At 51.7% G+C, this 72,089-nt stretch overlaps 2 protein-coding genes across 3 annotated transcripts in view; one reads left to right on the forward strand and one right to left on the reverse strand.

Annotated features, from left to right (window-relative positions):
* Nucleotides 1–24,543: 24,543 nt before the first annotated feature.
* LOC119106288 (splicing factor 3B subunit 4) lies at nt 24,544–47,641 on the forward strand (the record flags this gene model as incomplete). The annotated part of the gene is made up of 7 exons (XM_037229904.1): nt 24,544–24,683; nt 27,659–27,735; nt 30,408–30,491; nt 37,313–37,458; nt 39,119–39,247; nt 46,211–46,366; nt 47,360–47,641. Coding segments are annotated over exons 2-7 (831 nt in total), but the record flags the coding sequence as incomplete, so codon positions are not given.
* A 13,351-nt stretch (nt 47,642–60,992) lies between these two features.
* The window catches only part of LOC119105879 (peroxisomal targeting signal 1 receptor), a 41,861-nt gene continuing 30,764 nt past the window's right edge, over nt 60,993–72,089 (reverse strand). For both annotated transcript variants that reach the window (XM_037229434.1, XM_037229435.1), the window contains exons 13-15: nt 62,597–62,754; nt 62,128–62,292; nt 60,993–61,713 (exon numbers count right to left, since the gene is read on the reverse strand). In XM_037229434.1, coding sequence (XP_037085329.1) covers nt 61,650–61,713; nt 62,128–62,292; nt 62,597–62,754 — 387 coding nt within the window. In that variant the 3' untranslated portion in view covers nt 60,993–61,649. The remainder of the gene's footprint in view (nt 61,714–62,127; nt 62,293–62,596; nt 62,755–72,089) is intronic.

Consider the following 72,089-nt stretch of genomic DNA (forward strand, 5'->3'; position numbering starts at 1 on the left):
TACCAAAACACGCGCCATAATCGTCACCTATCATGGCAAGAGTTGAACGTCATGTTATTGCCGCGTCGGATGTCGGCAGCGATTTTTCGTGAAACGACGTTCCTCATTTTGTTAATAACTGAGGCCATGGTGGGCAATACAGGTAAAACAATGTTTGCTTCCTTTCATATTTGCTTGCTTATAGCTTGACCTCACGCTGAGCTCGTCCGAGCTCATAAGCTCAAGACCGACTATCTCGTAACAAGTGATCTGTCCCTGGGCTAGTTCCGAAAGGCTTCGATGCCCGAGAAACTTTCCCCGTCGAAACAGCTAGAACATCCTCACTGACGCGCCAGACTCTGACGCACCAGACTGTTCGCACGCACTTGGCGACAGGCAGGTTGGCGCGAATGAAAATGGCGCGAACGATTAGATGATCAACCAAGGCAACCGATCGCTGTTACTGCGCAAGACGAGCTGCAGTGAACGCACAAGACCAAGGGAAGTGTGGCAAATATACGGATATGTGACTTGGACATGATTGTTATAGTTAAATATGTTTAGCTCCTTTCGTCGTTTCGTTAAGTCTTTGGCAACGGATGTAGGAGCACACAATGGCAAGCCCGGTGTGTGGGGCATGCTGCAAATGTTCTTGAAACGGGAGATGCAATAGTGTAAGCGTCAGACGACTAGCAGCTGATCGCATTTTGCAACACCGAGACAAATATGAGAGCATCACGTTATTGTCGGTATTTAGCGGATGCGTGGCTGGTAGGCAGCAGGGTGGCGGCAGGTTCTGCCATTTAATTTAATTTTTCCGCCATTTCAGGCGGAGGCAGGTTTTCCCCGATGCATATCTCCGTTAAAATGACAGCATACTGTGCATTTGTGTTTCCTCTCACGTTTTTTCTGGTCTCCGTTATATCTTGCCTAGTTGTGAACGAAGTTATATAACTGGAGATGTGTGTAACCCAGAACTAGAGTGCGAATTTGTGAATTCATATCATGTTATGCTCAGAAACATGTGGTTGATGGTGATATCCCTTTGCATGTGTTTTGTCATACTCACATGTAAGTACCTTCTCTCGCTGTCTTACACATTTTGCTATTGCTGCATTAAATGTCGGCAATGCTTTTTCGTGGAGACAATAATGTTTGCTTCCTTCCATTTTACTTTTCCATTTCCATTTTTACTCTTCCATGTACTTGCTCCCTGTTTCACCTCACACTGAGAGCGCCTCCGAAAACCAACTCCCACGAGACAAGTTCTGATCTGTCTGCGGTCCGGTGCTGGACGACTAGGGTGCTTGAGAAACTCTGGGCGAGAAACGTCCCCGTCCCATCAATTATGAATGCCATTAGAACATTTTCATCCACGCGCCGAGCTTCACGCGCCTGTCAACAGGCAGGTCGGCGCGAATGAAAATGGCTCGAACGACCATCTGATCGGCTGAGGCAATCGATGGCCACGACTTCGTAGGTCGGACTGCAGTGAAACAGACTTCGCATGAGGGCAAGGGAAATATAACCACGATACAGGTATATATAATATGGATGTGATAACAAAAGTTTTTCATATGCACGGTTCGTTTCACTGTTTTGCTAAGTCTGTGGTAATGGAGGTAGAAACAACGTGTGCTCAGGGAGAGGGCAGCAGAGAGTACTTTGAGCGGTGCTTATTGTGAATGCTCCTGACACGGGAAGCGCGATGGAGTATGCAATAGGTGTATAGCAGCGGGCCGTATGTAGCAACACAGCGTGCGTACCTGAGCCGCTGGTGGGTACCTGTTGATTTGAAGGAAACATGCGCCTAGAGCCTGGGTGGGGTAGAGACAACATGGCCCAGTACACACATGTCTCGTGCGGAGAAGCGCCAGTTACATAGCATGTACAAACAACACTTTTCGGAACGTAGCATTGGACTTTGCAGTCAAAAACACAACACGGTATCTACTCAGACCACGCCAAAGTGACATAAATGGTGCTTACACACCAAGCCGAATGGCAAATTGGGAAGAAATACCGAGCTACGCTTGAGGCGAGGATGCGTATCTTGTCAACCGACCTTGACCATTGGCGGTCCCAGAGTGGTAGGGGGTGGGTTGGGGGTGGGGGTAGGGGGTGGGGGGAATGGGGCTATGCCCCGTCCCTTGAGGCGAGGGGCGACAAAATGTCATGGTAAAGGGGCAGCGAAATCCTCATTCCGGATCAACATAACCTTTATTTCCAGTAGGCTCCAAAATTTCGGGGCACCACAAAAGACCACAAATATTTATTTTCGATGGGCACCGAAACCCGGGGAGACCACAACCGGTCCCAAACCTTCATTCTTCAAATGCACCAAATTTCAGGGATACGGCAATGTGGTGCCTCCCACCTCGACAAAACCCTGGATTGGCTCCCTGGGCTAGGGGGCACCAAAACGGTCAGTTTGTGGCACCATTACTTTCATTTCTGGGCACCACAACCTTTATTTTAAAGACACCCTTTATCGAAGTGAGCGATTCAAATTTCCCAAAGCTTTGTTTTTGAACAGAGTCCAAAAATCTATGAACACCACAATATATATGCCTTTCACCCTCGCAAAATTCTGGATCTACCTGTTCCACGAGGGAGCGCCAAAAAACTTCATTACCGGGTATCATAGCCTTTATTCTCATAGGCACACATTTCCTGGGACGCCACAAAGCAGGGGCGGGTTCAGAGGGGGAGGAGCCATCTGGTCATTCCCCTCCTCTTGGGCCCTATGAGGTCTGGATTCCTCGAAGAGGCACAAAATCCCATCGCAAAGGGGCAACAATACTGTCATTTCGGAATCACATAACCTGTATTTTCATGGGACACCGAATTGCGGGGGTACCACGATGTTTTTGCCGTGCCCTTGACGAAACCACGCGTTGGCTCATCCGGTGAGGAAGCACCAAACACTTCATTTCCGGGCACCGTAATCTTTATTTTCAACAGGCACCCAATTCCAGAGAGTACCAGAAAGAACACCGACCCTTTATTCTAAAACGGACATGAATTCCAGGAGCATAGCTATGTTAAGCTTTCCGCCCTGATAAAATCTGGGATCGGACCCCTGGGCAAGAAGGCACAAAAACCTTCCTTGCGGGGCAGCATCATCTTTATCTTCAAGGGATACTTATCATATACATTTTGAGTATCTACAATCTATAGTAGACACCCCTACATTCATATAGTAGAGCTATCTGCAAGCGGTACAAAGGGTACAAAGCGGGCCATTTACAACCCACAAAAACATAATTTTAAAATGACACCAAAATCTAGTGACATCACAATCGGTACGCCATGCACAGTGAAAAATCTGAATCGGATATTTCAGGGAAAGGGCACCGAAGGGGCAGTCATCACAGTGCCCATAACTCTCCACTACCGAAATCCTGCATCGGTCCATTCGGCTAATAGAGACCTTCCTTTCGGACCACCACTGCATGTATTTCCTTGAGACATTGAGACACCAAATGCAAGTTGGCGATTGAAAGAACAATTGAAGACGGTCCAAAACTTCTCTTTCAATGGCACCAAAATACAGGGGCGCCACAGTTTCTGTCTTACACTCTGACGAAATCCTGGTTCGGCACCTTCGGTAAAAAGGCATCAAGAGCTTTGATTCCGGGCATCATAATTTTTTTTTTGTGAGGCACCCAGTTCCAATTGGAACACCATAATCAGTCCGAACATTCATTTTTAAAGTGATGCAAAATTCCAGGGGCACTGAAAATGGCCCCTAAAACCTTTCTTTTCACGGGACTGAATTAAGCACGACTTTCCCCGACTCCACCCTACCTCTTAGGCTCCGAGGGTCCAGTGAGTCCCGAGGGTCCTTTTTTGGTCCCTTGGGGCCCAAGATCAAGGACCCGATTAAAGGGTCCGATTGGCAGGCCTGAGTTTGCATGGAGGGATCACAGCCCAAAGGCCGTACCCTAAAATTCAGAGCAGCTCTTGCACTGATCGGAGGCCCCGTGCGACTGTGTCTCTGAGGCAGCTAACTGAGAACAGCGATGTCGAACAGTCCGTTTCGGCCATTCTGGGGCCTAGGGGTTATTTCCCGAGCAGGGACAATTCCAGAGTCTCTAAATATCAGTCAGAAGGCATCCTTCATCCATCGTGACACCTGACGATAAAGAACACAAATTGCTGCTCAGTGATCACAGTCCCTTGCAGGAGACCATGTGTTGGCAATGAGCCCCAGGTCGACCAGGAGCACATTTGATGAATAGATGATGATGGGACCCCGCATGTCAAAGGGTCTATTCTGCTGGTCTGGCCCCTCCTGACTATGGAAGGTTTCATGGGAAATGGCAAAAAGAGTCCACGTGGACAATGCGACAGTGGAGAGGCCTGTGCCAGTCAGGGGCACCAGGACCGGACGAGGGATCCTCCGCACCGTTTCAACCAGGAGCCGATAAGACAGATGAGTGTCTCGGTACCAATTATTGGACTTCCTGTACCAGACTTCCTGTAAGAGCTTGTTTGCATCAGCGAGGGCCCATGCGCCGATCCGCTGCTGGATGTCTCAGTCAGAGGGCCAGCCGCATGGAGGAGGGGACCGTTTGTGATGCATCCTTCTAAGGGTCTCCGTACGGTCCTGGGGGGTATCACCAGTTCACTAAAAGCCGCCGGGACCGCAGTATGGAACGGCGTGCCCTTCAGCTGCTGACCAGAACTTTTCACCAATGCAATTCATTGGCTAACCAGTTGATTCTCTGAACGAAATTAGCAGCTGCAGCGTTGTGATCAAGAGAGACTACGCCATTGCGCCTTGCATTAGTGGTGCTCTGTGTGGTTATTCGTCCCGACTACCAATCTAAAAATTGCACTAGTGAAATATCCGGCCAGGCACACCTTTTACCTGCATACCAATTTATTTCATAAAGCGCTGGAAAGTACCGATTTCCAGCGCGTGGTCATTTCCACCCGTCTGTTGACCGCTGCCAGGTGTTGCTGCCAGGTTCCGTATCCTACAATGGCGTAACTACAAATTTTTGTTCCGCCGTCTCACAGAGCAGCTTACCGAGGACGCACCAAGTAATCACATGCAGCCCGACCACAAGACTCTCTTCATGCGTCAAGCAGTTACACAAAACACTAGAATTATATCTACATCTGCACACAAAACAAGAAAACTCAGTATTCTGGATGCAATACTCATTCATGGCCTCAAACGACTTCGAAGCAAGCAATGAATCACACTATTGAACTATCTATTTGGAGCAGCATCACAAGTAAACCACTTAGACAAGGAACAAGACACTAATGAGTGGCGTGGGTATTGGGTAATTGGCATGCAGTGTTGTGATTTGCTGTGTTGATTGTGTTATTAACAGTGTGTGATGCTAATGATGTCTTCTGCGCGGTTAAAGAACTGTCTGTTGCTGCCAAGTCAAAACGGCAGTGAATGCCGTCCAGTGAAAAGTTTGTTGTTATTTGCATGCTCGTGTATTATGCTCTAACTGTAAGCATTTGAGGTGCCGAAATGGAATGATTAGCCAGATATCTAGGGGAGCCAGCGACCAGTCGCATACCGCGCAAGCTCTGCGAGCTTGGTCTGTCTTTCGGCAAAAAAGTATACGTATATATATAGGCTGTGCGTATACACCCTCCAAAACGTAGGGCGGTTACGCACCGGGCTTATACAACCTTCAAAAATATTTCAGATGGTTGTACGTGTCAAGCATACGCGCAATGGCAGTCTTGGAGGCAAGGAAGTGCAAAAATGCAGAATTTCGTGCGAGAAGTCGGTTCTATGCTTGATAAACATCAAACGATCGCTGTAATATTGTAGCGAAGCGAATTACAGCAGTGTTTCAACATGTTCCGCTGCGCCGTTTGGAAATATAACCAACTCGCGAGTTGATCGCGACGCCCCAAGCGGCGTGTGCGGGATTGTGATTGCAGGCATGTCCAGCCAACAAAGTCCCATCTCTCTTCACTGAGCGTGTATGGAGCAAGATTAGCGGTGAGGATGTTAATTTGCATTTGTTATTTTCACGCTGAATTGCCCGCCATAAGTTTGGGATCCCGCCCGAAAAGAGATGGCATTGCCGCAGTTTGATGTGACGCACCCCGACCAGTCGCCTAAATCGCTCCGTCGGCTAGAAAACGTGTCTGGCGGTGGAAGTAGGGCTTTTTTTTACTTGGGTACCTGTATTGTCGACGGTGGGGAGAGAGCTACGCTGGCTGCAGGGTTCGTGTACTGCCGTGATGGAGAAATGCTGTTAGGTATCAGCCGACGTAGTGACGTCACTGAAAATGGGTTTGCATCCATCGGAGTTTTTTTGGGCCGACTGAAGGCTACAAGGCATTTGCTAGCGATATGATGTCACTGGTATTCGACTGGATATGTGACGTCACTGGTTGTGATGCTTTAGGGCTCTTTTGGGTGTAACGAATGCCGTAAAGCATCACCTGACGATGTGTCGTCGCTGGTATTCAATGAAACATCAGGCGCAACAGGCCTTATTCCATCTTTACTTTTCGTACCTGTCTGCTGCAAGCATTTGCGTGCCGAATAAAAGCTTGACCGAATCACCTGAATGAGTGACGTCACTAATCATCACTTGATACGATTGCACTTAGGCCCCACGGCCGCGGTGTATCATGTTCCGTGAAATATCACCGGGTATCGTGACATCACTGATTTTCGACTAAATATTGGTCGCAACAGGTCATGCTTCATTTTTACCTTCGTACCTGTCTACCGTAAGCACTGGCGTGATGAATAAAAGCTACCAAATCACGTGAGTGTGTGACGTCACTGGTCATGCATTTTTATGGATCTTTGGGGGCCAACTGAGGGCCGTAAAGCATAACCTAATGATGTGACGTCACTGGCATTCGACTGTGTGTGATGTCACTTGTGATCAGATTTTACGGCCTCTTTTGGGCCGACGAAAGATCATACGACATTAACTGAAGATGTGACGTCACTGGTATACGAATCAAATTCAGGCGGGACAGGCCATGCTCCATCTTTACCTTTGGTACCTGTCCATTGCAAGCATTTGAATGCTGAAGGAAGGCTCTGCCGAATTACCTGAGTGTGTAACGTCACTAACCATTAATTTGCATAGACTGTTTTGAACCCACTGTAAGCCATACCACATCAGCTGACCATATGACGTCACCGGTTTTCGTCTAGATGTCATGCGCAACAGGCCATGCTCTATCTTTGCCTTTCGTACCTGTTTACTGCAAGCATTCGCGTGCTATATCAAGGTGATGCTGAACCATCTGAGTGCGTGACGTCACTAGTCATGAGTTTATATAGGTTCACTTGGGCAGCCCAATGCAACAAAGCATCATATCCTGTGAAGCATCGCGGGATGATATGACGTCACTGATATTCGACTCAACATCAAGCGCAACAGGCCATGTTCCATCTTTACCTTTCGTACCTGTCTACTGCAAGCATTCGCGTGTTATATCACGCCATTGGTTTAGAGTTCTTACGGGCTCTTTTCAACCCCCTATATGGTATAATGCTTCAGCTGACGATATGATTTCACTGGTGTTCGACTTAACATCAGGCACAACATGTCATGTTCCATCTTTGCCTTTCGCACCTGTTAAAGTATTGGCGAGCCTAATGATGGCTCTGCCGAATCAACTGAGTGCGTCGTCATGAGTTTTTACAGGCTATTGTTGGCCGAGTGAAAGCCATAAGGCATCATCTAACGATATGTCGTCACTGGTAATCCACTAAGTGTGTGACGCCATTGGTCATGAGTTTTCCCAGGCCTTTTTGGGCCGACTTAGGGCCATTAGGCATTAGGTAACGATATGACGTCACTGGTATTCAATTAAGCATCAGATACAATATGTCATGTTTCATCTTTACCTTCTGCACCTATCTACTGCAAGTATTCGCGTGCCACATAAAGGCTCTGCCCAATCACCTGAGCGTGTGGTGTGACTGGTTATGAGTTTACGCGGGTTTACTCGGGCTGACTGAAAGACATCAAGCATCATCTGGGGATGTGACTTCACTGGTATTCAACTTAACACCAGGCGCGACAGGCCATGTTCGTCTTTACCTTTCGTACCTGTCTATTGTAAGCATTGACATGCTTAAGTAAAGCTCTGTGAAATCTCCTGAGCGTGTAATGTCACTGGTCATGAGTTCTTTACGGGCTGCTTTTTTGTACCTATAGGGTACAAGACATCAGTTGACGATATGACATCACTGGTATTTGACTTAATCTCAGGCGCAACAGACCATGTTGCATCTTTGCCTTTCGCACCTCTATACTGCAAGTATTCGCGCGCTACATAAAGGCTCTGCCGAGTCACCTGAGCATGTGGTGTAACTGGTCATGAGTTTACGCGGGCTTACTCGGGCTGACTGAAGGACATCAAGCATCACCTGACCTTATGACGTCACTGATAATCGGGCTGTGGCCCAGACTTATGGCCGCTAGGTGGCGCCCTTGATTATTATTTAGCCATCAGGGCATTCCGGACCGTTGCTGCTCAGGGGCGCATCCTGTGCTGTCGGGCGGAATAGCTTTGCATATACGTCGGTTTGTGGGCTGGGATCACCTTTGTTTTGTGTTAACGTTTGTTCAAAATTTTAGTCGTTGAAACAGCCCGTTCGTTTGAAGTTGTTACTTAATGGTGCGCACAATAAAATTAGTGTGCTTAACTATGGTGCATCTCCCACCTCTGCTGCGGAATTTCGTAGCCATAGGTGGCCAAGTGACCCCCTACCAACTGATGATCAGTGACGTCACATACTCAGGTGATTCGGCGGAGCCTTCATAAAGCACGCGAATATTTGCAGCAGCCAGGTACGAAAGGCAAATATGGAACATGACCTGTTGCGCCTGATGTTTAGTCGAGCACCAGTAACGTCACGTCGTCAGCTGATGCATTATAACCTATAATGGGTTCAAAAGAGCCCGTAAAAAACTCGTGACCAGTGACGTCACACATTAAGGAGATTCGACGGAGCCTTCATTCAGCACGTTAATACCTTTAATAGACAGGTACGAAAGGTAAAGAAAGTACGTGGCATGTTGGACCTGATGTTAAGTCCAATAACAGTGACAACATATCATCCTGTGATGCTTCACGGGAGGTGTTGCTTTGTGGCCTTGGGCGGCCCAAGTGAATCCGTATAAACTCATGACCAGCGACGTCACCCACTCAGATGATTCGTCTGGAGTTTAGTCGATTAGCAGTGACGTCATATCGTCAGCTGATGCTTGATGTCCTTCAGTCAGCCCGGGTAAACCTGCTCAAATTCATGACCAGTTACACCACACGCTCAGGCGAATTGACAGAGCCTTTTTGTAGCGCACGAATACTTGCAGTAGGCAGGTGCGAAAGGTAAAGATGAAACATGGCTTATTGCAACTGATGTTAATTCGAATACAAGTGACGCCATAACGTTTTCTGATGCCTAATGGCCTGAACTCGGCCAAAAAAGGCCCGTAAAAACTCATGACCAGTGACGTCACACACTCAGTGGATTACCAGTGACGTCATTTCGTTAGCTGATGCCTTATGGCTTTTGCTCAGCCAAAAATAGTTGGTAAAAATTCATGACCAGTGACGTCGCACACTCAGGTGACTCGGCAGAGCCATCATTTAGCGCACCAAAACTTTACAGGTACGAAAGGCAAAGATGGAACATGACCCGTTACGCCTCCTGTTAAGTCAAACACCATTGACATCATGTCGTCAACTGATACATTTTTCCCTATGGAGGGTTACAAGGAGCCAGAAAAAACTCATGACCAGTAACGTTTCACACCCAGGAGACTCGACAGAGCCTTCATTCAGCACGTCAATACTTGTAATAGACGGGTACGAAAAGTAAAGATAGAACATGGCCTGTTGCGTCTGATGTTAAGTCGGACACCAGTGACGTCATATCGTCAGCTGATGCATTATACCTTTTGGGGGTACAAAAGGTCCCGTAAAAAGCTCTTGACCAGTGACGCTACTTACTCAGGAGACTCGACAGAGCCCTCATTCAGCACGCCAATACTTCCAAGAGACAGGTACGAAAGGTAAAGATGGAACATGGCCTGTCGCGCCCGGAGTTTAGTCGAATACCAGTGACGCCATATCGTCAGCTAATGCAAGATGTCCTTCGGTCAGCCAGAGTAAACCCGCGTAAACTCATAACTAGTTACACCACACGCTCAGGTAATTCGGCAGAGCCCCTATGTGTCGCGCGAATACTTGCAGTAGATAGGTGCGAAAGGTACAGACAAAACATGGCTTAGATAGAGCATGGCCTGTTGCGCATGATGTCTAGTCGAAACCCAGTGACATCATATCGTCAGCTGATGCCTTGTGGTCTATAGTAGGTTCAAAAGAGTATACAAATTAATGGTCAGTGACGTACACACTCAGGTAATTTGGCAGAGCCTTCCATGGCAATGCTTGCAATGGACAGGTACCAAGGATAAAGGTGGAGCATGGCCTGTCGCGCCCGAAGTTCATTCGAATACTAGTGACGTCACATCTTCAGTCATTGCCGTATGACCTTTCGCCGGCCCAAAAGAGGCCGTAAAACCTCATGACCAGCGACACGCACAGTCGAATGCCAGTGACGGCACATCGTTAGCTGATGCTTTATGGTCTTCAGTTGGCCGCCAAAAAAATCCGCCAATACTTGCAGCAGACATGTACGAAAGGTATAAATGGAGCATGACCTGTTGCCTGATGTTCAGCCAAATACCAGTGACGTCATATCGCCAGCTGATGCCTTACGGCATTTCGTCGGTCCTAAAGGGCCCGTGGAAACCCACGACCATTGACGTCTTACAATCAGTCGTATAGCAGTGACGTCGTTAGCTGACACCTTGTGGTCTTCAGTTGGCCGAAAAGCACCGGTGGAACTCATGACCAGTGACGTCACACACTCAGGTGGTCCGGCAGCTTTCATCCAGCACGCCAATGCTTGCAGCAGACAGGTACAAAGGTAAAAATGAAGCACGGCCTGTTGCGTCCAGTATTTATTCGAATACCACTGACGTCACGCTATCCGGTGATACTTCGCGGACCATGACACACCGTGGTCGTGGGGCCTAAGTGCACTCGTATGAAGTGATGATTAGGGACGTCACACATTCAGGTGATTCGGTCAAACCTTTATGCGGCGCGCAAATGCTTGCAGCAGACAGGTACGAAAAGTAAAGATGGAACGAGGCCGGTCGCGCCTGATGTTTAATCGAATACTAGTGACGACACATGGCCAGCTGATGCATTACGGCATTCAGTGGACCCAAATGAGCCTTACAAACTCACGACCAGTGACGCCACATACCCAGCCGAATACCAGTGACATCATATCACAAGCAAAAGCCTTATGGCCTTCAGTCGGCCCGAAAGAACCCCGATCCCGATCGATGCAAAACCATTTTCAGTGACGTCACAATGTCAGCTGATGCCTCACAGCTGTTCCCCGCACGACAATACTCGAACCCTGCAGCTAGCGTAGCTCTTCCCTCCGTCGGCCATACAGGTACCAAAGTAAAAAATTACTGCAAGTAGAAGATCCTGCCCGGAAAAAGACTACTTGCTCCATTTTGCTGGCCCTGCAGTGTTTGATCAGCAAGAAACACTGCCACAGCCCCCGCCTGCTGCGGGAGAGGCCGCAGATGCCCACAGAAAGATGTGCAGGCAGCTTGGGTCTTATTTTGTTCCACAGAAAAATACAGATGACGAGTGTGATGTGTTCCACCAAACGATGCAAATGTAAAGTGAGTCCACTGACGCATTTGTGGCTGGCCTCGGGCACCTTGCCAGTACTTGTGATTTCACTGATTCCGCCTGGGAAATCCGCCAGCAGGTGGTCATGGGAGTCAGAGATTCCAGGGTGACGGAAAAGGCCCTGCAACAGAAAATGACACTCAAGGAATTGCACTCATTTGCAAGAGGCTTGGAGCAAGCCAGAGCCCATGCATGTGCCATTGAAGCATGCCATTCAAACAGATTTACTGTGCCACAGGCAAATGTCCAGGCACAAAACATAGTGCAAAAACAAGAGCCCATCTCAAACCTGATGCAAAAGAAAATGCACCAAAGCAACCAGGCTAGTCAGTGTTTCAAATGCAGAAGACGTGCAAGATGCTACAGCCCAAAACATGGCCAGTGGGAGTGCTCCTTTAAAAAGTAGGACTGCTTTCATTGTGGAAAACATAACATGGTCACACTCAAACAGTATGTTGCAACAAAGGTCAGCATGGTTTTACCATAGTAAATCAGATGGACCAACTGCACCATATGCAAGCCCAGCATGAAAGCCCACCTGAAGAGTACCTCCTGAGGATCAACAAGTCTATACAGGAGACAACAGCAAGTGAAAACCATCCAATCAAGATAACAGTGCAAGTGGATGGAAAGCCAGTCCAGTGGGAAGTCAATAATGGTGCAGCAGTGTCAGTGATGTGGGAACGGCTGTTCTGCAAGCTGTGGCCAAACAGGAAATTGGAGGAATCCAGACAGAGACTGGAAACCTATGCTGGTGGGCCCATCTCTGTGATAGGGGAAGTCAAGGTGATTGTGCAAGAAAGTGCTACCCCTGATCATAGTGTGTGGATCCAGCAAATCCCTACTGGGTATAAATTGGCTCTCCAAGGTGAAACTCAACTGGCATGCAATCTTCCATGTGAAGGCCTCACTGGAGGGAACAGCACAAAAGATACTGAAAAAGTTCCCAAATCTGACAAAGCCCGAGTTGGGGAAAGCCAACACTGAAGCCCACCTGGAGATAAATTTGAATGTCAAACCAGTGTTCTACAAACCGCGATCGGTGCCCCGGGCTCTGCAACCATTGGTGAAAGAGGAGCTAGATCGTCAAATCGAAGCAAAAATCCTGAAGCCCTGCAAGTCAGCACAGTGGGCTGCATCCCTGGTGACAGTGTTGAAGCCAGATGGCAAAGTAAGACTGCGGTAGCTACAACCTAACCGTAAACAGAGCCAGTCACTTGGAGCAATATCCACTGCCCAAAGTGGAGGAACTTCTCACCCAACTTGCTGGAGGTCAAAAGCCCACAATAATCAACCTGGAATAGGCCTACTTGCAGATTCCATCGTCAGAGTCAAGCCAAGTCTACACAATGGTCAACATGCACAAAGGTCTTTTTGAAGCAACCAGACTGGTGTATGGAGTTAGCATTTGTCCTGCTATTTTCCAGCGCCACATCGAAACCCTGCCAGCTGGCATCCCAAACACCATGATGTTTCTTGATGACATTTGTGTCACAGGTCCGAACGACGCTGCACATCTCGCTAACCTGGAGGAAGTACTGAGACGACCAGATTAGGAGAACCTGAGAATTGACCCAAGAAAGTGCCGGTGGTTCTTGCCAGAGGTCTCCTGCCTCGGGGTGCAGATCGACAAGGTCTGCACGCAACAGAACAGAAGGTAGCAGCTGTGCGAGACGCCCCACGTCCTGAAAACGTCGGACAACTGAGGACGTATCTCGGCATGCTGAACGACTACAGTCGCTTCTGCCCGAAGCTGAGTGCGGTTGCTGCACCGTTGTATGCACTCCTGAGGAAGGACGTGGAGTGGCGATGGGGCGCAGAGCATCGGGACGCCTTCAGGGCAACGAAGGTTCTTCTATCAGAGGCTCCCTGTCTCGCACACTTCGACGGTAATGCACCAGTCATCGTGTCAGCAGATGCCAGCTCCTATGGCCTAGGAGCTGTGTTGTCTCAGATGACACCAGAAGGAGAACGCCCAATCGCCTTCGCCTCCCGCACTCTGAACCAAGCTGAAACGGACTAAAGTCAGATCAACTGTGAAGGTCTGCCTCGGGTCTTCGCCGTCAAGCGGTTCCACAGCTTCGTGTATGGAAGACCCTTCGCGCTCAGAACCGACCACAAGTCGCTCCTGGGGCTCCTCGGGAAAAATCAAGAACCTGCCAGAAGCCGTCTTACCACATATGGTGAGATGGAAGGTCACGCTGGACGTCTACAAGTACCAGCTGGCACACGTCCCCGGCAATGCAGAACAGCATGTAGCAGCAGACGCGCTCAGCCGCCTGCCAACCTCTGAAACGGTGGCAGAGGCTGCAGTAGCTCCGCTCATGGAAGTCATCCAGATGCTTGAAGCTGTTGATGAACTGGTAACTGTGGACAATGTTCGAGAATGGACCAGAAGGGATGCCGTTTTCTTTGAAGGTCTGCACTTCACCCGGTACGGATGAAGTCGTCAGAGGTGTCGCCAGCTCTCCTGCCGTACCAGTGTCGAAATGCCGAACTGAGTATCCAGGGCGGTTGGTTGCTCTGGGGATGCCGAGTGGTGATGCCACCACGGTGCCGCCAAAAGGCACTCAAGCTCCTTCATGAAGGACATCCCGGCATTTGCTCTATGAAATGTCGTGCCCGCAGTCAGGTCTGGTGGCCTGGGATGGACTCAGACATGGCCGAGCTCACCAAAGTCTGTGATGCATGCCAGCTACACCAGAAAGCAGCGCCTAAAGTGCCCTCTCAACCATGGAGGTACTCAGACGCTCCGTGGGACAGAGTACATGTTGACTACGCTGGCCCTGTAGAAGGCAAGATGCTTCTGATCGTGGTGGATGCGTATAGCAAATGGCCAGACGTCTGGATAACCAACGACGTCAGCACAGGAACGACCGTAGACCACCTACCGATTACCTTCGCCACACATGGGATCCCCGTATTAATCGTGAGCGACAACGGTGGTTGCTTCACCAGTAAAGAGTTTAGCGACTTCACAAGCGCCAACGGCATCCGCCATGTCTTCACCCCTCCGTTTCACCCTGCATCTAATGGTCAAGCGGAAAACATGGTGAAGCTCGTGAAAACCGCCCCTCTCTCCTCTGCTCACGAAGCACCAGAGATGGTTGTTCCAGTACAGGAATACGCCACATACAGCAACAGGGAAAGCCCGAGCAGAGATGCTGTTCAAACGTGCTCCAAGAACGCGCCTGACGCAGCTTCACCCGTCGGAGGAAAGGCAGTACTGCAGCAGCACAGCGAGTGGTTCTGTCAACAGATCGTTCCGTATGGGAGACCCAGTCTTCATCACAGAAGTGACTGGTTCGGCCTATAAGTGGCTCCCAGGAACCGTGCTGGATGTCTGCGGACCGTCTTGCCAGGTTCTGTTGCAAGATGAACATCAGTTCCGTTGTCACTTCGATCACATCCGTCCCCGTTATACGTCTGGAGAGGATGGACTGTTCGAAACAGAGAAGCATTTCGCACCCGGTAGCCTAACCTCACAGACGTTCGTGGCTGCGCCCAGGAACGTGACGGCACCACAGCCGACTGACAGCAAGCCAGCGACGTTCGCTCCGTCCGCGGAAGCTGTCAACCAGCCAGCGACGTCCGCTTCATCCGTGGAAGCTGAAACCAGCCTCCCGCAGCCCAGTGGCGCGCGAATGACGGAGACAGCCGATCACGTTCCGCCGCCTGCTCGTCCGGTACGCAACCAGAGCACGCCAGAGCGCCTGGACTTATAGTATGTACCGTTAAGCTAGTTTTTGCCAAGAAGGGAGGAGTTCTGGTACTGTAACGCAGCGAATTACGACAGTGTTTCAACATGTTCCGCTGCGCCGTTTGGAAATATAACCAACTCACGAGTGGACTGCGACGCGCCAAGCCACGTGTATCGCATTGTGCCTGAAAGCCTGCCCAGCCAATAAACTCCCATCATTCTGCACTGAGCGTGTATGCAACAATCGCGAAATCCATCAACTCACTCTGAACCATTTCTACTCTCATCACGAATTTTCGGCCGCCGGGCCCGCATCTCCAGTGGGTGCGGGTCTCTCAGGAGTGCTGGTCTCTCGCGTGGTAAGCCCGGCTTGGAATCTTGACGACGCCCGCTGTTAAGTGGGTGGCTTCATGGTATATCGGCGCGGCGTGATGATGCCAACTCGCTTCACTTCTAAGCGGAATGAATTATAAGTGGGGCTTTTCATATCGGACAGTACCGTAGTTTCTAATGCTAGGGGGAGGGAGTCCACGCCCTGCAGAGATATTGAGGACCCCGCGAAGGTTCACCGTAAATCTAACTTGTGACACACTGGATAGCCAGTGGAAATGACGCATACGACGGCAGAGGCATGTTTAATTACGTTCGGCAATTGCTTGTAAAAATTCATCGGCGCGTATTCGACTGCTGCTCAAAGGTGAAGGCATAAAGGCCAATAGGGAGGGAACCTGAGCAGTCATGGGTACCGCAGGAGACCAACGCAGTGGCTCCCGTCAACAAGTATAGGGTCCTCAGAGCAAGCAAAAACTGAACTCAAGACCAACGTGATGGGCACCTAAACGATCTGTAGTGCCTCGACGGGCTGACCTATGAATCCCCGGTCACAGCACAGGACCCTCCGAGGAAAGGGAAATCACTCAGGACTACGAATTGATACCCCCGTGCAATCAAGAATGCACGGGCAGATTAACGACACGAGTCTCGATGGGAGTAAAAAGTCAGCCGCAAATGAGACGACAGGAAAAGAGCTCTCGAACAAAGTAGAGGGCCCCTGAGCATCGAGCGTCTCCGTGCCTTACCTTATAAGAGCCCTAGCAACGGCACAAGGCCCTTCAAGCAAGTAGAAAGTACCTGAGATTTATATGAAGGACCCCTGAGCAATTGAATGTATTCTGGAATATGGGGCCCGGGAAAAGTATATGCAGCCTTTCGGGTGAATGGGCAGAATCCGTGGAGGAAAACCCGATTGATCGACAGTGCTCAAGCATGGAGGCAGGAAGCGTCCCAACAGCACATTGGGCCCTACGAAAAAATGGGAAGACATTAAGGGTAACGTGGAAAGCTCCTTAGCGATCAGATTGACGCAGCAAGTAGACATATGGAGACAGGCAGCCAACAGCGTAATGCATCTAGATAGCGCAATGAGCCTCAAAATTCCCCCAGCAACACCCTCTCAATCAGCGAGGAATGAACTTCGTTTACTTATGAGCTTTTTACTTTTGCTAGCAATGGTTCTTGGTCATCTGTAGGCCCAAATGCATCCAAATTTGTTGTGCGTTTGTTGTAATGAAACTGCGTCCGTCGGTTATGTCCGTCCGTCCGTCCGACGGTTATGTCCGTCCATAACCGTCCGTCGGGCGGTTATGGGCCCCTTCGGAGCCTTTAGGTTCCCTCGGCGTGGTCCATGGGACATGGTCCTGTGCCTCCCCCTCCCCCCCCCCCCCTCCACCTTCCCCCCCCCCCCCCCCCCCACCCTCTGCATCCGCCACCGGCCCGAGCAGCTGAAGAAATAGAGCCCGCTAAGAACATAGGGCCATCCATTCAAATAAGAAATGCTCAGGACGCAATGTGTAGCGCTCTGAACGATCGAGTGCGCCAGAACAGGTTAATATATAGGGCCCCCGTCAAGAGCTTGGGGCCCTCCATTTAAATAGGAAGTATTCAAGACTTAATGTAGAGGGCTCCTGAATGAGCGAGTGTGCCTGAGCAGGCGAACAGATAAGGCTCCCAAAAAGAGCGTAGCACCCTCCATTCAAATAGGACGTATTCAAGACCCACTGCAGAGGACCCTCGAATGATCCAGTCTATCAGAGCAAGCAAACATATAGGGCCCAGTCAAAAGCGTAGCGCCCTCCATTCAAAAAGGGAACACCCAAGACCCAATGTAGAGGGCCCCCGAATGCTCGAGTGTGCCCGAGCAGGTTAACAAATAGGGCTTCCAACAAAAGCGTAAGGCCCTCCATTCGAATGGGAAGCACTGAAGATCTGAAGTATGTGGCCCCAGAATGATGCAATGTGCCCGAGTAGCGTATCAGAAGGAGCCAGACAAGAGCGCAGGGCGCTTCACTCAAATAAGAAGTACTCAAAACCCAGTGCGGAGGGCCCCCGAAAAATGGAGTATACCCGAGCAGATTATCAGATGACCCGGACAGGGGTGTAGGGCCCTAAATTCAAACACCAAGACCCAATATTTAGGGCCCTCAAACAACCCAATGTGGCCAAACCGGCGAACAGATGGGGGTCCCCGACAAGTGCGTAGATCCCTCCATTCAGATAGGAAGTACCCAATACGCAATGTGGAGGGCCCCCGGATATTCGAGTGTGCCCGAGCAGGTTAACAGATGGGGCTCCGGCAAGAGCGTAGGGCCTTCCATTCAAGTGTGAATTTCCCACGGCACGATGTAGAAGGCCCCGAATAACCGAGTGCGGCAGAGCAGGTTAACAGATAGGGCCCCCAAAAAGAGCGGAGGGCACTCCATTAGAAAAGGAAGTACCAAAACCAGACGTGGAGGTCCCCTACGATCGAATGGGCCCGAGCATCTTATCAGATTGGGGCCCTGACAGGAGCTTAAGGCCCTCCATTCAAATAAGAAATACCTAAAACTCCATTCGGAGGGCCCCGAAAGATGAGTGTACCTGAACAGGTTATCGGATAACCCCGATACGGGCAGAGGGCCCTAAATTCAAACGCTGAGAACCGATGTGCAGGGCACACCAGTAATCCAGTGTGGGCGAGGAGGCGAACAGAGGGGCCCCCGACAATCGCGTAGGGCCCCATTCAAATAGCATGTGCCTAAGGCCCAATATAGAGGCCCCCCCCTCGAACGATCGAATGTCCCCGAGCAGGTTATCAGATAGCCCTCCCCCCCCCCCTCCCACAGAGGCGTAGGCCCCCATTCAGAAAAGAAGTACCAAAAACCAGGTGTAGACGGTCCCCAAACGACTGAGTGCGCCCAAGCAGGCCATTAGATGGTCCCCCGATAAGAGTGTAGGGCCCTAAGCAAGTGACAGAGAATTGGAAACGCCTTAGACCAATGTAGAGCACCCATGGGCATATCGCAAGTGTGTCGGTAGGTTAACCGACACTCACGTAAAGGGCCGCCTGGCAACCGAGAATACCCCGGCAGGTTAAGGTATGGGACTCTGGCTACCGCTCACAGAGCCTTTCTGGCGAATGGAAATAATCCGGGGAAGGGCCCGCGATTGACAAAGAGTTCCTCGGCACGCTAACAGCAAGGGCTCCAACAACAGCGCAGAGCCCTCGGAACAAATGCAAAGCAATGAAGGACAATGTGGAATGCTCCTAAACGACCGAAATGAACCTGCAAGTGACATATAGTTTCCCGGAAACAGCATGGGGCCCTAGCCGGTGTAACGGGGCTTAAAATTTCCAGTTCACAACTTTTCCAATCATTGAGTAATTTTTATGACTTCTCAAAGGCCCTTCACGTTCGCTTACAACTGTTCTTGGTCGCCTAAAAGTCCAGAGATACCCGGTTTTGTTGTGTTTTGTGTTAAAAAAACTGCACCTGTTCGGCCGGTTGTCGGCCCCCCGCAGCCAATGGGCCCTTTCGTGGCCCAGAGGGGGGGGGGGGGGCATGCCCCGTGGCAACGCTCCCTGGACCCGCCCCTGCTTGAACTCTGAAGACCTTCCCAGATCTACTTTTCCACGAAAAGCAGAATGGTGAGTTACGCAGTTTCGCTGTTGATGGCTCATCGCACTTGCGATAGCTGCGATGCGATGACTTACAATTGGGATATTACATGTCAAGTGATGGTTTACACCTCTCTTTCGCTCTCTTTCGCTCTCTATCGCTTTATCGCTCTCTATCGCTTTATCGCTCGCTATCGCTTTGTCGCTCTCTATCGCTCTCTATTGCTCTCTCTCTCTCTCTCTCTCTCTCCTCTCTCTCTCTCTCTCTCTCTCTCTCTCTCTCTCTCTCTCTCTCTCTCTCTCTCTCTCTCTCTCTCTCTCTCTCTCTCTCTCTCTCTCTCTCTCTCTCTCTCTCTCTCTCTCTCTCTCTCTCTCTCTTCCTCCCTCCCTCCCTCCCTCCCTCCCGCCCCCTCCCTCCCTCCCTCCCTCCCTCCCTTCCTCCCTTTCTCTTCCTCCTTTCCTTTCTCCCTTCCCCTCTCTTTCTCTCTGCTTGTCAACAGTGAGTGTATTACCAACATTGCGGGCCAACCTGTGGCTTCCAGTTGACCGGCACTCGCCTGCGAGCTTAAAACATAGCTGCGCCTTCTTCAGCGTATAAGGATTTGTTCTCCGGGGCCTCCAGCGGACAGACGAAGTGTGCGACGAAGCACATGGTGAAGGCGTTTGCAAATTGTCATGTCATCCCGACACCGTCCGGCACGAAGGCCCATTAATTCGACGGGAAACGGCCCATGTCACGATTCCTATGTACGCAATACGCTTTGACTTCAAACGAGAAAGATTGAGCCGTGAAGAGCATAGAGGTGGCAACGTAGTGCATTGTAACCGGCGTTGAGATGAAACACAGTCGCACTTTTCGTGATACTTTGGGCACCATGTACTAAAGTATGCGCGGGTCCGAAGTCCCGCATGTCGCCGCTTTCGGCAGGGTATCCGCCTGGCAAACGGGTTCCTGTTGGCCGTCTGTTGGTTGGTGTTGGCCGCTTGGCCAGCCGTCTGTTGGTTGGTGTTGGCCGCTTGGCCAGCCGTCTGTCGGCTGGTATTGGCCGTCTTTGGGTTGGTGTTGGCCGTTTGGCCTGCCGCCTGTCGGCTGGTATCGGTCATCTGTCGGCTGGTGTTGGCCATTTGGCCGGCTGTTTGTCGGCTGGTATTGGCCGTCTGTGTGCTGATGTGGGTCGTTTGGCCGGCCCAACGGGCAACACCAGCTCACAGGCGGCCAGTCCGACAGCCAACACCAGCTTACAGACGGCCAACACCAGCCCACAAACGGCCACACCGACGGCCAACGCAGGCCCATAAACGGCCAGCCCGAAGGCCGACACCAGCCCACAGACGGCCGGCCGACAGCCAACACCAGCCAGCAGACGGTCAACACCAGCAAACGGACGGTCAATACCAACCCACAGACGGCCGGCTCAACTTCACTTCAGTTCAGGTTATTTACGAATTTTTCCAACAAGTGGATTGACGCTCCATTCGAGTCAATACAGCTCCAACACGTAGTCATTCATTGTCATACAAATAGAACAAAAACGGGAATCAGACAAGCCGACTTCATTTGTCAAGATTCTGCAGACGATCCTGGCCCCGAAATACACCACCCTCTGCACTCTGCTGAAATGAAACGCCGCGCCCCCTCCGTAGACTTGGGGCAGCATAGGACATGAGGAATACATGGGACTGAATAAGGAGTTTTACGGGCATCGGGCGTGACGTGGTGTCGTATCTTATGCAACAGGGGTAGGATGGGTCTCACTTTTTTGTAACTTTTGATAGACGTGCTCCTACCAGGATAAAATATTGTCGTTTGGGAACCCCAGCATCTTTACGGACGGTGTGGGGCTTGGCACCTACATGGCCAGCAAGATTGGTTCGAGTTTCGCGCTTGCTGTGTAGATATTCATACCGTTATTCACCTTCCCCCAAAAGTACAAAAAAACGCCAATTTGATTCGCATTTAGAGTGTATAGCTGTTGACATAAACCCATTCTAAAGATTATTTTTTAGATTAAATCGAAGTGTACATAAATCATTGCTAAAGATGTTTGCCTGCCCAGACGCCTGTTTTGATTTTCAGCTCCATTTGGCGTTTCGAAAATATGTGATATTACTATGACTACTATATTTATCATTTGGTAGCTTAGAGGGGATGCGATTTTTGAACGATGTTTTCATCGACTCAACGGACTGAGGTCAAATGATGTGTGATTGTCGCAATGTCTGCAGGCAGCTTTTCTTTGACAGCTGACACGTACGTTTACCTGAGTACATTTACCTGCGTCAACTTGGTGTGTCTCTCGTCAAAGTAAGAAACCGGATGGTAGATGGCTGTAAGCTCGTCTGATACGCATGGGGAAATTGTCAGTATCTTGGCATGAGCACCTGCCGTGGTGATGCTCGCCACCTGAAAACTCAGCCAACCTCGGCATTCGAACCAAGACCGCTCGAAACAAACATTCATGGGACCACTACACCTTTCATCCAGCTTCCATGAATCTAGGCTGGTTTGTTATGTTTCAGAGGCACGTGCCTCGTTATTCGTAATTAACCGACGTACTTAACACTCCGGTCCTGCTATTTCCTAATTTACCGGGTTCCTTCACACTGCGCGGTCCTGCAATATCGGCTCGGTCCTCGCATATTCAACAACCCGTAAAACAGTACGTATGGGAGCTTTCACCAATCTCAACCGATAGAAATGCGTGCGTTGACATAGAGCTATAGTTCCTCTGCATGAGTCGTTTATACTACAGCTCCTTATGGTGGCCCTCGCTTGTCGGAACTAAAACCCGGTCCTCCTTGTCATGGCTCACACGTATGGGTGTGTGTGTGTGTGTGTGTGTGTGTGTGTGTGTGTGTGTGTGTGTGTGTGTGTGTGTGTGTGTGTGTGTGTGTGTGTGTGTGTGCGTGTGTGTGTGCGTACACCGTTGTGAAGCGCTCTGTGCGATTAAAGCAAAAGCACCGGCCAAAACTGACAAGACACCGTATCAGAGTGATCGGGAGCAGTTAAGTCCACGGTAACTAAATCTCCACACATCTACATCGCGAAAATGCTAAAAAGTGGAGAACGCCTCTACCTTTGTGAACTCCCTTGAGCTCAGGGTTCCTATCCACCAAACATGCTGACATTCCGGTCATTGAGTTTTAATATTGTTATGTATGTCGCTTATACACGGGAACCTAGCTTACTGTGCGCAGCTCTAGAAAACGTGGCGTGCCGCGCATGCAAATACGTGGGGCTTCTTAATTTTCTCCGGGTCGTGGTGCATCCTGTCATTTTGAGGCTAAATATTTGGGAGAAAACATGGCAACATACACTTAAATTAGCTACTAAACACCATCAAAATCAAGCACAAACTTCGTTCCTAGCTTATATACGGCTAGCCGGCTAGTTGATGAGATCAGCTGATGGCTGAGGACTAATGCAGAGTTTTTGCTTTGTCTGTTGCAAGTGGGGTACAAAATATCCCATTATTCAAGGTGTAATAACTGTCACAAATTGAAAAAGCAACGGAAACAATATGCGCGACGTCGGCAGCGTGTAAAATTATGCTCGACAATTACAAGTACAAATTCATCGACGTATTAGGCATAGACGCAAATTCAGTCATCAGTCGATAAGACGTAAAGCCGCAAGCAAAATCATTAATCTTTGGGTCCCCGTCAACGGCGTAGGCCCTCCTATAATGTGGGAAAACCCGCAAACCAATGAGGACGGCACCTGAGCAATCCAAAATGCCGCAGCAGGGCAATAAAGAGGCTCCTGTTATCATTGACAAGTCCGCATGACAGGCGAGAAGAATCTAACACTAATATGGTGGGATCCCTAAAAGATCGAGAGTACCCCGGCAGGCTAACACAAAGGGTCCAGCCAGAGGACAGGATCCTCTGAGCAAAGGGGAATAGCCGAAGATCAGTGTACATGAATTAACTCCCCTGTGTGGTCAGGAGTGCCCGGGCAGGTTAACAGAGAGGGCTCTGACAAGTGAAGGGTCTTCAGCAAATAGGCTCAAAAGGAAAAGAGCCGTAGATCAATGAAGAGGGCCCCTGAGCATCGAATACCTCGCTGCGTGACCTCATATGGGCCCCAACAATAGCACGGGTCCTTCAAGCAAGTGAAAAGAACCCATTACCGATATGAAGGGCCCCTGAGCAACCGAGTGCACCCCGGCATATGAGGCCCCGGCAACAGCGGCGAGGCGGGAGAGCCCGCCTGCCCCGCGGGCGCAGCGGTCCCCGCCGAGCCCGTGCCGCCAGCCACGGCTCCGGCCACGGCGCCTCCTGGCGCGCTGCTCCCAGTCCACCAGTGAGCCCCGGGGCGTGGCTGCGCCCAGGCCGGACACGACCGTCATGCGTCTAGATAATTTGTGGTAACCATGCTCCACTGTACACAACACATGATCATGGTGGAATGCTGGGTTGACTGTGCCTTCTGTTGACAAAAGGGGGAAATACCGGCAGTAGTCAAGAATGCTTCTGTAGTGTCATCTAGCGGCAGGAATTCAAACTAGCCTGAGTGCCGAGGGTAATGGACGTTTTGAAAACTAGACTTAACGACTGTAGACTTTGCGACTCTGGACGTTGCGCGCCTGGACCTCATAAACATCCCCAATGGGCACGGAATTGGAGGCATGCTGGGCGTTATGAATGCTAGATGTTGCGATCTTGGACGATATCAGTCCTGCACGCTGCCATCTTCGACGTTTTGATGGCTCCCGTCTCTACAACGATTGGAGCCCTGATGCTGGACTGTTCCACTGCTACCTCAGATGGGTACCTGTCATCCTCCAGTTCGGCTGCGATTTTGGAAGCGACTGAAGCGGAGGAGCTGTTGAAGGAGTGAGATATGTTGCGATGGCATCTTTGGGGCCGGGAGGGGGAGCAGACGTTGAAGCAGCCGGTGTCATGCAGGGTAGCTTATACAATTTTTGAGTTTAATGCTAGTAATCTGAGGTGATCAGTTTTACTACAACAGCATGACAAATCCAAGGCGATATGACAAATCTGTTTGTTTTCTAGCGGTGTATGTGTGTGCCAAACATGCACGATAGTTCCTGAGTTTGGAATGGGTGGCGGTGAATTAGCGACGTTCCAATTTGTGGACCTCGTTCAGTTCGCGCAACTGCAGCGTTTCTGACGCGACGCGCCGATGCCATACATGTGAATATTATGACGCTGTCTCAGGCGCCGTGAAGGAGCAAGGGCCTCGTGCATCAGCAGAAACGTTCGTTGTTCGGTCCGGTTCTGTGGCCTCGTTCCTGGTGATTTGTGGTTAATACGTCTATTGCAGGTCGTGATCGTAAGTTTTCTGTGGGACAGGTATGTAATTATTTTGGAGAACATTTTTATTCGGTCCAGAACGTTATGGATCATTTTTAATTGGGTACATAAAAACCGGCATAGTCAGTACATTTTAATGATAAAGCGGCGGTGTAGCATTTCATATTTAGGTGTAACAGACTGTGAAATTTGTGACGTAAAAGGTTATAAGGGAATGTTTTACCTATGAAGATATTAAAGCAAACATTTGATATGACAAAACCAGCTCCCAGTGTAGGTTGATGTAAGAACCTTATGTTACAAAAGGGCATTGTACATTTGTCTTCTGTAAGGTAGCAAATGTCATCAATAATCATGAAACAGGTACATCTACACTGTTACCTTCAAACTTTGATGTCAATAGGGAACATTTGAGTGTTCCAGGGGTTGTTACAGTAAAGTTGACATGTGATTCTTCCAAGAATACTGCCTTTTGAAGAAAGTATGAAAAAGACCAGAACCGAATACAACTTAGCCTGACATAGCCTAACCTAACCTAATGTAACCTAGGTGTAGGTATACAATGGTGCCTAACATTTTTTAAAAAAATCATACACCATTTGTTTGTCATGTTTAGGGCAGAACATATTGTAAATAATCTCAAAACAGGTAGAATCATGCTCCTACCTTCTAATTTTAATAACTATGATAGCGAGCTGGGCGCAGCATGCACCCCACCGCCTTGACTCCCCAGTGCTGTTTTCTGTGTTGTTGCATAATTCCAATATTTCTGCTTATCAAGAACCATACAAAATGTACAGGACCAAGGTAGCAATAATAACTCAACAGAAAGTGTTTCTTATCTTGTCTAGGTATGTTTATGAAATGGACAGGCCAGATTAGTCCAGAACATAGCCTAAACTAGCCTAGCCTAGCCTAGCCTAGCCTAGCCTAGCCTAGCCTAGCCTAGCCTAACCTAACCTAACCTAACCTAACCTAACCTAACCTAACCTAACCTAACCTAACCTAACCTAACCTAACCTAACCTAACCTAACCTAACCTAACCCGCACCCTATCCCTGTCAACCCAGTGTCCCATTGGCATCCATGTTCCCTGCCATATAGATGTACCATATTAAGAAGTTTTGTTTAGCCACCATATTCTCATCTTGCTTTTCATTCCCACCCAAAAACATCATATTTCCCCACCATGTTGACCAACCTACAAACAATATGAAAGACTGATTGGACATGCAAGAAACACATTTTATTGGATCCTTGTCACCTTGGCCTCATGCATTTTTATGGTTCTTGATGCACAGTAATGTTGTGATCACGCTTAGAAATGGCGCCAGGGTCGTGGTTGCTGCGTGTTTGCGCTCAGATGTTCGCTATTGTAGTTATTTAAGTTCCAAGGTAGGAGTTTAGATGACCTGTTTTACGATAAATTATGATATGTTCTGCCATGAAAACAATGATTGATGTACGATGCTCTTTCTTAACATGAAGTAGCAATGTATACCCTGACCCTAGCCTGACCTAACCTAACCTAATGTAACCTATCCTAACCTAACCTAACCTAGCATGATCTAACCGTAACCTTACCAAATAACCTAACCTAACCTAACCCGACTTGACCATATCATTGTCACTTGACAAATCTCCCTGCTCATTCCCATGCAACCCATGTTCTATTAGGATCAGTGTCATTGGTGCGACACACTGATGTTTGACCGACCTCTGTTGTTGTAATTATTATATTTTGAGGGTAAGGTAATAAGTTTTCCATTCAATGTTCCTGTTTTATCATTATTTATGTTGCATCTTACAAACAAGTTAGTGAACAATTTAATATTGTAGTGTCAGGTACCATTGTACACCATGACTGTCATCCTCAACACATTGTATAGTTACCTCATTATAACTTGCACAATAGTGATTTAGAGCCAGGTGACAATATATACAGCAATTGATATATCTGGCAATTGATCTCATGGATTCAGATATGGGTACCTCAACAATCATATATTTGTTTTTGGCTTTGATTGCCACATGGCTTATGGAATGACAGGATTTGAATGGTGTTATGATGTCATGAATACCAAGGTGACTTTGAAATACTCTCTGTGCTGTACCTGTTCCCATGGTCACAGGCATGCTGCTCAGGTACTAGAGGGGCTTATGTGGCAAGAAGGGCAGGACTGTGAACTGCACTAAGAAGTCTTCAAGGTGGCTATTTCAGCTCAAAACCCCATATAAATGAAGATCACTCCCTGTAAGAAAGCTCATACATCAAGGCCATGATGAGGGGTCAAGGCTATCCCTCTGTTTTTTTTAAGTCCCAGATTTTATGTTTTTTTAAGTCTCAGATTTGAAATACTCATTACTGATTGGTTGACATACAAGGGACAGAGGAAGAGGTTCTTCCTGTGTTATGTTATGTTGGAGTTAGCATGCTTTTGATCAGCAAAATGAGATAAGAAATAAGATGGGAGACTGCTGGCAACTCCCACAGACAGAATGTTTATTTTTGATGATGTGCTGAAAACATAACCCAAGGAACAGGGAGGAGTTTTACCCATCATAGTCACTGCATAACCAGGGAAAGGGAGGTTTGAAAATGGTCAACAATACATACCTAACATAATTTGTGAATGGACCTTTGTCAATGGCCAAGGGCATTGGGACCATCATTGAGAATAAGGGTTTTTAGAGCTTGAATCTTTATACCTAATATCATTCAGCAGCCTTTATATTTTCCATTACAGATCAGTGGCTCAGGCCATGTATTGTGTTGTAGCATTAGTTAGAACATAGAATGTATTGATGTGATAAAATGCATTCATGGCTTCTTATCAAGTTTTATCCATTGTATTTCATTACTGGACTACATGTTTGCACCTGCTGGCATAGAATATATCACTATTTTATTGTTTAATTTATGGTGTATATATTCCACTATGCATCATTATTTTCATTTGAACTTCTCATTTTATGAACACCTTCAACCATTAACAGATCCATGTGGTCCTCAGGTCTTTCAGGTGGAAAATCCATTGAGCCTGACATTGAGTCAAGATGGCAGCAGGACCAATATCAGAAAGAAACCAGGGTGAGAGACTGTCCATTTTAGAATGTTGTTAACACAAAATTGCATGCATTCCTTTTATGGAAATATTTAGAGCAGGATGATGAAACATTTCAGGAGGTGTTAGGAATCATGCTTTTATGATTTTTTTATAGTTATAAAACATTGTGTTTGAATGTGTCAGCTACTAGACCACTTTTATTTTCAGCAGTTACCAATTCATATGTGACATGTGTGGTAGTTTTCATGTGATGTTATTGCTGATTTTCAGCCTTTTGCTGTCACTGGTAAAAATATTTCTATTACATGGCCCATGTGGACTGCTGCACCGAAATACCAGCTTTATTGTGTCACGTATTTCCAGGTCACTTTTGCTCGGTGTCCAGAGACTGGTCATCACCTAGGTATTATTTTAGCTACTAATATTGAGATGGGATTAGGGAGTAAGGTGCTAAGATATGTTGATGGTATGAAATTGGTAGGGCTATCATAAAAATACTGGTCAGATGATTGAAGTTGAACTTGACCTAAATAAACAAGTGAATTATACTTCTGTGTGGCAGATGTCATTCAATTATGATAAATATAAGTGATAAGGACTTAGGGGCTATAATGTGCAGTAACTTAAAGGGTGTAAAACAATGTGGGGTGGCTAGGAACAAGGCAAATAAATAAGGATGAGACATAGAGGAAACCAGTTTCATTTATTAAAAGGTCAGAGTAGACCTATGAAAAGGCAGATGTCATTTAGTCACAGGAGTGAGTTGTTGGAATGGGCTAACAAACAAAGTTGTAGGAAGCCCCTCACTTATTATATTCAAAAATTGTTCGGACAAGTTCGGTTGGTCTGAAGATCCCATTTACTGCTAAATTTGTGTAGGTCAGGTGATTAATTTTGAGGATGTGTGGAACCCGAGGTAGGTCAATCGCGATGGACCCTTGTGGCTGTTGGTTAGATATCTTCATGTCCTATGTCTGTATGGATTTTTTTGTGTGCCCAGCTGATTGTGGAAATCTGGGCACCGGACCAAGCAGTGCAGCTGAAATATTAATGCTCCATATATCAGTTCACTTTTCCTTGTTTGATGCTATAATTGTGATAGAAGTGGGAAGCTGCTGCATTTATTTTAATGCTCAGTTTATGAAGCAGATAGATTCAACTACTCAAGAATATGAGCTGAATTTCTGTACTTTATCTCCATCAAACCTGTGCTGAATGTCAACGTGAGTGGTGTGATGTTGCGGCCCGGTGGTCCCTCGCCAGTGGGTTCAAAATTTACTGTGTTTGTTGGATGAACAGACCGATCTGACGACCGGTGGCCATGCGACCGGCGGCCTTCAGGTCTGCGGTCGCCAGACGTTAGGCCAGCTGGCAGGTCAGCTGGCAGGCCAGCTGTCAGGTCAGCTGTTAGACCGGCTGTCAGGCCAGCTGTCAAGCAAGCTGTCAGGCTGGCTGTCAGACTGATCCGACGACCGATGGCCGTGTGACCGGCGGCTGTCCGGTCAACTGTCAGGCCGGTTGTCAGGCCGGCTGTCAGGCGAGCTGTCAGACTGGCCTGCCAGACCAATCTGACGACTGATGGCCGTGCGACTGGCGGCTTTCAGGCTCCAGCCTGGCTGTGGCGTAGGCATAGCCCTGCAGCAGGGTGGCGGGGCCTTCAATGTTGTGTGGGGAGTGCGAGCGGGTCGCCGCAGGCCCCGGTGCCCCTGCCGCCGCGCGGCTGACTCCGGCGTGTCACGGCCCCGTCGCCCGGCAGTGGCAGCAGTCAGTTCCCCCTCCGACGGCCTCGTCGCCGCGGCGCCCCGGGCGGTGCCACTTCTGGATGGAGTGATACCTTACCGTGATCGACGGCGCAGTGCCACCTGTTGGACGTTGGTTCCAGGTGGCGCTAGTGTTGTGTTCCCCGGCCTGTTCCCCGTGTGGTATCGTGGAGGAGGCTTATCGTATCGCTGTATGGCCATTCACATTCGGCGTGCTGTGAGACTGAAAGATAGTCGTGTTATTCTTTGTGTTTACAGCCGGTGGCTGCGAGAGAGAGAGAGAGAGAGAGAGAGAGAGAGAGAGAGAGAGAGAGAGAGAGAGAGAGAGAGAGAGAGAGAGAGAGAGGGAGAGGGAGAGGAGAGGGAGAGGAGAGGGAGAGGGAGAGGGAGAGGGAGAGGGAGAGGAGAGGGAGAGGGAGAGGGAGAGGGAGAGGGAGAGGGAGAGGGAGAGGGAGAGGGAGAGGGAGAGGGAGAGGGAGAGAGGGAGAGGGAGAGGGAGAGGGAGAGGGAGAGGGAGAGGGAGAGGGAGAGGGAGAGGAGAGGGAGAGGGAGAGGGAGAGGGAGAGGGAGAGAGAGAGAGAGAGCTCTAGTGCGATGTTCTGTGTCGCGCTTTCATTGATTGAAAGCACGTACGAGAGCCATTTCATGTATGATGACTGACAGTGATGATGGGAACATTTTTAGCAGCATAATCTGAAAATTGATTAATTGTACCACTTACATAGTACTTCATTTTATGTAACCTTTTTTATTGAGTCCAAAAGGCCCCTCCCAAGTGACCTACCAAGGCCCGACATGAAGTGACACGATGCCCGTAAGCTGGCGTCCCGTCTGTTACCTTGTGCTGGGAGTTCGGACCGCCGGCTGGTTCCGTGCCTGCTGCGTTCTGCCGTGGGTTGACGCCGCTGACGGGCCGGCCGGTGCTGCGCCGCCAGATGCCACCATCTACTGCGGCGGCCTGGACGAGAAGGTGTCGGAAGCCATCCTCTGGGAGCTGTTTGTCCAGGCCGGGCCCGTCGGTGAGTGCAGCCGGCGACTGGCGCTCTGGCACCGCCTGTCGACCAATCACCGTCCTGGCATCCGCCGGCCTACTCCGGGGCCCACCTCTGTTCTGCGTACGGTCTTGATCTGTCGTACCTTGATCGCTGAGGGCCTGCCCGTCACTGTGTCGCACACGTCACCATCTTCGGTGACACTAGAGAAAGGTGGCAGTAGTTGCCCTGTTGTTTTCATCAGTTGACAGCCCCAGTCCCCATGCAGTGCGACACAAGCGTGATCACCTGCACCTCAGGACCCGCGCTGCCAACCGGCTGGTTGCGGCCGAGTGGCCGGGACCAGCATTGCTACGGTGGTTGTGCATGGTGGAACATCGGCGCCGGCATCAAGGCGATGCCGGCCCGGACTGACAGAAAGGGAAACGCGTCCAGAGAGGGGTGAATCACGAAGAGCGAGAACTGTCCGTTGTCAAGTTGCACAGTCTGTCGCCACCACGACTCGGTCCGAGTACATCACTTCATAGCGGCAAACATCTGCATAGTTGTGGTAGTCAGTATACATTAGCGGCCAAACAATAGCTATACTAGCAATCGCTTCTGGGTAGGCGTATCACTCACATTATTTCCCAACATAAAACAGTGCGATGAAGCTATGGAGGCACTTACGGTTCTCACACGACACACAATGGCACACACACAATAACACACGTTGGCGCCACTTTATGTGACCCATACGCTGACGTGTTGACCTCATGCCGCCAAAGCTGTTCTGTTGTGCCCGATAGTGAAGAAATGACTTGCTGTTTTTTTTTTTAAATCGATGGAAATCTACTGTCCACGTCGTCGCTTCAAAGTTTTTACATTTCTCTTGACGTGACGCGCTGCATTATGCGGGCTAGTTAGAACTAAGGTCTGGAACTGAGAACTAAGCTGTCATAGTAAACAGTGCCTTTAAAACCACCTTCATTAGTCATGCTCCGATTGCAGGGAATTTGTAATCGCCATTCCAGGCTCTGAAACAAAAAGGATACACTGATCATGCTGCCACTCTGGCTAGCCTCAAGCATTGTGCTATATATATATATATATATATATATATATATATATATATATATATATATATACATATATTATCGGCTCGAGGTCTTGACATATATGCATTTCTCGAAGTTTTCTGTGCCCACTCTGCTACTTACGGGACGATGTTTCGATCGTGACGGTCTCCAGATTATAAACCTTTCTCCTTGACAATGATGATGTGATGTGATGTTTCTTGTGAGGTCGTCGCAGGTAATGCTACGGCCGCGTTCGTATCGTATGTGTTCTTTTGAAGCACCGTCAGCCAAGCGCTTCGTCAACTGCATCTTGAAATGCATCGTCAACCATTCGTCAAGGCAGTTGGCGTGGAGTGCGATGGTGGTTACACCAGCGTAGATCGATTGCAATATTGTCATAACAAAACTTGAGAAGTGTATCAGTTGTCTTTCAACAATCCAAATTGTCGTCGTTATTTTTTAAATTAGTTATTGAGCTTTAAGGACGCGTCAACCACGTTGGTCATTTGCGGCGTATAAGCACGTCTACTATCCTTGCAAAGCTATTTTGCGTGATGTGTTGGTTGTTCTTTCTGTTGTAATAATGAGAACATTATCTTGTTATCTGAGCTGACTGATTGGACGCTGAGAAACATGACAGAAACTACGGGCAGCAAGACCAGGAAAACCTACTGCATAGTTGTGTTCTACTGAATCCCCACAAATGGCATGCTGCTATCACAAAAAAATCTTGGTATTCGTTTTAATACGCAACTATGTTGATTTCAACGTGCAACAACCAGACTTGCAATAATGGACAAATTGATTGCCTGACAATGCTGTGTTGACCACCCAGTGACAACTGCTGCTAAAATATGCAGGAGCAGATTGATCATCCTGTTTTGGGAGGCTTAACCCTGAATTTGCAATGCCAACCTGCAGCAAAACGGAAAAATGTATTTCTGACATACAGTGGTCTCCGTGGCTTCATGGTTCATCTCTCATGGATCTACCATAGTAAACATAAGATAAGCACGAACAGAACGGAACTTTTATGACTATTTCCTCTGTGTTATATAGCAGTATTAAGTGCAGGACAATACACTCATTCTTCTGTGCGGTAGGTAACATGCTGCAACCGGTTATAGAAGGAGCAGTGATATGTAACACAAGCCATGTGCAGCGTTCCTTACGTACAAGTTTAAACACTAAATGGTGCACCAATTACAGCAGCTACACCACATATTTCGATTATGCCGTTGTATCAACTTGCTAGGGCTGTCGTTTTGCGTGGTCATGTTGACTGGTCCTTGGCAAATGTGTTGTAATGTAGTTAATGAAAAGGGTATTTACAGCATTTTGACTTTTGCCAGTTAGCGTCGGCTCCAATCGGTAAAATCAGTAAAACCAAATATGACAGGCGGCATGAACCAGTTTCATCCGGATACAGTGGAAACCCTGGATTTCACATTTCGGAACTTACAGCCACATGCAGTAATATTAGGTGATGTCTATCAGGATGAAACAATCGCATGTGAAACATTACCCATCCCCAATACTACCGTGCTTATTTCCATGTGGCACTCCAGTTTTGACCTCCGATTTTAGTAAGTTAGCAGGACATATTTGACGCTGGGTAAGATAATTTTTAGATGTATACTTTGTTATTATAACTCGCCCGTCGCTACGCAACACGATTCCGTCATATTCATCGGAATTTTTGATAACGTGAAATACACGTTGAGCTCTAGGGATGGGATGTGTGTCATTGTTTGTTCTTGTAATGATGATTTAAGTTGATTTGTGGGATGCGTGATGCGTGTAAAACCCTCTTGGTGTAAGCACTGTTTGCCTGACGATGCAGCGGTTCGAAAAGTGAAGCATTGCAAGTTTATTTAAGAAGCATAACAAAGCATTCCTATCTTGTTTGTCACATTGTTTTGCGGGGGTGGGCTATAATCACCTGGTGTAAACTGTCCTAGCTGTTTTCTGCTACGTGCCCATGGTTTGCAGCTTCTCCCCTGGCGACAATACTTACTAGATTATGTCGCAGGAACTGCTTGGACTATTTGTGCGCCTTATGTTAATGACAACCTGTTCCACGCATCTTCATACAGCACGCTTTTTTGTCTTGACATCTTGCTTTTTTGTCAGCCAGACCTTATTCCTGCGATAGCTCTTTGAATGTCCCGTGTTCCACACCAACCGTAACATATGGACATGTACTTGGGTACCAAGGATGGATACCGGATCAATAGGCATCTGCATACAATTCTGTGCTTAAGGATCTTGGGAGGTTTTTTATGCCAGGCATATGTCTGCAGGTGCAGCACTTAGCATGCACTTTTATCTTGTCATTCTGCAATTCCACTCTGCTTTATTGGCTTGTGTTTCGTTCCACAGTGCTCGAGTTTCAGTCAGTTTGACAGCTGTTGCCACCGTTTGTTGCTGCCTAGCGGTCTGAAGCGGTAAAAACCGGCTTGCAGAGGCTGTTTCAACCGGCTGCTGCCAACTCCGGCGGAACCAATAAGCCATGTCTTACACGAGACAGAGCAAAACTCGTTAACAGCATTCGATTGGCGATACGTAGCTAATCTATCCTTGTGTTTGAGAAGAGGAACCTATTTAGACGAAATTGATGAAATAATCCAAAGATCTAAAAAGCCTGAAGTCTCGATCGGATTATAAGATCGATAGGATAATCTCACGTGCAAGGTTCTCAGAGTCTGAGCCGGAGTGCGTCAGGACAAAATATTTCTAATTTCGGAACGTCAAAGGATATCTTAGTCAAGGAACCTCCGAGTGAACGAATGCGCAATCCTCAAACGGAACGACTGCTTTGAAAGTACGTCCTCGGGTACTCAAGTTAAGCATGAACGAATCGATAGTTGAGCTGATATGGTACGCACTAAAGATAGCCATCCATATGACACAAATCTCAGCCATTCTGGAATGCATGTCAAATCCCGACTTAAGCAAAATTTACTAGACTGCTAAAAGTGAGCTTTCGGTGCGCTGAAGTGTGCAGGCGGCGATTTTCCGTGTGTACGAGGACATTCAAAGAGGGAAGTTTGCTGTTTGACTCCTCTTCCATTGAAAACCTCATGTTTGGTGCTTTCTAGGGCATCAAGGAATAAAACAGCGTGAAGCCCATCCAAAAAAGGGAAAACAATCTTCATTGCACCCACCATAGACCAAAGGGCAAAACTCAGCCAGACACGAGCTGAGCCAGAGCATGAGGAGAGAACTCGGCCAGACACGAGCTGAGCCAGAGCTAGAGGACAGAACTCAGCTAAACATGAGCTAAGCCAGCGCTAAAGGACGGAACCCGGCCAGACATAAACTAAGGCAGAGCTAAAGGGCAGACCTCGGCCGGACTCGACCTAAGCCAAGGCCTAAGGGCAGAACTCGGCCAGACACGAGCTAAGCCAGAGCTAAAGAACATGTCTCGGCCGGACCGGAGCTAAGCCAGAGCTAAAGAACATGTCTCGGCCGGACCGGAGCTAAGCCAGAGCTAAAGAACATGTCTCGGCCGGACTGGAGCTAAGCCAGAGCTAAAGAACATGTCTCGGCCGTACCGGAGCCAAGCCAGAGCTAAAGAACATGTCTCGGCCGGACCGGAGCTAAGTCAGAGCTTTCCATAATGGCCCATGAAGTTGCGAACGCTTGATGTAAAGGCAGACCCACGCCCACCCCCTCTCTATGCCAATAAAAGTGGAATCGGAAGTATCCGGTCAAATTTGCAGCAGTCAAAAAGCAACTCCCACACCAATGCCAGTGTTTTTTTTTTTTCAACAAAAACTGATAATCTTATATGGTTTGTTGGTTTGTTACGTCACCAAATAAATGCCAGAGGCCAGAGGGAAATATTTGCTCTAATTACTGCCATCTTCTGTCTTAAACTTTTGACCCAACCGTTGCTTCCGCCCTTAGGTTCTCCTTTGCGATCATTCTTCAACGAGGTTGGACCGGTCATTTACCAATCGCAGAAATAACTCTCGCTCTAATGAGATGGTCGTGTGAGCGTGCCTGCCAAGACGAGTGCAGGATTGTGCAGAAGTTTTCCACCCTGACACGGCGATGAACTGCCCCAGCGCGGTCGGTGTGCTCCTTTCCGCCTGCACTTACGAGTTGGCTCGCGGCCATCCGTCCCTCTCTCTCTCTCTCTCTATCTTCTCTCTCTCTCTCTCTCTATCTATCTCTCTCTCTCTCTCTCTCTATCTCTCTCTCTCTCTCTACTCTCTATCTCTCTCTCTCTCTCTCTCTCTCTCTCTCCTCTCTCTCTCTCTCTCTGTCTCTGTCTCTATGTCTTGTCTCTGTCTATGTCTCTGTCTATGTCTCTGTCTCTGTCTCTGTCTCTGTCTCTGTCTCTGTTCTGTCTCTGTCTCTGTCTATGTCTCTGTCTCTGTCTCTGTCTCTGTCCTGTCTCTGTCTCTGTCTCTTGTCTCTGTCTCTGTCTCTGTCTTGTCTCTGTCTCTGTCTCTGTCTCTGTCTCTGTCTCTGTCTCTGTCTCTGTCTCTGTCTCTGTCTCTGTCTCGTCTCTGTCTCTGTCTCTGTCTCTGTCTTGTCTCTGTCTCTGTCTCGTCTCTGTCTCTGTCTCTGTCTCTGTCTCTCTGTCTCTGTATCTGTCTCTGTCTCTGTCTCTGTCTCTGTCTCGTATCTGTCTGTCTCTGTCTCTGTCCTGTCTTGTCTGTCTCTGTCTCTGTCTATGTATTCTCTGTCTCTGTCTCTGTCTCTGTCTCTGTCTCTGTATCGGTCTCTGTCTCTGTCTCTGTCTCTGTCTCTGTCTCGTCTCTGTCTCTGTCTCTGTCTCTGTCTCTGTCTCTGTCTCTGTCTATGTCTCTGTCTCTGTCTTGTCTCTGTTCGGTCTATGTCTCTGTCTCTGTATCTGTCTCTGTTCTGTCTCTGTATCTGTCCTGTATATGTATATGTCTCTGTCTCTGTTCTGTCTCTGTCTCTGTCTCTGTATCTGTCTCTGTCTCTGTCTCTGTCTCTGTCTAGTCTCTGTATGTCTCTGTCTCTGTCTCTGTCTCTGTCTTGTCTCTGTCTCTGTCTCGTCATATGTACTCTGTCTGCTAGTATACTGTCTCTGTCTTGTCTCTGTCTCTGTCCTCTGTCTCTGTCTCTGTCTCTGTATCTGTCTCTGTCTCTGTCTCTGTATCTGTCTCGTCTCTGTCTCTGTATCTGTATCTGTCTCTGTCTATGTCTCTGTCTATGTCTTGTCTCTGTCTGTCTCTGTCTCTGTCTCCTTGTTCTCTCTCATCTCTCTATCTCCTCTCTATCATCTCTATTATCTATCTCTCTCTCTCTTCTATCTCTCTTCGCTCTCGCTCTCTCGCTCTCTCGCTCTCGCTCTGTCTCTCTCTCTCTCTCTCTCTCTCTCGCTCTCTCTCTCTCTCTCTCTCTCGCTCTCTCTCTCTCTCTCTCTCTCTCTCTCTCTCTCATCTCTCTTATCTCTCTCTCTCTCTCTGCCCGCAATTAGACATATGACTAGCTCTGACTGGTATCGCGCGACTGTAACACAAGCTTCTGTTACGTTGATCATGTTAGTGTTTCAGATGGGTGTTTTGTGGACAACTCATGCGCGCGAAAGAAGTCCCGTGATCGTTGTGTTATATAAGCTCAGCTGGTCAAAAGGAACATTGGATAGCTGGCAGGTCGGGGTTTCGGTCGTCTCGCTCTCACATATATAGGTCAGCAACACCGCGATCAGCCTGGTCTGCAGTCCACCCCGTCTGACGGTGCCTCGCCGGTCCTCTCGGGCCCGGGTTGGCGGCTGTCGGCTCTGACCTCGTGTCTGTTGGTCCGCAGTGAACGTGCACATGCCCAAGGATCGTGTGACGATGAACCACCAGGGCTACGGCTTCGTCGAGTTCATGGGCGAAGACGACGCCGATTACGCCATCAAAATCATGAACATGATAAAGCTGTACGGCAAGCCGATACGCGTCAACAAGGTAAGGTTCCGAGCCCGCTCTGATGTCAGCAGCAGTCGCGGATGGAGCAATTGTCAGGTGAGGTTCCGAGCCGGCGCTGCCAGCAGCAGTCACGGATGGAGCAATTGTCAGGTGAGGTTCCCAGCCGGCGCCGACGTCAGCAGCAGTCACGGATGGGGCAATCTTCAGATGGGGATCCGAGCCCGCTCTGATGTCAGCAGCAGTCGCGGATGGAGCAATCTTCAGGCGAGGTTCCGAGCCGGCGCTGCCAGCAGCAGTCACGGATGGAGCAATTGTCAGGTGAGGTTCCCAGCCGGCGCTGACGTCAGCAGCAGTCACGGATGGGGCGATCTTCAGGTGGGGATCCGAGCCCGCTCTGATGTCAGCAGCAGTCGCGGATGGAGCAATATTCTGGTGAGATTCCGAGCCGACGCGTATGTCAGCAGCAGTCGCGGGTGGAGCAGTCTTCACCAGTTATCAGACGAGGAGGATGCGCCTTGCGCTTACGCCGCCCGCGCCACCGATACCTCGCCTCGATGCTTCCGTAAAACTGCCGCAGGCAGACAAGTGTCCGGAGTCCCAAAAACAGTTACAGGACCCGGTCCCAGGATACCATGAACATGGATCCATATGGGACAAACATAAAACATGGGATTAACATGGATAAACATGGCACCCAGTGGGGTGGTGAACCCATCCTAGGGATCCAGGCACATGTCTGGCCGCAAGCCCTGTCACTGTCCGGCGAAGCGTCCGTCCGCGTGGCGGCGGCATTGCTCTGCGGCGTCGCCAGCGTGCTGCCGCCACCGAACGCCATCTGTCGGGTTTTGCTCGGCCGCCGGGGGGGAGGAAGGGGGCTGGACGGTGTCACACCAGCGGCCGGCCGCTTCTGCCGGCGCACCGGAGCCTCGGACGGCCAGCCGGCCCCTGGCGGGGGTGCGGCAGGCGGATGGGAAGTGCGTGGCGGTGACATTCACAGATGGCGAGCGGCCGGCCGTGCGCTGCGCCCCGCAGAAGGCGAAGTCATGGCGTAATGGCTAATTGCGCTGTGGCGCGGGAGTCGGCGTCGGCCTCGCCGGACTCCACAAACAGTCCGAACCGTTCCACGTTGATGTGAGTTATCAGTTTGGTGAAAGTGGTCCGCGTCCCCTTGTGGACGTGCGGGGATGCTGGACCATCGTGTTTCCGTCAACAACGCACCATTTCTGAGGTGACGGTGACCGATTGGGCAGCCGGTGAGATTTCGCCTAGTCAGCCACCATTTTGCGGCACGCCTGTCTTCAAGTCCGGGAGGCTTTTGCCCTGGTGTCAGTGACGACGTCTGATGACACGTGACAGCAACCCCATATGTCTTGTGATACATGCCATTGACTTTTCGCTGGTTGACTTGTCGGTTGCCTGTGACTTGTCTGTCAAAATATCGTGACAGTTGTGTCGCTAGCTGCGGGGGTCACGTGACGCGCATGGCGGTGGTTGTGGGGTTGTGTCATTCGCTCCTGTGGAGTTTTGTGGCGCGTGTTTCAAAATCTCGGGGCGTCTTGTGGCACGTCCACTTGTCTGTCCGCCAGTCTAGTGGTGCACCTGTGTCGGCGGTGGCTCCGATATTCATGTGACGCGTGTGTTAGCCGAAAGGTGGCCGCGGCGCACGTGATCCTGGTGACACACGCAACGCGGGTTTCAGGCGTCAGCCCACCAAAAGAACCTGGACGTCGGGGCTAACATCTTCATCGGCAACCTGGACCCGGAGGTGGACGAGAAGCTACTGTACGACACGTTCTCGGCCTTCGGCGTCATCCTGCAAACGCCCAAGGTTAGAGGGTTGTGTGGATCAATGCTAGCACGGCGTCGGTGGCAGGCTCTGACGGAGACTTCTCTGCGGGGAACAGCGCGGCGGAGGTCACTCCACAAAGATGTGGCGACTGGGGTCGGGGAGGGCGGGGGAATGGGAGGCCCGCAGATCAAAGCCTTAGTTTTACTGGGGCTGGTAAATTTTCGGTTGAGATTTTGTCTCGTGTATGCCACTGTCTTTGGATGATACGGAGGGAGGGGGAGGGCAAAGGTCGAAATTGATTGGTCTGTTGGCGTACCTCGCCTGAGAGGAACTCAGAACAAGTTTTCCTCAACTCTCAACAGCTAAGGTTTTCCATTTGAAGTAGTGATATTTGCGGGACAAAAGTAACCGCGTTGCTTCTGTAAACACTATTGTGTTGAAGCTCATAATTCCGTACTACGAGGTGAATACGTTAGCACGTGTATTTAAACTCATCGAAATCCCTTAAGAATCGTCGATCTATGTGACCTGATATTTATTATTAGTGTTTTGTATAAAGTTTATTTGATATTACATATGTATTTATTTAATATTTGTTATATTTATATTTACTTAATATTTATTGTTGTATTGATCGCCAGTGAAATCCCCCTAGACTAAAGGTTCCGCGCATGGTATCAATTACAAGTTGGTCACTCGCGACAAACCTAACCTCAAGGCGTTGCGTGGTATGGTAGTGTTATGCGTGGTACTAGCTGGTCCCAGACGTACATCGCGGGGTGTCTCCGAGAGATTCTTCTGAGAACCTGTCGGATGTTCAAAAACGCCGGTCCTCAGAAGTATTCTGTAAAAGCCAACGGCACAAGCTAACGCACTTCTCGTTCATCTCTGTTATTGGTTGTGAAACTTTTATGCGGTACGGGTGCAACTTCAGATCTTCTCTCACAATTATATGCAGAAGAAGACCACCATATTGCGTTCCCGGGACCGTCACATCCCATTCCCGACGCAGTGACCGCCTGGGCGGAAGTTTCAGGTGTCTTGTGTTCACGAAGAACGGAGACAACCAGCCTTCTTATATCACAGACTTGACCGGTTCATGACCTTTTTTTATTGTCTGACGACCCGGTTTCCCCTCGGAACGCTTATGCGAAACTTTGACATGCAGGTAGTATGCCACCTTCTGATTTGATCATTTTCTCGAAGTCCTTTTGAGAAGCTCAGAGTTACGATTTGAAGTAGCCACTTCGTAGGGAAAAATGTTATGCAACTCCCTACTCAGTGCTCACCACCATGGAAGTAATATTTTCATAAAGTGTATTTTTTGTAATTTTTGCAGGTTACAAATTGGTCATAATGATTGTGCAATAAGTGCTATGGGGCGTGGAACGCACTGTTAGGGAAAATGGTGGATAACTATGCAGACATGATCACGTGAATCCGAAAAAATGTCATACCATGGCTTTGGTTTTTTGTTTCTCCCCATGACGTTAAGCGCAGCGGGCCATTTCGATGCCTACTTTGGCTTTGGGAAACAGGCGTATCGCATAGTATGGTGACGCATTGGTTAAAAATTCCATCAATGCGCTTCTCGGTTAACGGCTTACGCCGTCCGCTGTGCCAGTCACGAACGTTCGTTCCCACTGTCTTCATCCATACCAGAAGAGGTGTTACTTTGAAGTCTGCGGGCCCGCTATATGCGGGTTAAAAGAACTTGAAAGTGAATACGTGTAGCCCAAAACAGCTGACGACGGCCCTCAGCAGATTCTGCCGTCGTCAGCTGTCGCGAATTAGGGCTGCACTCTGGTATTATGCGGAAAAAGTGCGCGTTGTGACAAAACGTTGACTGCGTAATTTGCACTAGAAAACAGTTGAAATTGATTTGCTTGTGGTGTCTTGTTGGTGCTGCCTTTGCACCGCCCAATGTTATTGCCAGACGTTTCTGGTGCTAAGCTTTCATCAGAGTATGTTTTTTTAAAAAAATATTCCCCAAATGTGGCACACTCGCTTTAAATGGTTTTGACTTAATGAATATGATTGTTTCGAGGTTGGTTTCCATTCAGAACCACCTATGCTTATAGGGCCAGTGCATGTTGAAGAAGTTTATACAGCAAATTATGTTGATCCGTACAAGACACCAGCGAGATATTTACGTGGCTTTTGCTTCGTCTGTGTGATTGTCCACACCTTCAGTGCACAGGGGGAGTTTTCAATATTTTGGGTACCCGTACTTTTCGTAAACTGTGCACCTGTTATGTTCGATTGCTTTAATCAAGGGCAAAATGCGCATCAGTCGATATAATAGGCACAGTTCAGGAACAACGCATCGTCGCGATACGGTGGTCTTATTGCATTTATAACACATTTATTTGCTGAAACCACTTTGAAAGGGCTTAGCTGAGCGTTTTCGGAAGCGGTTCGACTTGTTACAAAGGTTGAGCCACCATTGGCCGCTGGGATCGCCGGCCCGGAGCTTGTCATTAGCCTATCGGTGGAAGGTAAGTATGGCCACAAGACACGCCACGTGTCTAGCTGTGAGGGTCAGCTGGCTCCGCTCCGTTGCATAGCCACCGTAACGGGGCTTTCATGGCCACACGCCAGCAGCCAGTTCGTCATGTCCAGTGCGCGCGCACTGTCAGCATCAGTCACGAATTTCGTGGAATCACATATTGTTGGGGGGTGGGGGCGGGGGTCTGCCCCTCGGTCAGGGCCGACAGCGCCGTCGCCCGAGCGGCAAGGCTTGCCGCGGCCCGGAGCCTAGCCTCGGCTCAGCCCCTCACTGAGTCGGTGATGGGCGTGGCCAATCGGCACCGTCCAGACCGCCCTGTCGCACCGCCCGGCCGCCTGACCGGGATGCATTACGTGCCGCGGCCCGGAGCCTAGGCTCGGCTCAGCTTCCTGCGACATCGCCCAGCCGCCTGACCGGGATGCATTACGTGCCGCGGTCCGGGGCCTAGGCTCGGCTCAGCCCCCTACTGAGCCGGTGATGGGTGTGGCCGGCCGGCACCGTCCAGACCGCCCTGCCGCACCGCCCGGCCGTCTGACCGGGATGCAGCACGTGCCGCGGCCCGCGACATCACAAGTGCGCGCGCTGCTCTTGCCATCTGCGTCCGGTTTGATCGTGGGCGGGGTATAACATTTTTCTAAGTTAAGAATGTCAGCTGGAAGCGGTAGGCATGAGAGTATCGCTCGTGGGCGGTGATATTAATCACCCCGTGACATTTTTGTGAGCATGGAAGAGCATGCATCCTCCAGCGGCATGGAGGAGCAACTCAAGGCCTCCAGGCCATGTTTGTAAGCTATAATTGGCATCCGGCATATATATATATATATATATATATATATATATATATATATATATATATGTATATATATATATCTATATCTATATCTATATCTGTATCTATATCTATATCTATATATCTATACATATATATCTATATATCACAGTATGGATTTCGCCCCGGCCTCGCCACGCATGCGGCGCTGCTTGACGCCGTCATCTTTGCTACAGACAACTTAGAGGCCTGGTGGCATCATTGGTCCCCGCCGACATCTCTAAGGTGTTCGACAGCGCTGAGCACGGTCGCCTCCCTGAGAAGCCGGTGTAGTATGGCATCGATGCCCAGTGGTTCAGTGCATGGCCCGGGGGTCGTACACAGGTCATGCGGGGCGGAACCAGCGTGTTGGGTGTCACGCACGGCGTAATGCAAGGCTCCATATTGGGCCCAGTCTTGTTTCGATCTTCACAAATTACTTCACACGGCACATTCTATGCGTTAAGATCATCATGCGTGCTGATGACACCTAGTTACTCGACACCAACCCACCCGTTAACATTTTGAACCTTAAAAATCGTGTTGAGAAAACTTGGCGCTACTTAAACTGGAGTGGTTTTGTCGGAACCGTGTAAGGAGGAACTCTTCCAAAAACAAATGATTCTGATCAGGCTTCACTCTGCCTCACGCCGACCTACAGCTAACGGGGAAACTCGGCTACGACGAGATCAAAGCTTTGTAATGCTTCAAGGGTCCTGGGCGTCGCAATTGGCTGTACCCTCAGGTGGGGAAATTACATATCAATCATCATGTGTCGTTACTACAGTATTCTGATTGCGCTTGTCCAGTTGGTTGCCCGCTTGAGGCACCGCGAACCGACAGAGACCAAGAGGATGATGATAGAGGCGCGGATGTTTCCAAACATTCGGTACTGTTGCTCAGCTGCACATAAATAGCGGGTTCAAAAAGCGCTAGACCTCGGCGCCCGCATCGTCTTCAACCGAAATAATCACGACCGTGCGTCGCCCGCATCGTCTTCAACCGAAATAATCACGACCGTGCGTCGCCCGCATCGTCTTCAGCCGAAATAACCACGACCGCGCGTCGCCCGCATTGCTTTTGGTGGGTCGACCCAAAGCGCCTGCCGATCACTGAACGGAAGATGACGATGCGAAGCATCCTGTCTGACGGCCCGTGCACTTGAGACGTCGCGCAGACGGGTGGTCAGTGTTGCCTCGGTGTCCTCGCGTGCCACTCGAGTCCCAGCTGACGGTATGCGGTAGCTCCCGCCAGTGCGCGCCGAGCTCGCGCGCCGATGATTGGTTTCCCGAGCGGCTCGTACGTGGAATTCGCCGCCACCAGACGTTCGCCGTCTTCCATTGTTATTGCCTTGGCCTTAAAGAACAGCGTAGTCGCTTACCTGCGATCGAGGTGACTGTTGCGTCCTTTTTACCACCGTCCATAATGACCATGTGTTTTGACTTTCGTGTTCAATGTATGCGACGTAGATGCCGGAAGAGCCATGTTATGGAGCATACTAAATCTAAGATATTTATCTATCTATATATCTATCTAGTTATGGTGGTCATCACCATGTCAGTTGCAAAATACCTCCTGGCTGAGATCCCATGGAGTTTTTTTAATTGTTTTTACCCCATTTAGACACTTTTTAGCATCCTCAGTGCCGGCGTAACCTGGTTGAATAAGGCGTTTTACTGAACTGAAATACTTCACGGACTGCTATCTATGTATGGCGTTCATCGCTATGCCAGTTACCAAAAATACTTCGTCGCTGGGACCCCACGGAGTAGTACCCTTTGTACCAGTGTTATCCCATTGGGACCCTTTTGACATTTTTAATGTCATTGTAACCAGGTTGAATATGGTGTTTTACGGAACTGGCGAGATGCGTCGCAAATCCCACAGACCAACTCAAAGGTGACCCACAGGACGTATTTTGGCCGATCTTTTGTTACGATGGGTGCCGCGGGCCGAAAGGGTCTTCCCTGAACGCGGAACAACGGACAACATTTGTAATTCTACCGGCCTGGCCGGGCCCGGGCTTCACGCTTTTGCCCAGGGGGGGGGGGGGGGAGGAGATAATATCTGCGCAGCTATTTACCTCAGTTATAAGCGGTTTTCAGGAGCCAAGGGGTGCATTACTTTATTTAGTTATGTTGTTTAAACGTTTAGGCATTTGCACGCAGAACGGTTGATGATGGGCGGTTTTCCTGCTATAGTGCAGTAAAGGCAAAATTTAACATTCCTCTTTCGATTAACATGGGAGGCGAGACGTTTGTTAAACCCTCTCCCCCCCCCCGTAAAAAATCGCGCCAGACAGATAGAGATCAGACCCAGACACCGATAACTGCGTCGCAATGACACAGGACCAGCACACTTGGACTAAGGAGAGAGTGGACAACCGTACTGGCCAGGAGTGAGGGCTCGATGGGCACGGCCAGGTCGCATGCTCGCGTACACCGACCGGGCAATCGCCTGTGTTAGGGCGTTTTTTCGTGTGGACGTGGGATCTTGGCAGCCGGAGTGGATATGAACGTGAAACTAACCGCGTGTTGCAGGCCGGCCCGCCGTCTGTGTGACTGGGGCTTGAGGACGCACCCAGCTACTGGGGATGTGTGGCGTCGCCTGCCTCTCACCCTGGCGGGAAGGGAGGGCACCGCGGAGAATAGAACCCCGTACCTCCGGTTTTCTGGACGCGTAGCGTAACCGCCACACAGTCGGTACCCAGTCTCTGCCTCCGGTTCACCGCACGCGTAGGCGTAATCGCCACACTGTTGGTACTCGGTCTGCCGTCTGCGAGTCAGTCGGCGATCTGCAGCGTTCGGTGTCGGGAGTGCGCCTACTCCGGACCGAAAAGTGGCCAGCGGCACCCTCTCAAACCGGCCACAAACCCCAAACGAACGGTCCAAACAAACTCAGCAAACAGATAAATACAAACGGCCAAACCAAAATCGGGCCATGAAAACGGCGAAACAAACAGCCAAACTCAACAAACGGCCAGACCGAGATCGAGCCGTGAAAACTGCACAGCGGTTGAGTTCAGCGCGTGGTCGTATATCGACTGCTCTGGCATCGACGACCGAGCGCCTTTGCATACCTGCCTGGAAACATCGGCATCTTCTGAATGTTTTGGTCTCAGCCGCGACTATGTGAACTGAAAACCAGTGAACCGAATCTGCAAAAGTCGCCAGGCTTGTGGTCCCATGTATCGTCCCGGCACACAGCCGATCTATCGCCAGGCAATTTTCAAGCCGCCCCTTTGCTGCATTATGCGCCGGGGGCTACTGAGGGCTACATTAGCGAAATTGTCCGCTAAGCTGTGAATGAAGGGCGTACGTTCCAACGCGTCGGTCGAACCTGTTGGTGTAGTCTCCCAAAGGCGTCCGGCCCCATGAGCCCAGACTTTGGCCGCGTCCAGTGATGGCAGATAATGGCTGTCGCGTTTGTCGCCCGCTCAGGCCACGCCGCGCAAGGCCCATCGCTGCTGTCTGTTGTGTACAGTTCCCATCTAAATCAGAGGTGGTTGGATGATTGCATAACGAGGCGTAAACGCTCTCAAGCCAGAGCCGCCACAGTCTGCATGCGAGCTTAGTTGCCGGCACGGGTGGCTGGTGTAGCGCAGTGTGTTCATCCCGTCCCTTGACTGGGGGAGTCGCCGCCATGCTGTCGCTGCGTCTCACGTGTCTCTCGTCGGCCGTGGCAGATCATGCGGGACCCAGACACGGGCAACAGCAAGGGCTTCGCCTTCATCAACTACGCCAGCTTCGAGGCGTCCGACGCGGCCATCGACGCCATGAACGGCCAGTACCTGTGCAACCGGGCCATCTCCATATCGTACGCCTTCAAGAAGGACTCAAAGGTGGGTGGTGGGCGGCCTCAGCAGCCATGGATTTGTGTGGCTACCTGCCTGAGCACTACACGGCGCCTGTAGGCAGACAGCGCCGCTACACTGGGACGCTACCGTCGTATAAGGCCAACGCGTCATAGTACTTTAGGTAGCACCGAGAGTATACAAACAATAAGGTAAACCCAGAGCGCTCCGGTCTTGGCACGTATAGAACCTATGACTTAGGGAAAGGCTCAAGCCAGCGACGAATTCGGACACCACGATCATGTTTTGATTGGTCAGAGCTACTCATGTCATCACAGAATTCAACCCCTATGTCATGGCGATAAACGCCAGATCCTTGATTGCACAATATCCTAGCTGCGTGGGGCAGCATTCCCGGCTTGTGGGGCAGCAAGTGAACATCGTGAAGCGTGACAGCTGGTCTGTTCTGGTCCTCGCCGACATGAACTCAGAGGATAGCAGCGATTTTGCGATTTGAATGAAATGTTATGTACCTTACGACGCCCGTATATTGCGCGGCACCAAACAAAACAAAAGCAGCATAGCTGAGTGAGTTTTTTCCCGCGATGCCTCTGGGTTAATCATATGGCAACCGGGGCTTCCCTGGGTTAAAAGTTATAGCGGGACAACTTCATCTGACGTATCACACGGCGAAGATTGGCGTCCGATTTCGCAGCAGAGGCTCAGAAACGGTGCACTTTGTCGTAATGCTAAAAACGCATGAGCCCATCCACCTGGTTACCAGTTGTAGAATGCTAGTATTGCGGATAAGCTGCTCGCATCTGAGAGTGCCGCCGTCTGTGGCGGTTACTAGACTGCTCTCGAAGCCCGTCACTGGTGCCGTCCGTCGGACGGCGGAGAGCAGTGAACCACGTCTGTTGCGGTGCGTTAGCCATACCCCTGTGGCGCCGTCACTCCGGCGTCCTCACTCCACCGGCCACTCGGCGCTGCGGCCGGTGTGCTGAGTGGCGCGTCCCTCTAGCCTTGTGTGCCTGCGCGCAGGGTGAGCGGCACGGCTCGGCGGCCGAGCGCCTGTTGGCCGCGCAGAACCCGCTCTCGCAGGCCGACCGGCCGCACCAGCTGTTCGCCGACGCGCCGCCGCCGCCGTCGGGCACGTCACTGCCACCGCCGCCGGCGCCGCCGCCCATGCCGAGCGCGCCGCCGCCGCCGGTGGGCCTGCCGCCACCGCTGCCCCACTTCAGCGGGCCGCCACCGATGCCGCCACCGGGCCCGCCGCCGGGTCCGCTGCCCGGCCAGCCGCCGCTGCCCAGCCAGCCGCCGCCGCTGCCCGTGCCGCCCGCCGGTCCCGGTGAGTGTCAGCCGCGGCGGCGAGCCTGCCGCCGCCGCGCGCCTGGCCGCCGGTTCTCTTGTACGAATGTTGGTGGTCAGTGCCGGAATCCTTTCATATGTATATCATACGTTTTTCTCGCCGAACCAAAATGTGTGTGTGGGGGGAGGGGGGGGGGGGGTCTCGGAAGGCGCGAGCCCCATTAACGCTCAGATGTGGTTCTGTTTGGTGGCCATTCCTGCAGTGATTGATGTGTGAAGTATGGATGATGGAGCACTGGCTCCTCATTGCAGTTGTCGTTGGCTGCTCGGCAAACACCGTACAATGGCAGTCCGTTCATGGTTGTTGTCACAACATTTTGTTACTCTGATCGGTAAGGTGTAACTCGCTTATAAGAGTCGCTAGCTGATGTCATTTGCATAATTATTTTGGGCTACTTTTCGTTTAGTTTCCATCCTATATTTTTTGTTATCGCCAACGGGGCAGCGCTCCCCTAACAAGCGAAATTGTTTGAATAAAATAACATAAAAAATTATAGAGTTAAATCACATTTGATCTTTGACACTAAAATGCCAAAGCTGTCATGAAAGATACTCGTGCCAATGTTACCAGGTAAATAGACATTCACAACATTTGGCAGCCTGCGAAACGCGCCGCTCTGTGCTGTTTGCACACGAGCACGAGGTACAGTGAACAGAGTTCTGGTGCGAGTCGATCGAGGCGGCACAAGCAAGGGGGAAACAGCTGAGCAGGATTTGGGGGTCCATTTTACCTTAGAAAATGCTTCTCAGAAAGAGCAAATTGTGCTACATTCTTCGTGCCCGTAGGGATGTAATTTTGAAATAAACCTAGAAGGCTTTCATAAGAAAGAGCAGCTGTGTACCCAGAGAATGTGAGTAAGTAACCAAAGAAGAAGCTTTTGCTGCCCTCGATCGACTCGCGCTGAGTGGGAATTGGTTGCCCCCGTCCAGACCACGCAACACTATTATAAAACCGATCGCACGCTTGCAAAACACACAGCCATCACGGGGTTCGGTTCAATTTTGACCTGTTGGTACGGACTTGGAATGACCGAAAGAGACCAAGTCTACAACCGCCCGTAATAGCTATGTCAGACATGTGAAGCGAAGGTTAATAGGTATTCAGCGTAACGCCAGGGTCCCGAATTTTGCACACGTGTTCAAGCTTAGTTCTGTCGATAAAATCTTGTCTGGACGGGGCGGTGTCGCTGCCCCGTGCCGCGTCTGGACAGTGCAGTATTACTGCCCCGTGCCGCGTCTGTGGACAGGGCGATGTTACTGCCCCGTGCCGCGTCTGTGGACAGGGCGGTGTTACTGCCCCGTGCCGCGTCTGTGGACAGGGCGGTGTTACTGCCCCGTGCCGCGTCTGTGGACAGTGCAGTATTACTGCCCCGTGCCGCGTCTGTGGACAGGGGCGGTGTGCGCTGCCCGTGCCGCTGTCTGTGGACAGGGCACGGTGTTATGCCCGGCCGGTCTGTGGACAGGGCGGTGTTACCGCCCCGTGCCGCGTCTGTGGGTACAGGGCGGTGTTACTGGCCCCGTGCCGCGTCTGTGGACTAGGGCGGTGTCGCTGCCCCGTGCCGCGTCTGTGGACAGTGGCAGTGTACCGGCCCCGTGCCGCGTCTGTTGGACAGGCGGTGGTTACTGCCCCGTGCCGCGTCTGTGGACAGGGCGGTGTCGCTGCCCCGTGCCGCGTCTGTGGACAGGGCGGTGTTACCGCCCCGTGCCGCGTCTGTGGACAGGGCGATGTTACTGCCCCGTGCCGCGTCTGTGGACAGGGCGGTGTTACTGCCCCGTGCCGCGTCTGTGGACAGGGCGGTGTTACTGCCCCGTGCCGCGTCTGTGGACAGGGCGGTGTTACTGCCCCGTGCCGCGTCTGTGGACAGGGCGGTGTTACCGCCCCATGCCGCGTCTGTGGACAGGGCAGTGTCTCTGCCCCATGCCGCGTCTCGGGTCGCGCCGCACGCCGGCTGACCTCGACCTCCGCGTGTGTGTGCTCTCGGGTCACGCCGTTCGCCGGCTGACCTGGCCTCGACTGACCTGACCTCCGTGTATGTGTGCTCTCGGGTCGCGCCGTTCGCCGGCTGACCCTGGCCCTCGACTGACCTGACCTCCGTGTGTGTGTGCTCTCGGGTCGCGCCGTTCGCCGGCTGACCTGGCCTCGACTGCCCTGACCTCCGTGTGTGTGTTGTGTCGGGTCGACAGGCCGCATGCCGGGTGGTCCGCCGCCGTTCGGAGGCCCGCCGCCACGCTGGGGACCGCCGCCACCGCCGGGCAGCTTCGGACCGCCGCCGCCAGGCATGCCGCCACCGCCAGGTGAGCGGCGTCCCCGGCGGACCCGCCCGCGGCCAACCCGGCCGTCCACCGATCCCGCACGCGCGTGGTGCATCTGGGGATTTGGAATCTTCTCGAGTTGTTGCCGAAGGAACCTCTGAGATTTTCGATGTTTTAAAATTTTGTCGAAGGATTTTCTGGGATCTTTTGTCAAATTCTGTCCAAGTATCTTGGAAGATCTAGGACCTTTTTTGAGCTTGTGCCGAAAGATCTAGATATTGGATCTATTTTTGGGATTGAGACGCATTTCCGCTGCCGCGATGCCAACCCGCTTTTCACGCAGCACCTGCCCTGAACTGCACTCCTGCTCACGGGGTGTCCTCACTGTCCCGGAAAACATTGCAATGGCTTTCGCGCAATGCGTTATTCGGTTTCATACCACCCAGCGAATCGGGCGTGGGTGCGCAGCTTCATTGGCCACTTTCTGCCTTCGTAAACAATATTTTAAGGACAGAGGAGCAATCCAAAGACGGCGTAAGCACTGCCGAACGCCACTCAAAAGCCAATCATACCCGGAGAAAGCAGTCAGTGTCTCGCAGTCAATCCGGACAACGGCCCCGTGTTTCCGTGTTTTTTTTCTCTCACCCATAGCGTGTCCATCTGTAAAGGTTCCCAGGAACTGGTCCCGGAGACGTCTCCGGCGACTCAAGCGTTCTCCGTCTCCGGAAGCGCGATTGTAGATAAGGTTGACGCGCATGTGGCGTATACAATCCTATTAGTTATGGCGGCGCGGTTAGAGCACCGAACACAGAGCCCGATTGAAAGGTCTCGCGGTTGGAGCGAAGGTGATAACGGCTGGGGTGTCGCGGCTGGACGTTGGTTAGGAAATTGTTGGAGATGGTTTGTTGAACAGTACAAATCAACGCGATTTGTGCGCGCGTGGTACTACGCGCGTAGTGTGGACCACGCTTGCTGATTGATTTAGCCTCGCCGACCCATTCCTTTCAGTATACAATCTGGCATATACATTTTGTACTTCCCTGGCAAAAGTGCGAAGTGCAAAAATTTCATCACTGCTCTCGTTGCACCCGTGCACCGTACCGTCAGCTGGTGGGACCTCTCAGTGCACGTATGTGCCGTACCGTCAGCTGATGGGGCCTCTTAGTGCGCTTGTGTGTCGTTACGTCAGCTGATGGAGTCTCTTGGTGCACTTGTGTACCGTGCCGTCAGCTGATGGGGCCTCTCAGTGTGTGTGACTCCAGTGTTGATGTCATCGACAGGCGTGCGGCCGCCGCCACCGGGCTGGAGGCCGCCGCCGCCGGGGATGGGCCGACCGCCAATGCCGCCGCGGCCGCCGTTCCCGCCGCGGGGTCCGCCCGGCATGGGGCCACCGCCACGGGGCTGGAACCCGCCGCCGCCGCCGCCGCCCCGCCCGATGCGGCCGCCGCCACCGCCGCCGGCGCTGGACCAGCCGCCGCCGCCGCCTTCCTCCTAGACTGACGCGGCCGGCTCCTGATCGTGTACTGTCTGGTCTCGGCCCGCCTCCTCATCGCAAATAGAAGCCAGCTCTGCTGGGCGCTGGCTCTGATCAGGACGGAGGCGCTCGCACCGGAACAGCACTGGCGTCACAGCCAGCTTCACGGAGTAAACCAATTGTCACGCCCTTTTGGAATCGCACCAGACCATGGGAAGGATTTGGGTTTGTAATATACCGATTTTACTGAATTTCGGTTTCGAAAGGGAAAACCGACCCTCCAAAGTAGTGTAAGAATATGCATTTTGGGGTTTGGTGTGGAACGAGGAAAGTGCTGGGCTTTCTGTGCCGTGGCATTCCGATCGCAGTAAATGCATGACGGGTCACCGTTCACCAGAAATAAGGGCTCGTGCGAACTTTCACGGCGTAACGTTTGTATGTGGTGGAGCTGACACCAACCGATAGGAATCGTATCGGAAATGGGACATCTCCAGGGATTAACTCCAAGCGATAATCATATGCGCCCAACATCAGGGCCTGCCGAATCACACGAGACGAAGAAATCAACGGAAGCGGCTTCATCTCGCCGATCAGCCCCAACAGCGGCTTACGATCCGTCCGCGCCGAAAACGGACGGCTGGCCTGATACAAATGAAACCTTTTCTCTCCTGCGATCACTGCTAAACCGTCTCTGTCGGTCTGAGAATAGCGTTTCTGGGTTTCATTCAACAAACGCGAGTAAAAAGCTGCCGACCGCACCCCCTGGCTCTTTTGCCGGCTGAGAACACAGCTCAGCCCAAATGGACTAGCGTCACAAGCCAAAATCACTGGCAGCTTCGGATCAAAATGGCCCAGGACGGGAGGATTCTTGGGAAGACACTTTGTGTCCTTAAAAGCCCTCCGCTCCGTGGCCGTCCACCGCCAGGGTTAATTTTTCGGAGAGATTGTGAGAACGGTGACGACGGTGAGACGGTGAGAGACAACAAAAAACAACGGCGAGAGGGCAATCACCAACCTGTGCCAAAAATTGCCATAATAGTGGATAAGCCCCAACCAGCAACAAAGTTCGGAGACATCTCGCGGCTTTTGTAGCACTCGTGACGGCCGAGGCCTTATTATCCGTGGTCTCAGCACCTTTTCCATTTACTTTGGGATCCAAGCATGTCACTTTCCATGCCAGAGTAACATTTTTCCGTGTTTGCCTTTAGACCTGCGTCGCTCAGCCAGCGCAGAACTTGGCGCAACGGCACATTGTGGCCTTTCCGCGTCTTGCCCGCTACAACTACCTCATCCAAGAATACGCAGGCACCAAGCATGCCCGCCTACAGCGTGTCCATGGTTCTTTGAAATAGAGACGGCGCTGAGGCGTAGCCGAAACTTACACATGCAGGCTGCAGCGGCCCTTTAGACGCGTTCACCATCAAGTACTCTGACGAGTTTTCATCGAAAACTATCTAATTATAAAGCGGGCTTTGAGTAAATCTTAGAGAATACTGTGCTACCAGCGGACCTGGACAGCAACTCCTCGACGCGCGGTAACGGACACTGCTCAAATTTGGCGACCTTGTTCACTGTAAGCCCGTGTTCACCACACAAACGAACCTTGCCCCCGGGTTTCGGTACAACTTAAGGACCACTTTCTGTGCTCGACGAGCTCCCAAAGCCCCTGCTGGATCTGTAACCAGCTCCTCTTCCACCTGGTCGCGGTAGGCCAGTGGAACAGTGCGGGCCTTAAAGAACTTCGGCTTTACTTCCCGGATCCACTGAAATGTTGACCTCCGCTCCCAGGTAACGGCCTAAACCCTCGCTGAAAACTTCTGGAAACTCGGTCAAGACGACCTTGGCCGGACAGTCAATTGTCGCACGACATATCGATGGCCAATTCAGCTTCAAAGATGACAGCATGTTACGTCTAAACAGAAACGAACCCTCACCCTTGACCGCAATCGACGGCAGCTGTGCGCGCTGCTCCCCATAACAGACATCCACCATCACTTGGTCGCACAATACTTCCCCACCATACGTCTTAAGAGTTTTGTCACATGGTGTAATGTCAGGTCCATCCACCGACCACACACCCTTTAAACGCTGCTCAGAGCAAATAGACAGCGCTGCCCCGTGTCCAACTCCATCTGCACATGTTGACCGTGAAGCACCGCGTTAGCCATTAAAGGTGGTTTACGATCATCTAACGTTACGTACGTTATGATCCGACGATACCATCATCCAAAGATCGTTATGATCTTCCAAGGTGGGCGCACCGGTCCTTTAAGTACCGCAGCATCCCGTGTTATAATATTTACGTCTTGTGGGCTTCGGTGAACTCGCACACACACGGGCTTAGAAGTGCTGGTTCCGCCCGCACCAAACAGCTGCCTCAGATGTTCCGCGAGAAGGCTTTGATAGGCTGGGCGAGTTGAACTCTCCACTTGCAGCACTGTGCAGCTTCTTGCAGCACCACTTGCAGCTTGTGCAGCGTGTACTAAGCATCTCGCACCGGAGTGGCAGCGGTGGACCGTCCGCCTCAGCCATGAGCTGGCGATGGCACTGGTTCGGAACGCTCCCGTCGCGGTACGAATGCAATCGTGGTGCATTGTGCTCGAGGTGCGCTTGGTTTATTCACACGCTGACTCGAGTGCCTGGCGCCCGCACTGCAGCTGTTCGCGAAGCAAAGCCCTGTGTAGACGAAGCGCCTTTCGATCCGCACTATAAGACATCCCACAGGACAACTTCGAGGATGTTCATCGCCTTAGAACACCACTTCTTAAGCATTGCAAAATGGGCGGAGTAAGACAATCTCCTGTCAAAGACAACGCCCACAACCCTCGCGGCATCAGAAAAAGGCAAAGTACTTCCATGGAACTCCACATGGGGTCGACGCTGTCCTGCTGTCTGTCGCAGAGGTGCGTACGGGTGGTGTTCGTCTCTGAAAACCTAAAAGCGATTGTTGAGCACCGCTACGTCAGTTTCGTGAGGCAGAGCTGAATCTGTCGCTCTGCCGAGGTCGACGATGACGTGGACACCTAGGCAGCGAAGTCACCAACGAATAGCGAACGGTCAACGTTGGCAGGTACCACGTTTGCGATGCCGTCCAACGTAATCGCAAAAAGTCGAGCGTTTTGAATTCCCCCTGAGGAGCTCCATTCCCTGCATGTCGTCGGCCTGAAAATGTATTGCCTTCTCTGACCCGGAAGTGGCGGTCGCGTAAAAAAGCTCTACACAAACCAACCCATGTGACCTCTCACGCTACATGCGTACAACTTCATCGAAATGCCATGATGCCAGGTAGTATCGAATGCTATGTCTTTGTCAGAGGAGACAGCTGTAAGACGTTTAAATGACTCCATGATAACTGTATGTAAAAACGCTAGTTGTTCCACTGTGCTCCGGTTTTTCCTAAGACCACCCTGAGCATCAGACAATACGTTGTTTACTTCTAAAAACCGCACCAATCTTGCGCTGATCATCTTCCCAAACAACCTGCAGACACATGGCGCCAAGGAGGGGTCTGTAATGCAATTAAGTGCGGATATTAACACGCGCCCGGATGGCCAGTTGGATGCCCTTCGCTCGGGTTGGGGGTCAATCTGACCCCCGAGATCTCAGGAGCTAGGAGAGCTAGAAGAGAACCAACTTCACAGGATGTGTTGACCTGTACATGAACTCACTTGGGTCAAAATTTGAGGTTCCTCAGTCATGACGTTCGGGTCAAATGAGGTCAAACAACGTCAACTTTCAGGTTCGTCTCCAAAGGGCCCCTAGAATCTAGATAACTGTTCTAAGCAAAAGGTCACATACTCATTTAGGGTCAGTAACCTTGCTTGACCTTTTGAAGGTCACGCTGACCAAAATGATACAAGACTGCTTTGAGTTTTGTGTTTGAATAAACGACAAAGATTGCGCTAGGCAGTATGTTTTTAAAAACAACATGCTGACCTGGGTTATTTTAGGTCAGAGACGTATTCTGACCTTCAAAAAGTCCATGGGAGGTGTATAATGCGGTTCCTGTTACCAACAAATTTAAAATTAGCACCAGAAACTACCCCATACAGCAAGCCCTAGAGTAATAAAACAGACTGGTTTCGACCTTGGACTGACATTCGTACCTGACCCTAGGTCAGTGTAATTTGTCCACTCATTTGCTGCGCTACCTTTAGAAAGTTGCTCAGAGATGTATGACCTCGAATGACACTCCGCTGTTGGATCAGATCAGACGATTCCCTAGAAATCGCGTACGTCTAAATTTGTGATGCCAGACGATTTGCTATTCATTTGTCTACAGGTGCGCAAAAGTTGGCGCGGGTACACCGTGCCGTTCGGAAACCATCCCGGAAAAACGTTCGGGGGAGCGGGGTCAATTTGACTCCCACCCGAGCGCGTGTTAAGTTCGGTGCAGGGAACACTGTTATGTACCCAAACGGCAAGACCACTATGGGCGATCGTCACCGATCTCACGTCGTTTCTAAACATACGGCGGCATTTAATGACTTGATCTCTGTCGGGGACAGCTTCGTTTCCTGTAAATACGCCACAACAGGACTGCGGACGAACGGAAGCCATTGCAGGTCGGTCACGTTGGCTCTACGACCGCGAAGATTCCATTATACAATTGAGCACGACGTAGTGGCTGCTGGTCACCTGGTATAAAAGTGTAAGTGTTTTAAAAATGGGATTCGGCTGTGGTTCTTGGTCCGAACGGCTGATCATCCCGACCAAGAGCTTAGGCGGATCTGGACGGAAACCCGGGCCGGGCCTTCGGCCTTCCACCATCCGTGGGGGATACTGGGCACGTTGGAGCCCATTTGGCGCCACGACCCTGGGCGATAGATAATGTCTTGTCCAGAGTTCGCGCATCACCGAACCTCGGCGGTGTTGGGAGCGGACTACTGCATCGGCAGGGGGGGGGGGGGGGGGGCGTGGACGCTGGGGGCGGGGTCACTGGAAGTCGAGGAACGCAAAAGCCCGGGTGTTCGGAACAACCTGCAAGCCCTCCGGGCACCCAAGTCCAAAACGTCAGGCCGGCCCACACCCTTGTCCCTAGCGGGCTCTGTGACGAGGGGATGACGACCAACCGGCGCATTCCTCCCAGTGCGAGGTGTGACTCCAGTCCCCTTGCAAGCCACTGGGACTGCTAACTCGCCTCCCACTGCCCGCTCTCTAAGAGGCTCTATACGCTGCAAAGGCGTGATGGAGTAGGCTGACCGCCACCGGCTGCCACCGGACTGTCGCTCGTCGAGTGCAGCGGACTAAAGGGGTGCTGATGGAGTAGGCTGACCGCCACCGGCTGCCACCGGACTGTCGCTCGTCGACTGCAGCGGACTAAAGGGGTGCACAATGCACCGGGGAGCCTTCGAACCCCGGACACGTTGCACCAGGGTCCGTCCCTTTCCTTCCGGTTTTCCAGGCGGGGACTGAGAGAACCTCGCTGGGGAACCAAGCGGCGGGGAGACCCCACGGCCCCCGAGGTGGGCGGATCACAATTATGCATTACGGTTACCGCGCACTGGCCAGTCAAATTTTCTCCACGATTGCAGGTGGCTGTGTAGGCCCCGGGACTAGAACGAAAGTGGTCGCGGTGATCAAATCTGCGACAGACGTGTTTTTAAAACATCGAGGCCATGCGATGGCAGTACCAGGCTATTATCGGCCGACATAGCTGTGGGTCTCGCTGAAGAGGCCAGGGCATCACGGTAAGTCTTTTTGCTGGCGGCTCCTCGTACTTACATTGAGCACTTCCAACAGAAGTTCCCATCTTGACTTTGATGCTAACTGCATCCTTCTCCGCAAGAAATACGTCACTTCCTGAGTGAGGCAGTGTGGTCCTCACCACAGTCCGAGCACTTCGGATGCTCAGGGACAGCAGTCGCGGGACTGGTGCTCTCAAGAATGTCTGGTGCAGCGAGGGTCTGCCCGGCACCTGTCAGCGACGTGACCGAAGTTCTGACATCGGAAACAGCCAATCGGATCCGGTATGGCATGGTGGTAAAACTTTGACAAGAATCGAGTGACGACCAGCTTGGACCTCCGGCGGCACAGTAGGGACGTCGAACGTCAGTATGATGGCACCTGTGTCAATGAGCCGGACTTTCTGCCTTCGTCTGACGTGTCGAGCAGAGATCACTCCGTGCCTCTCAAGTCCCTCCTCAATCTCTTCCTCCGACACTCCTCGCAAATCCCAGCGAATCATTAACGCCTTTCCACGAGTTTCTATTTGGATGTGGTTTAACGGTGTTGGCCACGCTAACGATGCCCTTACCTCTCATACGGTAAGTCACCTGCCTGGTATCTAAGTACACGCCTGGCGCCTGGGTCGTTTGCGTAATGGACCTCGATAGAACCGTCAGGGGACCACCGAACCTCCCTCGACGAGCACGCCTGCTCACGCTGAAGTGAGCTGAGGCTGAGCGGCGGTGGCTTTCCACCAGAGTCTGGTTTCAAGCGCTGACTCGTCAGGTACTGATGCGATGGTGCCTCAGATCGGGATGGCACCTGGGCAGTGGTGCGATGCTCGGATGATGGTCGCCGAACGCCGACAGGTCCCGGCCCTGTCCCCAGCGTGGCCAGTGATATCCACGCTGGAGGGATGCTGGTGGTGGCTGTGCGATTATCCATATCAGTCGTCTGAAGAATCCGGCACCGGGGTTCCCCACCCAACGCGGAGTTCAACTGAGGGACGGCCGAACACTCACTCGGGAGGTAGTCACCACTAGGACTTAACCGGTGATATGTGAAACGAACGACCCCTCCCACACGACCAGGTGTAACCGGGAAGACCCCTTTCTGTCCTGGCCACGGTTTAGCGCTGCCGCCCCTTGGCCCCTAAGCCGCGGCGCGCGGCGAGGCGCTCCAAGCGGAGACCCACACAGAGCACCCCGCCGCAGCGCGAGCGACAAGTCGCTAAACCCGTATGGAGCCCTACGAGCTCCCCGCGCCGCCAGACATCCTGGCCAAAGTGGAGTGTTAGGACGAGCCGTGACTGACCCGCACGACGCGCCCCTCAGCCACCAAGATCTGATCAACCCGGGGAAGTGGGCGAGGGGGCACAGCGACCCTGATAGAACGTGGGTGAGGAGTGATGAGAAGGTCGGATGCCGAAATGCGGGTAATGGGAGGGGAGCGACCGGTATAAGGAGCTCACGTAGCAGGAGGATCGCAAGGCTCTGAAATGAACAACTTGCACTATCCATCCGTCACCGGAGCTCGGACCCGAGGGGAGCTAATCCCTTGCCCCGGCCGAAGCAAGGTGCCCGTGTGCCTTCCCAGTGCCCGTGCGGCGTAAAAGTGACAACATATCTGGCCTTCACTTTCTTTCAAGATAATGACTGGGTTCTCTGAATTAAGCGTCTCCCGTTATCGGAAAAAACTGTCCAGCCTCTGGCAGCTACAAATAGTCCGTTAGATGGGAAAAGGTAGGCGACAGAGCTGCGCAAACACTTCCGGTACTCTTTTTTAAATGAGGTGCCCATTAGTCCTGCGCATGATGGTGACTTTTTCACAGAACAGAAATATGTATTTTTGGCGAGAGAAGTGGAGACGTGTAATTTTACCTCGACACGACCATGAATGTTTTGCAAATTGATGTTACGTGTAATTGCGCCTATGTTTTTTTATGATCCTGGCAGGTCCATTACAATAGTTCCAAGTAAGATAGGCACTCTTCTCCAGTTTTCTGATGATGGGAAACGATTATTTCCTACGAATCATTACCTAAAAACAAACAAAACAGATATGCTGTCATTTTCAACGAAACATATCTCAATGAAAATCTGCTACCCAACTGCGCTTATATATGCACTTATATGCACTGCACCTATATATGCACTTATAACTGTACTTATATATATATATATATATATATATATATATATATATATATATATATATAGATATACATATATATCTATATCTATTACGTATACAAGACAACTCTCTCTCTCTCTCTCTCTTCTCGCCCTCTCCTCGCTCTCATCTCTCTCTCTCTCTCTCTCTCCTCTCTCTCTCTCTCTCTCCTCTCTCTCTCTCTCTCTCTCTCTCTCTCTCTCTCTCTCTCTCTTTCTCTCTCTCTCTTCTCAGAAAAATCCAAAAGATCATCAAAGCTGAATCCGCTTATTTTTTACAACAAATGCTTCAAGAATAATCTGCTTCCTAAGTTTACATGTAGATATATAACCCCTCCCCGCGGGAGTTAATCCTTGTGCCACATATGCACTCTTGCCTCCGTCTATTTCGTTATATATAGATATAGATGTAGATAGATAGACAGATAGACAAATATATAGATATGGATATAGATAGATAGATAGATAGATAGATAGATAGATAGATAGATAGATAGATAGAGATGATAGATAGATAGATAGATAGATAGATAGATGATATATAGATAGATAGATAGATAGATAGTAGATAGATAGATAGATAGATTAGCTAGATAGATAGAGAGAGAGAGAGAGAGAGGGAAGAGAGATGAGGAGGAGAGAGGAGGAGAGAGAGAGAGAGAGAGTAAGAGAGCGAGAGAGAGAGAGAGAGAGAGAGAGAGAGAGAGAGAGAGAGAGAGAGATTAGAGAGAGAGAGGAGAGAGAGAGAGAGAGTTTTGTATATATATATATATATGTATATGCTTGGCATGTATATATTTGAAGAAAGAGAATTTGGCGTGTTTGAGAGCACCGTGCCAGCCAGCTGCCTGTGCTAACTGGCCGCTGCGGCCTGGTCCCGTCCGCCAAGACAGCACCAAGGGACGGCCGACCGCCCGTCAGAGTCCAGGGGTGGCCGGCCCACCGAGGGACGGCCGGCCGCCCGTCTGCTCAGCCCACCGAGGGACGCCCGGCCGCCCGTCTGCTCCAGCCCACCGAGGGACGGCCGACCGCCCGTCAGAGTCCAGCGGTGGCCGGCCGCGACCCGTCTCGACCGGCGCGGCTGACGAGCAGCAGGTTGCGGCTCGACGAGCACGCTTCGCAGACGGCGTGACCACACACCTCGGTCGTATACAAACGCAGGCGATGTGCTACCGCCATCACAGGGCTGCTGGCGCCGTGTGCGACGACCGGTGGCGGTCGTCGGGGTTGGGACGTTCGGAAACAGCTGAGATACAGGGGGCGTAATGGCCAGGGTGAGAACCCTCGGCTGCCACGCGAGGAGCTCAGTATCAGCCCTGTTAGCGCTGTGAACTTTGGGTGCCAGTATGGCCACTACAGTCACCGGCTGCGTGCGCACTTCTTCGCAAAAGCCGGCGGCTGGAATAACGCTGTCGCACGGGGCCGGTGCTGGCATCTGTCGGCAGCACCAGCGGCGGCCGCTCGATCCCGGGTCCGGCTGGTGACGCCTGCGACGGTCCGAGGCCGACTGCCGGCCGGCTATCAGCGCTCGCCACGCCCCGGAGGCCACAGCGCTGTGTGAGTCGCCGGCGAAAGCCGGACGGCGCTGTGTGAGCCAAGCGCTGAGCTCTGCCGACGTAATGCGGGCTGATCTGTTCCGAAGGCAGGCTCGGGATCGGTCGACGTCTGGGAGCAATCATACGGTAATCAGTGTATCCTGCACCATCGCAGGAACAGGATATGAGGGATTTGAACGAGCTCATGCAGTTTAGCTGATCACATATATTACGCCATCAGGAATAGAAAGGCGCCCGTTCTGGGGCAAAAAGCAGGCTACGTCTGGCACCCCATTACTGTCCACTACCCACCTGTAAGCGTCTTGCAGAATCAGACGAGCATAAAGCTTCACAACTACCAACAACGCTACTATTGCGTACCATGCGATAACAAACTGGTCAATTGACGTACCGGCCTCCACGGCGACACGACCACGTACGTTGGCGCGCAGCGTATATACGTGTCTCCCGCCACATGTATAAAGAGCACCTGCCCCGCGTCGGTCGACGCTACACCCCGTACTGGCTCCCGACTATCGAGCCGCACGGCCCGCCGGCCGCCACAGCCCCGATGTCGCCGGCCGCCGGCGGCAGCAGGAGACCGGCGGGAGCACGCCGGCGTACCGGGTCCACTTGCTCCAGTCATCAGGCCGCAGGCGCTCCCGCAAACACGTGGAGCGATACTTGGATGATCATAACAGCTGGCGCCATGCAGCGGCTCGCGACGCTACAACGCGTTGGGCCAGCCGCACGCGCGCGCGAGACACGAGACGGACGAGGTTAGCGCGCACGCGCCGTCGCACCGCGGTCGCAGGTGCCGCGTCGCCCCGGGCCCGGCGCCGGTCAGGGCTGGCCGGCGCCGGTCAGGGCTGGCCGGCGCCGCCGCCGCCGCCGGAGCCGAACTCTCTGCTCAGGGTGGCCAGGTCGCTGCCGGAGGATGGCGAGGGGTCAACGGTGCGGAGGGAGAGGCGCGGCTCGACGCCACACGGCCGAGCCGGCAGGTCTGCCGCCGACGGACTGGCACTGATCGGCGTCCACCGACCCCACCGCACACTGTCACCAGACGGCTCATCCATCACACATGTCGCCTGCACACTCGCCATTGTTTTGCTCTTAACCTCTTCGCACACACCACTTTGACCTGCGTACAATTTATCCTACAATGAAAATGACCAGCGCCATATCGCACGAGAAGTCCCATCCGCGTTTCGACGGGAATGTCTCCTGTCCACACTCCATCCGTCATCATTTGGGACGGCTGCGTGTGACCAGGCAAAACCAATGGGACCAACATTTCCCATATGATCCCAGGACCGCGCCCCATTCTCCCGCCTCACGCACCGTGAGTCGACGGCGGTGAACAGGTCACTGCGTCCCATGGTGGCCAGCGTCATGCGTAGCATGGACCAAATGTTGTGCGACATGGCCTGGGCCGAGCGCTGGCCGCTGGCGCCGCGGCTGCTGGCCTGGTGCTCCAGCGCCGTCATGAAGTGCTCCACGGCCTCGCTGCCGGCCGCCGGGGCACCGGTCAGGGCCCGGTCCGGGCTCAAGTGAGACGCCCACGTGCGGCCCCACGTGCGGCCCAACGTCACAGCCCAGCCATCGCCACCGCCCATCCACAGGCGTCTTCACGCCGAGTGAACACAGCCTGCCGCGATGCTGCCAATGCGCGCTTATAGTGTTTTGTGATAGCACGAGACTGCACATCAATCGAGAAGAAGAAAACAACGCTTCGGCGCTGGTTCTCTTATAACACAGCCGGCTGCGGTGAGCGGGGCGACCGCCTGCCGCCCGGGTTCGTGGCACCTACCGGTTGGCGTTGAGGCTGCGACAGCTGATGCCCAGGTTGAAGCGGGCGCGGATGAAGCCGGGTGACAGCTGCAGCGCCCGGCTGTAGGCGGCCACCGCCCGCTCCGGCTGGTCACCGTTCGCCAGCGTGGCGCCCACCTTGTTCCACAGCTGCGCGTTCTGTAGATGAGACGGTGCCTGGCTTAGTCAGGGCGCAGCCTGGGGAGCATCAGGCGCCGCACTCAACTATCCGCGCCCAGGCAACGGCAGGACACGGAAACATCGCTAGGCAACGACAGGAGAACACGGAAACATCGCTGGGCAACGGCAGGAGAACACGGAAACATCACTGGGCAGCGACAGGAGAACACGGAAACATCGCTGGGCAACGACAGGAGAACACGGAAACATCGCTGGGCAACGTCAGGAGAACCCGGCAGCCGGGTGAGGTCGGCGCTCGCGCTGTGCGCCGCGGTCCCCACACCAACACCTACGCTGAGAGCAGTCACCGCTGGATCATCGAACGTCCCCGTCCAGAGGTACAGAAATGATGACACGCGCCAGAAAACCCGACCGGCTCGAGAACCACCTACGCGCGCCACAATCTAAAAGAGTGTACCACTCGGCACGGCGTAATCGGCTTAAAGGAGGCGAGCCGGTGAGGAAAATAGCCGTCATAAGCGTCGTGACTCACGGACCACACAAACTCAAAATTGTCTGTCTTTGGCGTTCGCCACGCTACAAAAAAAAATCACTTGCTCGGGCCACCATATAAAGGACGCCAATTGAAACGCCGAGTGGATTTACCGGAGGCGAACATGCATGGAACATAATGGCCATGAACGGCGTAGCCCACGGATCTACAGACCCTAACTTTGTCCATTTTGACTGCTGACGCATTAAAAAACCTTGATTTACTTAAATCACAATAACAAGTACGCCAACCGATGTGCCGTAGTTGACTTATAGAAGGCAACTGAGTATCTGATGTGTGCAGTTTATATTCGTGACAAGGTATCAGCATGGGCGTAGTCCCGGAAGGTAAATTGGGGGGGGGGGGGGACTGAACCTTGAGAAATATTTATCCTACCCTTAAAATTCTCCAATAACCGAGTTTCTCGACGGCTTTGGATCACTTTTCTCTCAAAATTTGGGAAGGGGAGAGCAGGAGCCCAAGATGCGTGGGATGAAGCCCCAAACTGAATAGGAAACAATATCCCTGATCCAATGTTTTCATGCTTGAATGCTGACACAACGAACAGACTTCAGAAGTCCGATTGTAATAAAAGCACACCATTTGAAACGGCCTAGTCAATTCAACGGAGGTACAGAAGCACGAAACGCGTGAATCGTGAAAGCCGTCAGTCATGGGCCAACATAGTTCAAAATTGTTCATTGTTGCCTGCTGGCATGCTTAAGATATCTCTACTTGCTCGGGTGACAATACAAAGTACGCCCATCGACGTGTCGCAGTCGGTATACCGGAAGCAGAGAAGCAGCAGACATGTAGGCCGTGAAAAACGTAAGCCACCCGACGGGAAAATGAAAAAACTGCCCAATGAGCCGGAAAAGGTAAAAAATTGGAGCAGTAAACACGCACAATTTTAGACTTCGTTGATTCGTGGGTCACACCGTTTACGAATCACATAATCTACACTTGTTTGGCGGCGGTAAATCGACTACGGCACATCGATTAGTGTGCGTAAATAAATGTGATTTTAGAGAAGTTAACAGTACAACATGAACAATTATGAGCTCTGCCGGCCCAGGAGCCGGCAGTCACCGACGTTCGTGATCTACATGCACCATGCGTGTTTGCCCCGGTAACCCGACGATACCACATCGATTCGCGTATTTGTTTACTGTCATAGCAGAGCCTCGAAACATTTTCAGATTCAGATTGATGATGATGATGATTTGGGGTTTTCGGGCGCATCGACTGCTGAAGGTCATGCAGCGCCCATAACTATCAATTCATGCAGAGGCGTCAATCAGAAAAGTGCATCAACCAGGTCACCCTATAAAGCCTTGGAAATCAGCCTAGCATCATGATGAAAAGATCACTGGGAAATCTATAGCGCGCAGAAACTGGAGTACTTTACCAAACTCGACGGCGTTCGAAGAATCCCCTAAAAAGTCACATAGCGTGCAACTCTGGACGTGGTGTCCGAAAAACTGTGCTCTCGTTGCAGTAACGTGGCGGCAAGCAACCAGTGCGTGATGCACGGTCAGCGGATCAGAGCATCGACCGCGGCATGGTCTGTCGCCAGCCAATAGCATGTGACGGTGTGTAGCATATGTGTGACCTATGCGTAACCGGCAAAGGGCAACTTCTTCCACCTTACTGTCCCGAAAGCACGACTGCCATAGTCCAATACGGGGCTTCACGGACCGCAACTTGTTGGCGCTCAGCGAGTTCCAGTGGAACTGCCATCGCTTCTGCATAAACGACACTGCGGGGTACATGTCTTGAGCTGGTAGTGGTGTTACAGGAATTCTAGTCCCTGTCGTAGCGCGCCTTGCTGCCGCGTCAGCAAGATCAGTTCCGCATATCCCCACGTGACTTGGGATCCAGCATAGTACGATCGTTTTTCCTGCTGGACCCAGTGAGCTAAGACGCCACTGAATGTCCTGGACCAATGGATTAAACGAGGAAAAGCCGCCAACAGCCAGGAGACTGCTCAAGGAGTCGGAAAGAATCAAATGCAGATTGCTGTCGTCCACAATAAAACAGAGAGCTTTGCTGATGGCTATAAGCTCGGAAGTGTAGACGGACGCGTGTGAAGGCAGTGTGAATGACCGTGTGGTGGATCCGCACACAAAAGCGCACCCTACACCTGCATCCGTCTTCGAACCATCTGTATAAGTCATCTTGTACCCGACAAAGGAGGCCATATGATCTAAGGCTGCGCCTTTAAGTTCCGTCATGAGGACACGTTGCTTTTGCATATTTGATAAACATCCACTCTTGGCGATGCTAGCTCCCAAGGAGCAGTCACCATGGGTTTAGGTCTGATGACACGCCGTAGGTTCAGGCCGCTCGCGTCTAAAAGTTCTCTCATTCGTACACAGAAGGGAGAAGTTTTTGGTGACCGTTGACGTAGGAAAAGCCTTCGTAAGCTACGCGAAAACACTGCTTTGCAGGGGGGATGATCTGGGAACTGCGCCAGCTTGCACGTGTGGCGCAGTCCCAGCATCTGTCTTCGCAATGATAGTGGAGGAATGTGAGCCTCCACCAGAAGACTGTCTGGGCGATGTCCGAAAAGCCCCTGTGGCGATACGGAGTGCGGCGTGATGCATCGTGTTCAGAGTACGTTTCATCAGGTCTGATGAGCTGTCGTAGATAAAACAGCCATAGTCAAGTTTTGAGCGAATCAGGGAGCGGTATAGGAGTGTCACAGAGTGTCCTCATATCAGCACCGTATGACGTACGTCCCACGCACCTTAGGATGTTAAGAGATTTTAAACATTTGTCGCGGAGATTTCTGATGTGCTCACGGTATGTTAGGCGTCGGTCATATCGTGTACCGAGAAATTTCGCGGTATTCTCATTGGCGACCCGTTGCCCATACAGCCTGATTTCCATATCAGCACAGTGACGGCGACGACGACAGAAATGAACTGCAGTTGTCTTCGATGTAGAAAACCGGAAACCGTTGAGCACACTCCACTTCTCCAGACGTGTGACAGCCAGCTGCAGCTGTCGCTCCATCGTGCGAGTGGTCGATGAGCTACACCAAATAGCGAAGTCGTCTACACACAGAGAACGGCTGATCCCATGTGGAAGCGTGTCCCCTATGTCGTTTATCATCACTGCGAAAAGAATGACACTTAATACGCTGCCCTGAGGCACACCATTCTCCTGCGGATACCTGTCGGATTTATAAGAACTAACACGCACCTGAAAGAATCTGTCAGTCAGAAAGTTTTGTAAAAACTTTCCCATGTGACCACGGATGCCACAATCGAGTAATTTCATCATAATTCCGTCTCCATGTGGTGTCATAAGCGTTCTCTATGTCAAAAAAGATGGCGCCGGTATGACGCCTGCGACTAAATCCGGCTCGCACTGCGGAATCAAGAGTTAAGATGTGGTCAATCGTGCTCCTGTTCTTACGGAATCCGCACTGAGCATTCGTGAAAAAGTTCTGGTGTTCTAAAGTCCACGAGAGCCGCACATTCATCATTCTTTCCAAGAGCTTACACAGCGAAGATGTGAGGGCGATCGGGCGGTAGTCAAGAGCGTTCGTCCCACTTTTCCCGGCTTTTAAAATAGGCACTACTATGGCCTCTCGCCAGATTGGCGGGAAGTTACCTGACGCCCATATGCAGTTGAAAACTGCCAGCAACGCTTGTAGTACACGGGGAGGAAAATGCCGTACCCTATCATTGTGGATGAGGTCGGGCCCCTCCGCTACACTACGCAGCGAGCGAATGGCCGCTTGAAGCTCCATCATAGTGAAATGTTTGTTGTACGTCAGGACGTCATCTGTACAAAAATTAACCTGCGAAGTTTCACATCGTGCCCTGTGCCGCAAAAACCGTGGATCGCAGGTGCCATTTCGGCAACGGTCTGACAGGGCTTCCCCAATGGCTTCTGCCACATCACTTGGGTGAGTGACGTCTTGACTTCCCACACGCAGTACCGGAAGGGAAACTGGTGCATGCAGTCCAGCGATTCGTTTAATGCGGCCCCATACATGTGACGTCGGCGTGTGGTGATTCAGTGAAATGACGTAGCTGCGCCATGATGCACGTTTCGCCTCTCGTACAGTGCGGCGTGCGGCCGCGCGTGCTTGCCTGAAAGCCAAGAGGTTTAATGTGCTGCTGTGCCGGTCAAAAGCCCTAAAAGCTCTCCGACGTGCACGAATAGCGTCGCGACACTCGTCGCTCCACCAAGGTACAGGGGTGCGACGAGGGCATCCGGAGGTGCGCGGAATGCATCCTTTCGCCGCATCCAACACGAGAGACGTAGATTCCTCCGTAGTCGGAGTTGCAGAGTCGAAATCGTTGGAAAATGTTTCGTCCAAGCGAGTCTCAAATCCGCTCCAGTCCGCCTTTTTGAAATTCCAACGCTGAGGTCGAGTACCAAGAACAGTACCACCACGGTACCGAACCCAGACCAGAAAATGGTCACTTCCAAGAGCGTCCTCTAAAGCATCCCAGGTTAAGTGTGGTACCAACTGCGGACTACAAATGCTCAGGTCTAGCACCGACGATTGTCCGGATGGCAATGTAAAATGCGTTCTTGATCCTGTACTTAAAACGCACAGATCTTCGTCACGCACGAGAGCCTCACATAGCCTCCCGCGAGTGTTCGTGGAAGCACACCCCCACAGTGTGATGTGCATTAAAATCGCCTAAAACGAGTAGAGGGGGAGGAAGTTGAGAGACTAACTCTCGTAGTCCACCAGATGGAAATAAAACCCCAGGTGGCAAGTAGAGAGAGCAGACAGTTATGGTGCGGCGGTTGAAATTCACCGTTGCTGCGACAGCCTGCAAGTCTGTTCTCAACACCAGACGCCGCGTAGGTACGCCTTGGTGTACAGCCAAAAGAACACCACCGTAAGCAACGGTGTCTGTTGGCATGTCAGTGCGGAAGGTAGTGTACCCTTTCAGGCTGAAGGCCGCATCATGCGCCAACTTGGTCTCCTGGAGACACACGGCTACCGGGCAGTGCGCGCCTAAAACTGTCTGCAAGTCCTGGGTGCTTGACCTTACACCTCTACAGTTCCACTGTAAAACTGACTGAATGCATAGGCTTTAAAAGCACTGTAAGGTTTTAAAAGAACTCCGCAGAGCTAGAGCCTGGGCCATGGTTGTTGGTTCTGTCTTCAGAACCCGAAGAGATCGGGCGGATCCTGGGTCGGATCCGGGGACTACCGCCATCTGTTGGCGAAATCTGCCCTGGCGGTCCACGCTTTTCTGGACGCCCCGTCCTAAACTGGGCCGGCGCCGGCGACGCCGTTGCCCTAGGCGGCGGTGGTGGTGGAGCACCCATAGACGGGTCTCTCCGCGAGTCGGAGGGGCCTGAGGGAGCTTCCACACGCTTTCGGGGAGGTGGGACTACCCCCCCCCCCCCGTGGGAGCAGGCCCGGGGCCCGCACCCGACAGCCGACTGGCTGCCTTTGCCCTCTCCTGCTCCTGAAGGCGTGCACGCTTTGCCTCGCGCGCCCGTCTCTCCGCCTCTTGGCGCTCAAGGTTGTCCAGTTTCCGTCCCATCGTCTCACTCAAAGTTGTAGGACGTGATGCTCCTGGGGAGGACGGCTGTGAAGCCGGTGATCGCGCGCTTACTGGTGAAGACCGAGAGGTTCGGCCCCGGCGGACCACGGTCCACTCACCGCTTTCGGCTGGTGTGGGGTGGGGCGGCGAGGTAACAACTGGCGCGCTGGCCTGTGCCTCAGGGGGCACAAGGTACCAACGAGACAGGGGACGACAGTGTTGCCGATGCTGTGGCGTGCACATGAGACGCCGGTACAACCGATAGCCCGAACGATGTAAGCAGTTTAATGAACTGCGTTCCAGTCATCTGGTCTAAGGAGACCTCAGGTGGGACAGGGGCCTTGGCCGCTGTGGCATATGATGTCCTTAGGGTGGCTCAGTTCATATAAATCCCTTGCTTCCCGAAATGAGATGTTCTTCGTGGTTTTTAGTGCGATGATCTCCTTCTCTCTGGCGTACGCCGGGCATGCGCGATCGAAAGTGGAGTGAGGTTTCTGGTTTTTCCCACAGTTCACACACCATGGGTTCGCTGCAGTGCACTGATCGATCGGGTGCTCCGGAGAAGCACACTTGCCACATGCTGGCTGGTTGCCGCAGAAATCCCTCGTATGTCCAAACATTTGACACTTAAAACATCTCATGGGGTTCGGAATAAAAAGGCGCACCTTTACCTTCACATAGCCTACCCTTACTTCAGATGGTATGTCAGGACGATTAAAAGTCAGCACAATGTTGTCGTGGGGACCAGCTCCGCACCTCTGCGCACCTTGATGCGCCGAGCATCCGTTACCCCGAACTCAGCGAGACTGTCGACTATCTCCTCATCACTGACATCTCTCAGGTCAAAACAGTTCATGATACCCTTTGACGAGTTCTTTTTCCTATGGACCTCCACAGTCATCGCCACTGACACGTCCTTCTTCCCCTCCGCATCCCGTACACAGTACACAAACCTATCCGAGGTCCCGGCCCGTTTGGCCTCCTCTCCATTCTGGAACTCAACCTCGATCCCACCGTCCTCGAGCTTATCGCATCGGAGCACCTTTCCAAACCGATCACGCCCATTTCGCCTTTGAAATGGCGAAAGGGACGACAACGGCTTCTCGGCGCTTCGGAAAATCAAGATCCGAGGGGTAGGCGCTGACGCGCTACCACCTGTAGCCTCAGTCCGCCCCCCCCCCCCCTTTCGGGGTGCGGGTGTTTTTTGAGTTTATAGTTGCCATGCGTGTAAGGTTGCAACATTCGGCACCGAGGCTCCCCACCCACCTCGGAGCCCAACTGGGGGACGGCCCACTCACCCAGGGGGTGGTGGTTCCGCCAGGGCTACCCCGGTGCTATACGGGGCGATCGACGCCCCCCACACGGCCAGGTGTAACCGGGCAGACCCCTCCCCGTCCTGACCGTGGTTCGGCGCCGCCGCCCCTTGACCCCTTAAGCCGCTGAGCGCGGCCAGGCGCCCCAAGCGGAAACCCGCAAGTAGCACCCAACCGCAACGCGAGCGACAAGCCGCTAGACCTGCGTGGGGCCCCACGGGCCCCCCACGCCCCCGGATATTCTGGCCAAAGTGGAATGTTGGGACGCGCCGTGACTGACCCGCACGACGCGCCCCTCAGCAACCAGGATCCGATCAACCCGGGGACGTGGGCGAGGGGGCACGGCGACCCCGATAAAACGAGGATGAGGAGTGGTGATGGGGCCGGATGACGGAGAAAGGGAAATGGGAAGCGGAGCGGGCGGGACAAGGAGCAGGAGCTCACGTACCGGCAGGATCGCTACGCCCTGAAAGGAACAGCTTGCGCTGTCCACCCGTTACCGGAGCTGGGACCCGAGGGGCCGCTAGTCCCCTACACCGGCCGAAGCCGGTGCACCTGCGGGATTATCCAGATTCAGATTAAGAGAAGAGAGTTGACCCGGTGCGTCAGGTGGGCCGTCGAAAAAAAAAACTTTGGTGGCCGTCGAAAAAAATGGTGCTTGTCAATGTAATATCTGGGGTTGTGTACACGTACGCAATTTTGTCTTTTCCACCTCCGGATCTTGGAACATCACGCAGCAAGGACCAAAGCAACGCTGCGCCCACTGCCGCGACGCAGAATCCGTGGCTTATCATCACAGCAACCGGGGTTTGATTCTGCTGCGACGTGACTCTATCTGACCAATCGAAGCATGAGCACATCTGAATTCGCGGCCGGTTTATATCGCTCCCAAAGCCAAAGCTTCACACTCGAGGAGACCGGAGCGTTCGACCTTATTGCTAACCCATTGGCACAGACAGATGGCGTTTGAGCGCGCCAGGATTTGTCTCCAGCTCATCACAGCTTCCTCCCAAGCGTGCTGGCATTTAAGTGCTTCCATTTTACGTGGGCCTGCCGGCCAAAGTGGCCGGATGCAACTCGCTGTCGATCATAACAGTTTATGAAATTGAGTCAATCAAAATGGAATCCAGCAGAATCGCAACAGGCAAACTGGTGACATCCTTGCCCTGATCTTTGCATTCACCGACTGCGTCAATAGAGTTTCAGCTGATGGAATTCAGAATTTGTCTGACGTACAAACGCACCCACACGCACACAAGAACGCACGCACCACTGTACGCTCGGTTTAGGTGCTGAAGTTTTTATTTACGGTCCAGACTTGAATTTTAGTTGATGTGCCCCATACATTGACTTGAATTATGGTACTGCTCAGCAAGGAGCAAAGGTGAAACGAAAAAGCAAATCAGAGTTCACTTTCTGATCCGATAAGTTCCCTGAGGGAAAACAGTTTGGCTCCTCTGGAAGAAGCGTCTAAGGGACAGGTCTGTGCTCCATTGAACTAAATGACGAAGAGGGAGAATCTTTTCTTCCTATCCTGGATATGTTCAGCACTGTCTCTCCCTGAGGCGCGTAAAACCAGATGGCGCGTGAGCTGCCGGGAAACAACGCTTTCATTGGGTTTATCTCGCTGTCACTGGTGGAGAGGACCCACTCCCAACCCCGTCCAGTCAAAATCCTGAAGTAGTTCATGCCCGCCACCCAGCCGTCTGCCCATCAGCTGAGGTTCGCTGGAGACCTCGCCCCAGCGCCGGCCTCCGCCGGACACGGCGTGAAGCCTACTGTACAACAATAACGGAACAGCACATGTACCTCATTAATTGTTTCTGCATTTTTCGTTCCCTCTGAAGATCAAAGAAGAAAGAGCTATTTGAGTCCTGACCCGTACCAAACGATCGTACAATGCCAGGTCAACGGCAGACTATGGTGGCGAAAGGTCAATGTGTCATAAAGCTCGGCACGGTCCGCCCTACCCTCTAACGC

The sequence above is a fragment of the Pollicipes pollicipes genome, unplaced genomic scaffold (assembly GCF_011947565.3).
Source record: "Pollicipes pollicipes isolate AB1234 unplaced genomic scaffold, Ppol_2.1 Scaffold_6138;HRSCAF=7277_pilon_pilon_pilon, whole genome shotgun sequence".
Taxonomy (NCBI): Eukaryota; Metazoa; Arthropoda; class Thecostraca; order Pollicipedomorpha; family Pollicipedidae; genus Pollicipes; species Pollicipes pollicipes.